The sequence below is a fragment of the Castanea sativa genome, chromosome 2 (genome assembly GCF_040712315.1).
Source record: "Castanea sativa cultivar Marrone di Chiusa Pesio chromosome 2, ASM4071231v1".
NCBI lineage: Eukaryota > Viridiplantae > Streptophyta > Magnoliopsida > Fagales > Fagaceae > Castanea > Castanea sativa.
In genome coordinates this window covers 53,860,916-53,932,526 of record NC_134014.1, presented here as the reverse complement: position 1 = coordinate 53,932,526, position 71,611 = coordinate 53,860,916, and the positions used below count along the sequence as shown (strand labels likewise).

At 35.1% G+C, this 71,611-nt stretch overlaps 6 protein-coding genes, 1 non-coding gene and 1 pseudogene across 9 annotated transcripts; 5 read left to right on the top strand and 3 right to left on the bottom strand.

The window, feature by feature from the left end:
• Window positions 1-9,690: 9,690 nt before the first annotated feature.
• On the top strand, window positions 9,691-11,160 carry LOC142623894 (putative F-box protein At1g65770). The gene has a single exon (XM_075797374.1). It carries the CDS (start codon window positions 9,800-9,802, stop codon window positions 10,931-10,933), a length of 1,134 nt encoding a protein of 377 aa, XP_075653489.1. The 5' UTR covers window positions 9,691-9,799; the 3' UTR covers window positions 10,934-11,160.
• A 12,059-nt stretch (window positions 11,161-23,219) lies between these two features.
• On the bottom strand, window positions 23,220-33,940 carry LOC142626286 (UPF0548 protein At2g17695). Of its 3 annotated transcripts, none has more exons than XM_075800098.1 (6): window positions 33,811-33,919; window positions 32,399-32,459; window positions 32,123-32,299; window positions 31,839-32,037; window positions 30,902-30,951; window positions 23,220-23,310 (listed from the first exon to the last, which is right to left on the bottom strand). In XM_075800098.1, exons 2-6 carry the CDS (start codon window positions 32,455-32,457, stop codon window positions 23,265-23,267), a joined length of 531 nt encoding a protein of 176 aa, XP_075656213.1. In that variant the 5' UTR covers window positions 32,458-32,459; window positions 33,811-33,919; the 3' UTR covers window positions 23,220-23,264. The 3 variants fall into 3 exon arrangements, with proteins under 3 accessions (XP_075656213.1, XP_075656212.1, XP_075656211.1); XM_075800097.1 differs by lacking the exon at window positions 23,220-23,310 and adding an exon at window positions 29,644-30,444; XM_075800096.1 differs by lacking the exon at window positions 23,220-23,310 and having other exon boundaries at window positions 30,665-30,951; window positions 33,811-33,940.
• Window positions 23,830-25,373, top strand: LOC142624096 (putative F-box protein At1g65770). The gene has a single exon (XM_075797600.1). The coding sequence runs from the start codon at window positions 23,946-23,948 to the stop codon at window positions 25,077-25,079; it is 1,134 nt and encodes a 377-aa protein (XP_075653715.1). The 5' UTR covers window positions 23,830-23,945; the 3' UTR covers window positions 25,080-25,373.
• Window positions 27,253-28,641, top strand: LOC142626285 (putative F-box protein At1g65770). Its single transcript, XM_075800095.1, has one exon. It carries the CDS (start codon window positions 27,392-27,394, stop codon window positions 28,523-28,525), a length of 1,134 nt encoding a protein of 377 aa, XP_075656210.1. The 5' UTR covers window positions 27,253-27,391; the 3' UTR covers window positions 28,526-28,641.
• A 4,155-nt stretch (window positions 33,941-38,095) lies between the features above and the next one.
• On the bottom strand, window positions 38,096-39,634 carry LOC142625591 (uncharacterized). Its single transcript, XM_075799235.1, has 3 exons — window positions 39,227-39,634; window positions 38,850-39,114; window positions 38,096-38,392 (listed from the first exon to the last, which is right to left on the bottom strand). The coding sequence occupies exons 1-3, from the start codon at window positions 39,366-39,368 to the stop codon at window positions 38,164-38,166; spliced, it is 636 nt and encodes a 211-aa protein (XP_075655350.1). The 5' UTR covers window positions 39,369-39,634; the 3' UTR covers window positions 38,096-38,163.
• Window positions 39,635-43,896: 4,262 nt separating this feature from the next.
• Window positions 43,897-44,047, top strand: LOC142626583 (U4 spliceosomal RNA). The gene has a single exon (XR_012842572.1). It is a non-coding gene; the product is annotated as a U4 spliceosomal RNA (small nuclear RNA).
• Window positions 44,048-44,367: 320 nt separating this feature from the next.
• On the bottom strand, window positions 44,368-49,034 carry LOC142625589 (thiol-disulfide oxidoreductase LTO1). The gene is made up of 6 exons (XM_075799234.1): window positions 48,584-49,034; window positions 47,605-47,861; window positions 47,391-47,503; window positions 46,197-46,344; window positions 44,977-45,114; window positions 44,368-44,724 (listed from the first exon to the last, which is right to left on the bottom strand). Exons 1-6 carry the CDS (start codon window positions 48,969-48,971, stop codon window positions 44,644-44,646), a joined length of 1,125 nt encoding a protein of 374 aa, XP_075655349.1. The 5' UTR covers window positions 48,972-49,034; the 3' UTR covers window positions 44,368-44,643.
• Window positions 49,035-60,738: 11,704 nt separating this feature from the next.
• LOC142625524 (receptor-like protein 6) lies at window positions 60,739-64,679 on the top strand (annotated as a pseudogene).
• The last annotated feature ends 6,932 nt before the right edge of the window (window positions 64,680-71,611 follow it).

The window sequence follows — 71,611 nt, the reverse complement described above, 5'->3', positions numbered from 1 at the left end:
TATAATGGGCTTTTGGATTTCCTACCACGGGTGGTGTTATGCTCGGCAGGCCTGTATACTAGGCCTCCTTCCTTTCCTCACTATCTCTTCCCTCTCTTCCTTAGGGAGAATTGATATCGCTCTCTCTCTCTTCTTTTCTCTCTCAAATTGCCAACCCTTATAACTGAGTCTTCCCTACCTATTTATAGCCAAACTTAGTGGAACGGTCATGATTGTTCCCCTGGTGGGTGGAAAGAGTGGTCCAATACAATTACCCATAAGTGGGGGTTTAGTTGGGAGTGGGAGGAAATGAGAGTGGCATTGAAACTGGCTCCAACGCTGGGTTTGTTTCTCGGCAAGAGCGTTCCCTAGGCAATGGAAGGGAGGTCCAATGCCGTTTCGTCTAAGTTGATATTTGGCGGCGAGATGGAGATAATGATAGTGGCATTGGGACCAGCCCCGCACGTATGTTATGTGCTCGGCAAGGGCACGTTACAAGTTGCTTTGAGCACTCCGAGCTCACAACTCTTGGACGGCACATGCGTTACAATGTGTGATCAGCGTGGGGCTCCTATAAGAGTTGGTCTTCATGGGCCCTAGGACAATTGGGCTTAACAGGGGGGTAGGGCCCGTACATTTTCAATTTTCAGCAAAATGACCACAATTAGTAGTATCAGTTAATGAGTTCATAGTTATACTTGTACGCTTAGAGCATTCTCATCAGCTATCTTATAAAAAATGTCATTTTAACACACCAAAAACCTACTTTATTATTTTAACACACCATTTTACAATTTACCATTTATCACATCTTCTATTCTTTCATTCTAAAGATTAAAATAATATATACAAATATTAAAATAACATTAAAAAAAAAAGAAACGAGTCATAAATGTATTCCCACCATCACAGCCACCCTCACCTCAGCCCACCTCTGATACAAACCCACCCACACATCCCACCATGGTTACGAACCCATCAACACCAGAAAAAATCAACCAACCAACAGCAACCAAAATCAATCAACCAACCACAATTATAAACATTGCCCAAGCACCAAGAGAAACAGAGAGAGAGAGAGAGAGAGAGAGAGAGAGAGAGAAAGGGAGATCGACGAGGTGGAGAGAGGACATGTCGGCGGCAAGACCAGCGAGAGAGCTCAGGCGATGAGATCGGCTTCAGGCAGCGAGATTCACTAATCTCTCTCTTTGAAACTCACCAATCACCACTACCAAATAATCAAAATCTGATCACCACCATCACCTCAAACCCACTACCCACTTCCACCAACAACCAACCACAAATCACAATATGTATAAAACTCTTCGATGACCACCATGGGAGGAAAAAAAAAAACTTAAAACACGTCTGAAGAAAGAGGCAAGGGTCGATCTCAATAAGAGAAGAAAGAGGCGATGGGTTTGGCCGGTGATGGGTTCGGCTTTGTGGGTTTGGCTGCTGATTTTGTTTAATGTGATCGGTGATGTTTTTTGGTGATTGGGTTTGCTGGGATCGATGGGTTTAGCTGGTGATTGGGTCTGTTGTGATCAGTGGGTTTCGCCTGTGATTGGGTTTGGTAGATTTTGTGGTTAAAGATGGTGCTTGGTGGATTTAGCCAGTGATTTTATTTGTTGTAATTGGTGGTGATTGGCGGAGGTGTTGTTGAAGGTGGGTCTTTGATTGTTGTTGCTATGAAGGTGCGTTGAGAGAGACAAAAAGAACACAGGCGAGAGAGATAAAGAAGACAGAGAAGAGAGAAAGAGAGTACGGAGGAGAGAGAGAGATGAAGTTAAATAATAATAAAAAATTTAGCATATATGTCCGTACTGTCTCAAACATAGAAGCCCACCATAGCATGTCTCAAAAATTTAGCACATTTAGCATATCTCATGATGCTCTGTTTTTGGTGTTTTGGTGTGTCAAATGCCAAATATTTGACATTTGACACATTTAAGATAGCTGATAAGAGTGCTCTTATTATAGTTTATAGCACATGAAAGTGTAATAAGACTTGAAATCTGGGATTGGTAGAATTGGAACTGTCAGAGAATAGTACAGATGGTGAAGAGAATCAGTGTGCAGACAAAGAAAGGGATACCATTAGATCTGATTAGATGGGTATCTCCTGGAAGATGATTACAAGGAAATTTGAGTGCATGGTTTTGGTTGGTGAGTTGGTGGTGGTCTGCCTTACTATTAACCATTCACCAAGACTAAGAGCATTCGCATATGATTTTTTCAAAAAATTCTATTTTACTATATAAAAAAATACTTTATTTATTATATTATACCATTTTATAACACACTTAACATTCTAACTTTTATATTTTTTATACAACACATTAAAATAATATATATTTACACAATAAAATATACAACACAAAATCACCTCTCTTCTTTTTATTAATAAAAAATTGAAAACACAATAAAATAATAATATTTAAGAATACAATGGTAGCACAATGGAATTTTTTTTTTTACGTTACCATTTAGGTAATGCTTACTTTTAGTGTTTCTTGATGGTAAAATACAATTTTGGGGCTTGTAATGCACTAAGAGCATTCGCAATGAAAATTGTAAATGCCATATATTAGCAATATTTAGCATCAAGCCTCAAAACATTACCATCAAGCGTTGCAAAATTATGCCATTTTAACACATCAAAAAATCTACTTTATCATTTTACCACATTATTTTACAATACACCATTCATCACATGTTCTATTCTTTAATTTTATACATTAAAATAATATATACAACACATTAAAATAATATATTAAACACAAAACTCAGCCAATATACAAAAGCACAAACAATGGCAGTGGCCACCACCCAACAACCAACCACCACCGCAACCAGTAGCCATCAGCCAAATATATATACCACAGCCAAATACCCAACAACTCAAAACACAACTCAAAACAAACCAAATAAATTCCAGCCAAATACCCACAACAAATCCACAGCCACAAAACCGCAACAAATCCACAGCCAAATACCCACAACTCAAACAGGTAAGAAAGGTAGACAGATCTGGCAGTGGTGGCTTTCTTTGTCGACGGTGGTGACTTTAGATTGGCAGTAGTGGCTAAGATCGTCTTCGCGTCATGGTTGAGATGTGCATCAGACAAGCGGTGACTATAGCCTCAAGTCGTGGCTGAGATGGGTTCAAACCAAGGCGGTATGGCAACTTCAGACTGAGGTAGCAATGGTGGCTTTAGACCGGCGGCAATGGAGTCTTCAAACCAGAGGCGATGGCGGCAACTTGATCGGTGAGGGATACAGAGAAGAGAGGAGGGAAGATCCACAACACCGTCGTACCGTTGATTTGAGGGTAAGGAAGGGTGAGGGCTAGGATTTTGATCTGAAGAAGAGAGAGAGAGAGAGAGAAAGAACACCTGAGAGACAAAGAACACGGGTTGGAAGAGAGATTTATGAGAAGAGAGAGAAAATGTCAAATATAAAATTGAGAGGAGAGAGAAAAGTCGAATAAAATGTTATTTTTTGGGTTTGGCATTTGTGTCTGTATTGTGGAAAAAATGAGAGTGTACTGTAGTATGTCTCAAAAAATTTTGGCATTTAACACACATCATGATAGTCTGTTTTTGGTGTTTGGTGTGCCAAATGCCAAATATTTGGCATTTGGCACACCTGATAAAATTGAGAGGGGAGAGAAAAGTCGAATAAAATGTTATTTTTTGGGTTTGGCATTTGTGTCTGTACTGTGGAAAAAATGAGAGTGTACTGTAGTATGTCTCAAAAATTTTCAGCATTTAACACACATCATGATAGTCTGTTTTTGGTGTTTGGTGTGCCAAATGCCAAATATTTGGCATTTGGCACACCTGATAAAATTGAGAGGGGAGAGAAAAGTCGAATAAAATGTTATTTTTTGGGTTTGGCATTTGTGTCTGTATTGTGGAAAAAATGAGAGTGTACTGTAGTATGTCTCAAAAAATTTTGGCATTTAACACACATCATGATGGTCTGTTTTTAGTGTTTAGTGTGCCAAATGTCAAATATTTGGCATTTGGCGCACCTGATGATAATGATCTCAAAAGTACTCAACAGCTGGCCTGCTAAACTTGTAAAATTGTAAATTTTCTTGGCATTGTGCTACAGTACCATCGTAAATGATTATATTAATATTTTATTCTTAAATATTCGGCTTTTCTCTCTCATCTCTCTCTCTCCATCGCTGAAGCCTCACCAAGATGTTGTCATTTCAGTCTCGCCGCTTGACACCCCAACAACCCGGTGGTCTAGCTTCTCGATCTCGATTTGGATCTCGGATGGCGGAGCTGGGTGGGCCACGATTTCCTAGATTTCTTTGGAGATTGGTGGAGTTGTTATGGCGATTAGGTCGATGGTGGAAATGGGTTTGGTGTGTTGGTGGTGGCGGTGAGAGGTGATGTAGAAAGAGAGCTTGACTTTCGAGATGAGCATCCACTGGATCTCCTTCAGTCCCTCTCTCACGGCAGTGATGGCGTTTATCTGGGTATTTTTTGTGGCAAGATCGGCGCGATTTAGGTGGATATCGATGTGGCAGTGATCGACGAGTTGTTATGGGTTATTGAGTTTCTAGATCGACGAATTGTCGTGGGTTTCTGGTGGTGGAGATCGGCGAGTTGTTATGTAGGTTTCTAGTAGAGCTTGATATTAGCAAGAATGCTTTGTCCGGGTCATACCTGTGGAGTTGAAAAGGTTGAGGAGGATGGATATTGGGGTCAATGTTTCACTGTGGATTCATGGTAGTGGAGGTGAGGGATTGTTCACGGTGGTGATGGTAGTGGTAGGTGGTTTTTGGTTTTTGGGTTTTGGGTTTTATTTGGGTATTGGTCACGGTGGGTTTGCTATGATGGTGGGTTTTGGTGCGGTGGTGCCTCTATCGTTGGTGGTGGTGTGGTTGTGAGAGAGAGGCAGTGACAGAAAGTGTTGTATTATTTTATTGTATAATTTATATTATTTTAATGTGTTGTATGATAAAATAAAAGCTAGGATGTTAGGTGTATTGTAAAAAAGTATGATATGATTGATAAAATAGCTTTTTGAGATAGTAAAATAGAATACAATAACATTTCCCATTGTGAATGCTCTAAGAGAAGCATAATCATGATGATGAGTGTTCTGGACATTTGCTAAGTCACTGGTAACCATATTTGCACAATTGGTAATGTCCCTTTTGATACTTTGTTATCTACCAAAATAAATAAACATGTCATCGAAAAAAAAATATTAAAGTGTGGTACTTGTTTTTCTCCTTGAAATGACAAGTACCAGTTAACGATGTTGTTGTTGTTGTTTTTTTTTTTTTAGAAAGAAACTAATTGATTTTGTTAATGTAAATAAACTACATCCAATTGTAAAATCCAAACAAAATGCGATGGGACATCTTTCATCCATACTTGAAAATCTGGTATACATAACGCATTTTTCGCCAAACTATGAGCTACCCTATTTCTGTTTTTCTTAATGTGAGAATACAACAATCTTACATAATTCTTAGCAAACATCTTCACGTCTTCTATCAGCAAACCCGTTGGTGATAAGCTATGCTCCTGTAACTTCAATGCTTGAATCAGTCCAAGAGAATCACCTTCAAGAATGGTGCTTCGAAAACCCAACTCAAACGTAAAAGACAAAGCCTTCATGGCTGCCACTACCAGTGCTTCAATCTCATCAGCCTTGTATGCTTGATGGATTTTTTCTGAGCAAGATGCCAAAACAGCTCCCTTATCATCCCGGATTACTACTCTAATACCGGACATATGAGATTCACTAAATACAACTCCATCAAAATTTATTTTTACCTAACCCGCTTGTGGGACACCTCCATCTCGATCCTCTATTGCCATTGTTCATTATTTGTACCTCAGGAACCTGCTGATTTGCATGGAATTGTGCCAGCATCTCTTTCGCCTGTTCTGCCACTTGATGAAGCGGGATAGCTTGTAAATTCAGTCGAGCTTTGTTTCTCTAATTCCATACCATCCAAGCTGTGTATGCAAACAGTTCTAATGGATTTCCTTCTGCAATCAGCCATGACAGCAGCTCCTTAACATCAAAAAACCCCACCTCAGAACTAATCCCAACTTTCCAATAAAGAACTAATCCCCTACTCTTCCCCACTCTTGGTACAACCCATCTATAATCAAAACCAATACTACTTTGGACGAACTCTAGCTTTGCATCATCTGTAAGTGTCTCGGCTAAAAACACCACAATAAGATCTTTTGCTCGTACGATTTCAACAAGCTTCCTCCCTGTACGCAGGTTCCCAATCCCACGACAATTCCAAGCTAAACAATTCATTGTTGTTGGCAGGGCTGTACGACAGCTCCCGCCACTACTGAAGGTGTGTTTTCGTCCCTGAGAGCAACTTGAAATCATTTTGCTAACAATTCAGGTTGAACCACCTCTGTTCTTACTGCTCTTTTTTTTCCTGAAAAGGTTGAGAGTTACCTGCCATGTTGCTTGTGATTTTTCTTTCTCTATGTGTCCAGGTAGGGGCTACACGGTTTGTTTCTGGATAGAGAGCCCTAGCTCCTTGAATGTCACATGACTTTTTAAGTTGTGAGGAATCACTTAAATCGCCACGTGAGCTAGGGTTTTTAGGAGTTCTCTTACCCGACCCCAGTAGTGTAGCTGCACCAAACTCCTTAGCTAAACAAACCTCCTCATTATTTGCTTCCAAAACTGATTCGGTTTGATTAGGAGTCTTTAATTCCACCGTAATTTCCTCATTAACTTTGTCTTTTAAACCCGTAGCCTCCTTTCTAATTTTATCCCCCTTAATGCGTATTGATGAGGCATTAATATCACCTTCAATTCTGTCATCTCTGCCTACCGTTACACCTTGTGACTGCTCTGGCATCTTTCCTCTACCCGAACCTGAATTCTAGTCAGAATCACGATCAGCTGATGAACCTGAACTCATCTTCTTCTTCGCTGCATAGTATCTCGGGACTAAGATTGCGTTTTTCCTAGCAACTACGAAGGGGGGGGGCGTGCTCTCAATTGTGGTCTAAACTCACGTTGTTCCACTTTAAGCGTGCCTTCACTATCAATCCACAGCTCACAATCTCTGTCGTCGTGAGTAAGTCGCCCTTACTAGTGACATAAATTTGGTAACCTCTCATACTTGAACGAAATCCACACCTGTTTTACACCTTCACCAACCGATATCAATCTGCCACAACACAAAGGTAAAGACAAATCAATGGAAACCTGAACATGTATGAAGTGACCACCATCATATAGTTTTGGATCATTTGGCGCTGAGACCTCTCCCAACACGCTACAAATTTTCTTTGCCGCCTCAATTGTCATGTATTTTATCAGAATTCCATGTACCTGAACCCATAGCTTAGTCTTCTCAAATTGTATATCTTCCAGCAGCGACTCATTTTCATATCGACTCATCACCACCAAGTGTTTGTCAAAACTCCATGGTTCACCTTCTAAAATTCTATCCACATCCTCCTTATTGTCGAAAGTGAAAAGAATTTTATAGTCTCCAAAACTCTGAATCTTGAAACCATTCCTAGCTCTCTATATTGAGGTGAAAATCTTAGCTATAATCTCCATATTGATGGCTCGTCTGGTTAAAAACTTTGCAGCAATGGAAAAGCTCTCAACTTTTTCATCATCAAGTAAACAACAACCTAGCCCCTCTCTATCAGAGAGAGTAAGCCGATTCCATGATTGAGCCAAATCATCCATCCTCACTCACACTCGAAGATGTTTCCCAAACCCCCAAAAAATAACCCAACAAGCCTAAGAATAACAGTGTTACTCCCAGGATACAAAAGCACCTTCTAAGAAGGGACACTCTAATTCTACTGTGTAAAGGAAATAGAGAGAAAAGACTTCTCTTATAAACACAGAGAAACTAGGTCAATAGTAGAGAAACTTAATGCAGAGTTGGCCCGTATTGGCAGAATGTAACCAGTTAGCGTTGTTGGTACAACTTTTAAAGATATGTTTTCTAATAATACTTTTGTTAACTTTTAATAAATAATAAATCTGTCTAATTTTGTTTTTAATGGCTTGCCAAACCTTGCTATTAATAAAATCAAGCTTTGGTACCTCCTTTCTTTCATTATTGCCTAACCATTTGCATATCATCATACCAAAAGAAGGAAATAAATCATGGAGAACATATTTTGTAGCTGCCATCTGTCTAATTTTGTTTTTAATGGCTTGCCAAACCTTGCTATTAATCAGGCTTTGGTACCTCCTCTCTTTCATTATTTCCCAACTAAATGCATATCATCAAACCAAAAGAAGGAAATAGATCGTGGAGAACATAGTTCAATCACAATCTGATTGTGAAAACGGGTGAGATCTTGACCTAATGGTGAAAGTGTAATCAGTCCTACCCATAAATTTTGGTAAGGACATTAGGATGGACAGGGTGGGTTCATTTCATATTTTCAACAAGTTATAATCACATTCCCTAAACAATTTTTAATGCCCATTGTTTACTCATTCTTCTCTCTATAAGCAAAGCTCATAAGAGAATGACATTTGGTTGAATGGGGACTAGTAAATATTTGGTGCTACACTCTCGCATGATGAACCTACAAAGAGGGGTTCACTTTGACATAAAATATGGAAATGGTAGGATATTGGAAGTTATCTTCCTCACTGGTTTAGGCTTTGTTTGATTTGATGAAAGAGGAAGGGGAAAAAAAAATAAAAAAAAGGAATGACTTTCCTTTGTTTGGTTAGAAATGAAAACAGGAAGAAGGAAGAATGGGAGGGAAAAGGTTGTTGTGGAATCAATTATTTTTTCTCCTAAAATTACTCTTATACCCTTAAAAGGTCTTGATTATTTTTGTGCAATAACATTTATATCCTTATTAATTTATAATTTAAAAGGATAAAAGTGTAAAATACTTTACATCTTTCCTTTCTCTTCATCTTTCTATCCAAACACACTTGAGGAAGTACTTTTTTTCCCCACTCTTTTTCCTTTCCCTTCCCTTTTCAATTCTCTTCTCTTCCCTCTCCTTCCACTGAACCAAACATTACCTTAGTTTCAATGACGGTACTTTAGAAGCCACTAAGCCTGTGAAGGAATCAATACATCACATCTATTTCTAAAATTTTGTTTGTTTATTTATTAAACGAGATAAGCTAAAAAATAATAACATATTCATAAAATAAGCTTACTAGTACGGGACTTGATTTATTCATCAAAAAATATGAAACTTGATTTTAGTATATATATATAAGATGAGTTTTACAAACGTATGCCCTAAGGGCAGATGTTCGTGAACCATTTTAAGAAAATTTTAATGAGAAATTGAAAAAGTTATCACAAAAGTATACTTAAATTGAGTCCGGCATACATTAACCGGACTCATATAAGATTATAAGTTTATATGTATACACATACAAAAGTATACTTAAATTTTGAGATTCTATTTTAATAGCAATGCTAACTATATGTGGGAAAATAATAAATTAATTAAATAACTTGTGAACAAGCTTGAATTTATTCAACAACAAAAAATGAACCAAACTTAGACACATAATCTAACTTAGTGATTAATTTGAATTCCGATCATGTTTGAAATAAAACTAAATGAACCAATTCTAAACTTTGAAGATTCTCAAAAAAAAAGGAAAAAAAATTCTAAACTTTGAATATTCAGCATAACTCATTTCATTTATTCAACTCTACATCTCAGAAGACCGAGTTGACAAGAAAACATACACGCCAAGATGAAAAAAATAAAAATCTCGCCTATCAAAATTGATCTTCTCTCTCTTTTTGCCTGCAAAGTCATTCTCTAAGTCAAGCAACGAAAATATGGATGAGAGAGAGGTCGAGTGGTCTGATCTTCCAATGGAACTCTTGCGTTTAATCGGAAAAACCGTCCAAGCTCGCATCGATGTTGTAAGATTTCGCAGCGTCTGTGCTTCATGTAGATCCTCTATCCCTCCACTACGTGGGTTATCTCCTCCTTTGCTTCTCCCTTTTCCTTTCCCCATCAACTCAGCTGGAGGCCAATCCTTTCTCTCTCAAAGTACCATCTACCGTCTCGAGCCACTCGATGATAATCCAAACCTTTCAACATGTTCATCAAAGAGCTGGTTGGTCAAGGTGGAAGAGTTTGAACCTGGTCGAGTACGTCTTTTGAATCCACTTTCAAGCCTCCATATCAGGTTTCTGCCAGACTCTTTTCCAAAAGTGTTTAACTTATTGGATTTTCGAGTTGTCGAGGTAGGCAAAGCATATAAACTTCAACATAGTAGTGGCATGAATATTGCTGGTGTGAATAAACTTGTTTTGTTTCCTAACTCTGCGTGGACTAGTTGTGTTGAAGATAAATTGATTTTCGGGTTATTTCATGAAGGAAAGTTGGGGCATGTGAAATATGGAGACAAGAATTGGACCTTTGTGGATGATCACAAATTTTACTATGATGACATTACGGTATACAAGGGACAACCCTATGTTGTTGATAGATTGGGAACAGTTTCATGGATTGATTCATCAATGAAGCTGATACAATTTTCGCCTCCACTTTGTGGTTTGGGAAACCAGAAGCATTTGGTGGAGTCATGTGGAGAACTCTACGTTGTTGATAGGTTCTTTGATAGAGAGAGGAGGTTTGACCACGAACTCCGTAGATACCGTGTTTGTCCTAAGACAGTTAATTTTGAAGTTTATAAGCTGGACCAAGAGGGGGGTCGTTGGGTTATGGTCAAGAATTTGGGATATCAAGTTTTTATTTTGGGTAAAGATAGTTCCTTCTCTGTTTCAGCAACAGACTTCTCCGGATGTAAAGGGAATTGCATTTACTTCACTGATGAAAATGACATTGGTGTCTTCTACTTTGAGAATCAAAAGACTGGCAAGATTGTAGATTTCCAAGACCAGTATCATCTATTTTGGCCTCCCCCATCTTGGCTCAGCTCAAAATCTTCATCTAAATGTTGAGTTTAAGTAAATTTTTACTTGGTGGTTGTCTTTTTAAATTAATTTAGCATGAGATAGCAGTGCCCTTGAACTGCTCTATGTTGGTGTGTCTTTTATGAATTTAGCTTTATTTGTGATGTCTCCTGTGTCACTTTGTTTATTGACTGTGTGATATTAATAGGTATCAGCCTGACATAGTGTGATTCTTGTGATTTGATAATCCATGTTGATTGAAAATTTGATTTCAATGGAGATGTTGAGCAGGCTGTAAAATATTAAAACTTGTGCAGAAATTGAACTTTCTCACAAATCCACTCATGGCCTAGCCTTTTTATTTATTTGTTCATGTTTTTGGTATTCCAACTGATCCAGCCAATTAGTGGTGGAAATGTTCAAGATATATATGACGGACTGGAGAAATTGTTCATTACAATAGGAGTATGGTTATACTTATGTGGTTCTCCCAACAAAAATGAAAAAATTATTATCAATTTATGAATTGCATTGTCACTGAAACTCACAATGGCTTAATTGTATTGGTTAGGAGGATCATGTGTATATTACAATGGGAAAATTAAAATATTTTGTATAAATACTAAATTGAAGAGCAGATAAGCATATCTTTTTCTTGAGTGGTGATAATTGGAGAGGTTATAATTGGGGGATCCTTTTACAATTTGACCATCTTCTTGGCAAACTGTCATTCCAGGTGAAGTTCAAATTGATGAAATATGGAACTGCAAGGCTAAAGCTCTTGTATATCGTCTAGAATTAAAAATGCAGAATCTAATAACAAACAGAATGTTTTGAAGGAACCCAATTTTATCAGGTCTAGGGTATTGAGTGAGAAATAAATGGCTAAATTTGTTGGCAACAAAAAAAAAAAAATAGCTGTTCTGTAAATTGATAACTGGCATTGTTAATGGCATATGTTGCTCACCCAAATGCCCAGGCTTAGATGCTGAACCATGCTCCAAACATGGTAAGCCAGTAGGCCTAAGCCTAACGTTCTCATCCATGAACAGGTCAAAACAAAAAATTTTGAATTCTTATCCATGAACAGGCCAAACGTTCTTTTTAAAAAAAGCAAATTTGAATTAAAAAAGAAGTTAACGTGTGTGACAGTGTCAGTGAGACGACCTTTCTCAGTCAAAAACATGTGTAAGGAGGAATATTCGAATAGTCTCATCATTGAGTTTGAATGGTCTAGTAACTCTGGTCTACTCTTCCCACTTGCATTTTCTGAAAAAAAATATTTAAAAAATAAAATGCCGTATGGCCCTATGGTTTACAGTCTTGCCATACGATGCCGTATTTTCACTGAGTCACTGATGGAATCATTCACTGTGTAAGTTTTATCTTTTTTTTTTCTCTTTTGATCTCAGCCACACACGCTTTTCTCTTGAGTTGTCTCCTACTCAGACTCACCTACTCTCATAATCTCATTTCTCCACTTTAGTCTTTAGACTTCTGCTCCTCTCACGGTCTCACCTCTCAGACTCAGAACTCAGTCACTCATCAGTCATCAGCCACCTTCGTTTAGAGATGTACTAGTATCAGTTAATGAGTTCATGGTTATACTTGTACGCTTATTATAGTTTATAGCACATGAAAGTGTAATAAGACTTGAAATCTGGGATTGGCAGAGTTGGAACTGTGAGAGAATAGTCCATATGGTGAACAGAATCAGCGTGCGGACAAAGAAAGGGATACATTGGATCTGATTAGATGGGTGGTTATGTCTTGGAAGATGATTACAAGGAAATTTGAGTGCATGGTACTGGTTGGTGACGAGGCGGTGGTCCTGCGTTATTATTAGCCATTTACCATGACAGAGCCTTTGCATCCGGTTTCTTCCAAAAATTTTATTTTACAACTTCAAAAGTTATTTTATTTATTATATTATATTATTTTATAACAAACTTAACATCTAAACTTTTATTTTTCTATATAACACATTAAAATAATATATATTTACATAATAAAATATATAACACAAAACTATCTCTTCTTTTTATTAATAAAAAAATTGGAAATACAATAAAATAATAATAATATTTAAAAATACAATTTTGCTACAGTAACCTCTTAGAGCATCTACAGCAGTGAAGCTAAAATTTTAGCAATTTAGCTTCACAAAAAGTTACTTTATCTATTTTACCTACTCATTTTACAAAACATGTTGCAGCAGTGGATCTATTTTAGCTTTCAACACAATAAAATAATATAAACATCACAATAAAATAATATATCTACTACAATAAAATAATATATCTCACTACCCAAAAAATATTCAACCACAATTTAATTGGAAAAGTGAATAAAATTTTTTTTTTTTTTTATAGCTCTCAGCTATAGTGCTCATGTATTGATACATGAGCATTGTAACACTTTAGCTAAATTTTTTTGCTTTACCTCCACTGCTGCAGGATGATTTTTTGTGTTTGAGTAAAGCTAAAATAGCTATATAGCTATTTAGCTCCACTGCTGCAATTGCTCTTAGAGCATCCATAGCCCAAAATGTCATCCTATTTTATTTTACTATCTCAAAAAACTACTTTATCAATTTATACAATACCATTTTACACTACTTCAACATCTCAACTTTTATTTTACAATACAACATATTAAAATAATATAAAATTATCTCCCTCTTTCCTTTATCCCTAATTTCGGTCACTTTTCCTCATTGCTCTCTCTCTCTCTCTCTCTCTCTCTCTCTCTCTCTCTCTCTCTCTCTCTCTCTCTCTCTCGGCCACACCGCCACTAACAATAGGCACCACCACACCAAAACCCATTATATAACCACCAACAACCCAGCCAAGGTTTTTCTCAACAAAAAAAAAAAAAGTAGCAAATCCACCAAATTACCCAAAATTAATCACTGCCACTGCCATCAATCCAAACATAAACACTGCTTAGTGGGTCCTGCCATGGGTGGCTTTGGTGATGATGTTCATGTGCATGGGTTTTGGGTTCTTTGAAAATGGGTTTGAAGAAAATGGGTTCTGTGTTCTGTGTTGACGGTTTGACGAAAACCATCATTGTTGCCAAAGTCCATTTGCTTGCCACGATGGCCATCCATTTTTTGTTGTGGGTTTGACTGATTTTGATTTTGATCTTAACCCAAACCCAAAAACCCTTGAGAATCTCAGTTTTGAAGAGAGAGTGATAAAGAGAGGGGATGAGAGAGAAGAGAGAGGCTTGGTTTGAAAAAGCTTCAGCGATGGGTGAAGGTGAATCGGCAACGATGGCGAGAGAGAGGGGATGAGAGAGAAGCGAGAGGCTTGGTGTATGAAAGAGCTTCAGCGGTGGAGAGAGAAAGATGAGAGATCGTGGAGAGAAAAAGGCTTGATATTTATGCATAAAATATTAATATATCTTTTACAATTGAGCTACAATGCGATTCTACATTTAGAATCGAACTGTAGCACAATCCCAAATTTTTTTGCAATTATTACATTTTACAAGTTCTAATGGAGTGAGGATTTTGGGTCTAAATGCTAAAATATGCAAACATTTGGCATTTGGTCTTCGGGCTGTGGATGCTCTTGTAAGAGGCTACTGTAGCACAATGGTATATTTTTTTATAATTACCATTTGGGGTAATGCTTGCTTTTAGTGTTTCTAGATGGTAAAATACAATTTTGGGACTTGCAATACTAATGCTCTAAGAGCATTCACAATGAAAATTGTAAATGCCGTATATTAGCAATATTTAGCATCAAGCCTCAAAGCATTACCATCAAGCGTTGGAAAATTATGTCATTTCAACACATCAAAAAATCTATTTTATCATTTTATCACATCATTTTACAATACAACATTCATCACATGTTCTATTATTCAATTTCATACATTAAAATAATATATACAACACATTAAAATAATATATTAAACACAAAACTTAACCAATTTACAAAAACACAAATAGTGGTAGTGGCCACCACCCAATAACCAACCACTGCCGCAACCAATAGCCACCAACCAAATATACCACAGCCAAATACCCAACAACTCAAAACACAACTCAAAACAAACCAAATAAATTCCAGCCAAATACCCACAACAAATCCACAGCCAAAAAATCGCAACAAATCCACAGCCAAATATCCACAACTCAAACAGGTAAGAAAGGTAGAGAGATCTGGTAGTGGTGGCTTTCTTTGTCGGCGGTGGTGGCTTTAGATCAGCGATATTGGCTAAGATCGGCTTCACATCGTGGCTGAGATGTGCATCAGACAAGCGGTAACTACAGCCTTAAGCCGTGGCTGAGATGGGTTTAGACCAAGGTGGCATGGCAACTTCAAACCAAGGTGGCAATGGTGGCTTCAGATCGGCGGCGATGGCAGCGGCTTGATCGGTGAGGGAGGCAGAGAAGAGAGGAGGGAACATCCACAACTCCACCTTACCATTGATTCAAGGGTGAGGGAGGCTGAGGGCTGGGATTCTAATCTGAAGAAGAAAGAGAGAGAGAACACCTGATGGTAGAGAGAGAGAGAACACCTAAGAGACAGAGAACACGAGTTGGGAGAGACATTTATAAGAAGAGAGAGAAAATGTCGAATATAAAATTAAGAGGAGAGAGAAAAGTCGAATAAAATATTATTTTTTAGGTTTGGCATTTGTGTTTGTACCTTGCCAAAGATGAGAGTGTACTGTAGCATGACTCAAAATTTTTTGGCATTTAACACATCTTGTGATAGTCTATTTTTGGTGTTTGGTATGTCAAATGTCAAATATTTTGCACATTATTTATAGCTTTTCAATAAATAATTTTATTAAATAATGTGATTTACGAAGTAATCGAAGATTTTTTCGTTTTAATATCTCCCAAATATTTTTTGGTGATTCTAATCCTTTCTCGTCATAACTTATTTTGTTAGGGTTAATATTTCTCTCTGGAGTTATAAATCTTCTTCTCTTGTCTTTTTTAATTGTTTTTATTTTATTTATGATTGTGTTTGTTCTATTCATCAGATCTTTCATTTTTTTTTCTGTCAATGAATAAGTTTCCCAATCCATATATCGAATTTTAATGGACGATTCGTGACTCATTTAAATGAACCAATTCTAAACTTTGAGGGGGTGTTTGATAGAGTAGTTTGAGATGAGATTTTTTTAGTTTTTTTAAATTTATGTGGGTGAAAATGTGTGTAAATTTGTTTAAAATGTAAAAATGTGAGTTTGAGTTAACTCACCAAACAGGGCCTAAATATTCCGCTTAACTCATTTCCTTTATTCAACTCTACATCTCAAAAAACCATGTTGACAACGATGACAAGAAAACATATACGCCAAGATGAAAAAAAAAAAAAGAATCTTTCCCATCAAAATTGATCTTCCCTTTCTTTTTGCCTACAAAGTCATTCTCTAAGTCAATTCTATGTGATTGATACATTGGGAAACGTTTCGTGGATCGATAATTCGTCTTTGAAGTTGGTTCCATTTTTGCCTCCGCTATGTGGGTTGGGTAGCCAGAAGCACTTGGTGGAGTCCTGTGGAACTCTCTATGTTGTTGATAGATACTCCTTGGACTAATGTAAACGCCTCTGCCGCTTTTGTTATTTTTAATGACGGTAAGTTAGGCTTTACAAAATATGGGGACGAGGAATTGATCCTTGTAGATCGTAGTAGTTTTGATTATGATGATATCATTGTGTATAAGGGCCAATTCTACATGATTAATAGTTTGGGAATCGTTTCATGGATCGATCATTCGTCATTGAAGTTGGTTCAATTTTTGCCTCCGCTTTGTGGGTTGGGTAGCCAGAAGCACTGGGTGAAGTCTTGTGGAGCTCTCTATGTTGTTGATAGGTACCTTGACAAGGAAAGGAGGAGGGTAGAGAATGATGCGTTTTATATGGGTGGTGAAATCCACGTTTACCACTTCTGGGCCTGATTGCACGGGCAACCTAATTTGTCCCTTTAGTATGACAGTTTTCCCCTCAAAGCTTATCAATGGTGAATCATATGACGTAAGATCCTCAAGATTTAAGTTTAGCCCTTTGAACAAGTTAGGGTACATGATATCTGCACCACTACCCTGATCAACCATCACCCTCTTCACATCGTAGCCCCCTATCCTTAACGTAACCACCAAAGCATCAGCATGCGGTTGGATAGTCCCAATCTTGTCCTCTTCTGAGAAACCTAAAATTGGTAGGATATTCCCTTTAATCCTCTTCGGCTCATACCTAGAATCCTCGGCTAGGGTTCATGCTACAGACATCACCCTGGAAGGATGAGAACCAGTCCTCCCAGGAGCAAAAAAAATAACATTGATCATACCTAGAGGAGGCCTTGATGAAGTGCTGCCCTGGTTCACCACCCCTGAATGGTTTCCCTGCCTATTAGGCCGATACAAAAATTGCTTTAACCTTCCTTCCTTAACAAACTACTCCAAATGATTCCACAAAGTCCGATAATCCTCAATGGTATGACCCCTTTCCTGATGATACTGGCAAAGAAGGTTTTGGTTGCGCCTCATGGGGTCCTTTGCCATTTTGTTGGGCCATTTGAAAAATGGTTCATTTTGGATTTTTTCCAACAACTGGTGCATCGGTTCCCGAAATATAGTATTAACCACCTGAGGAGTGGTAAGACCAATTTGCCCAACAAAATCTCTTCTGGGCCTGTTGTTGTTGTATCTATCCGACCTGAAATCCCTCATCTCTTGAAGGATAACCTTCGCCTTTCCCTTACCTTGTTGTTGATCTTCCTTAACCCTTTTATATTCATCAATGTGATCCATGAGCCGATGTACACTCCTTATAGGCTTTTTGGTCAAAGATTTCCTTAAGTCGTGCTCGGCAAGCAGACCGACCTTGAAGATCCTTATCGCTACATCATCAAAGTCCTCATCGATCTCACTGAACATCTCCTAGTATCTGTCTAAATATGTTTTCAGGGTTTTCCCTTCTCTCATGGCCATGGATAATAATGAATCCAAGGGCCGAAGAACTCTGCTGCATGTAATGAACCGAGACCCAAATGCGATAGTAAGGTCCATGAAAGAATCAATAAATCCTGCCTTCAAGTCATCAAACCACATCATCGCTACAGGTCCTAGGCTAGAGGGGAAGACTTTGCACACTAAAGTCTCATTCTTAGAATGCACAACCATCCTCTGATTGAAATGAATCACATGCTCCATAGGATCTATTCGGCCATTATAAATGGTGAATGCTGGTTGTGTGAAGCGCCGAGGGAGCTTTCCCCTTCTTCCACTCTGCGTGTGAAGGGTGACTTGAAGATTTGATGTAATGCCCTACTCATAACATCATTTCCCAAGCCCCTAGAAAAAGAACTTTTACCCTCACGCTCATGCAGATTGTCTTCCTTATAGGAGAAAGACTCATCAGGGGGAGTTCTTAACTTGGGCCTGTAACTGTCATCCCTAGAGCCTTCAGAAGAAGGATCAGAAAAGGAAGGAGTTTGCCTTCACCTTTCTCGGCGTAACTTCTTCTTTAGGTGGTCAATTTCCTTCTGCATGGCTTTAGCATTTTCCTCATAAGGAATTCTACTTCCACCTCGTGAATGACTCCTACTAGTGTGCGTTGTATGCACACTACCTTCTTGGTCCCAATCCTGCTTAAGATGCAAGGAGTGATCCTCACGCTGGGACCCTACTGACTCCGCACGGCATGGACCTGAGCCTACCATAATGCTAAACCTCCTAAAACACAAGATTCCTCACATACGGCGTCAATTGTAAGGTCACGATTTGCACCCAAACCCACAGTGAGAAGGGAATAGGCCAAAAAAACCCAATACAATGAAATTTATAGAGAGTGGGCTTGAAATCTAGGTTTTAGTGATGTAAATAACTAAGATGATGGGCTCGATCACAACATTACACACAAGAAACTGTTTATATGAAAGAATTTTATCCTTGGATGCAAACCGAGGATGATTTGTATTAACTCTTTCAAAAATAAATTACAACTAAGGATGGTGATGTATACAGTGTTTTCTCTCTCTTTTACCTTTTTCTCTTCTAAGCGTCTTCCTCTTCCTTTTATATCACTTCCTACCCATGGATTAGATTCTTCATTTAGATACTTGTCTCATCCACCTGAAGTCTTTGAGGGCAGCTGTAAGGCTGAACTTTGATACTCAAGCATCACTTCCCCATTAATGCGGCCAGAAAAGCAGTTGCAAAGCATTCAATGCAGTGGTGGTGATAACAACTTTATCTTAAATACTCCACTGCCCTTCTTCTCATCTTCTACATATACCATGCTTACCCTTACCTATAGGATCTTCTAGAATATTGTCTGTGGAGGTTAACCAACCTTTCTCCTACCTCGGCTTTACATAGCCGAGGACATACTCTTCCTCAGAGCACCATCTTAGATACGCTTGACCAGATATCACTTATTTACCTTTTAGTATTGCTTCGTGGGCTGACATTTACACGTCCTCGGACCATTCAGTATCCTTGGATTGGGCCTTTAGCCCAACCAATACTTTTGGACCAACCCAACATATATTCCAAGGCCCATTGACCCTCCAATAATAATAATAATAATAATAATTGTGAGGACAAAAGGTTCAAAGCATGTTCTTGGGACTTGAGCTTGATCCGAGGGTATTTACTTGTCCGAGGAGGGTTTGGTAGTAATAACAATATTAAACTTAAAGGCTCACGAGCAAACTGTTGCTAGAAAGGCAGGTGGAAATAGTCCGAGGAGGAGTGTCTCCTCGGCTAAGTGAAGTGAAGGTCGTATGGTACGCCATGGTGATTAAAAGGATATTCTAAAAGGTCTTATGGATGAAGATGTATTTCGCAAGGCTACAGAGAGGAAAAATTGATGAAAAATATCTTAGAGAAAGCTGCTACCATTAAAGCTCTGCACCTACCTCGTTACAATTTTATTCTACAAGTTTTCAAATTTTGAATGTTACATGATAGTTCGTTACGAGTATCTATTACCAATATAGGTAGCTATGAGCCTATGACCATTTGATTTTGTTTATTATCTATTTGACTTTGTTTTTATAAAATTATTTTAGATTAAATGACTAATCTCAACTCATTGGCTCCATATTAATTATTGACGCATACAATCACACTCATTCATACATAAAATTATACACTACGTGTCTACTTAACCAATCAAATGCTTGAAAAATCACTAACTTTACAATTTTTTTCTTGAATTTTGTTAACTTTATAACAAAAATTTATTATAATATGATAACAATACACACACATGTAAAAAAAACCCTCTCTATTTCTTAATTATTATATTATAAAGTTATATTATATTTATATTGTACACACAAGCTTTCACACACATCATAATTTACACAAATAACATTATAACAAAAAGTAATGTACATAATCAATATTAGACACACTCACACACACATATAATATAAATTTATAAAAAAAGAATTACACTTACAATTCACAAAAACTTACTCTTTACTCTTAGAGTCAAAAATAGTTGTAATAAAGGTATGCAAGATTTAAGTTAGGGTGCACAAAAAAATATTTTTAAAAGTAAACTAAAGTATTAAACTAACAAAAAAAATATTATATATATATATATATATATATATTTTTTTTTTTTTTAAGTCAAGGGGTTCATTTGAACCCCTGAATTGGCTATAGCACCACCCCTGCTATGCAGGAATCAATACAACACATCTATTTCTATAAAAAAAAAAATGTTTATTTATTAAATGAGCTAAGCTAAAAAATAATAATATATTCATAAAAGGAAAAAGTTTCTCTCCAAACTAGTTTGGAGAGAAACCCTTCAAACTTATCAAATATTTTTATATTGAGTGTGAAATTTGAAAATCTAACCGTTGGATTGCATATTCTTATTATATTATTCATGCTTGCAAAATTTCAAGAAAATCAAAAATCAATTGCTATGTCATTAAACAAATGTTAAAATTTCAAGTTTTTGTAATCTAAAATTGTATATAAAAAATAAGTTCATTGATCAAATAGTAAATAAAATCCGATTTGAACGAAATTTGATATGCATGTTAAGAACATAAGGAACATGAAATTCAACGGTTAGATTTATAAAATTCACACCTAAAAAAAAAATATGATAAGTTTGAAGGGTTTCTCTCCAAACTAGTTTGGAGAGAAACTTTATTCTTCGTAAAATAAGCTTACTAGTACGAGACTTGATTTATTTATAAAAAAGTATGAGACTTGATTTTAGTATATATAAAATGGGTTTACTAACGTTTGCCCTTAGGGCATATGTTAGTAAACCATTTTAGGAAACTTTTTATAAAGAATTAAAAAAGTTATCAAACTTTTGTGATAGTTTTTTCAATTCCCCATAAAAAAATTTCTAAAATAGATTATTAATGTATGCCCTAAGGGCATATATTAACCGCACCTATATAATATTATAGGCAAAACTTAGATACAGTACCTTAGGTACTGTTCGTTAGATACCCTGTCTATCTACTTGACGGAGCAAACGTGCGTTAAGTTAACATCCTTTTTCCATATTTTTTTTCCTTCTTTTTCTTTTTGGCCGTGTCCTTCAGATCTGAAAGCCAAAGTTAACATTTTTCCTTTTTTTTTTTTTTGGCCTTCTCCTTCAGATGTTAGTTAACATCCTTTTTCCATATTTGTTTTCTTCTTGTTCTTTTTGGCCGTGTCCTTCAGATCTGAAAGCCAAAGTTAACATCTTTCCTTTTTTTTTTTGGCCTTCTCCTTCAGATGTCAGTTAACATCCTTTCTCCATATTTTTTTTCTTCTTGTTCTTTTTGGCCGTGTCCTTCAGATCCGAAAGCCAAAGTTAACATCTTTCCTTCTTTTTTTCTTTTTTTTTTTGGCCTTCTCCTTCAGATGTCAGTTAACATCCTTTCTCCATATTTTTTTTTCTTCTTGTTCTTTTTGGCCGTGTCCTTCAGATCTGAAAGCCAAAGTTAACATCTTTTTTTTTTCTTTTTGGCCTTCTCCTTCAAATGTGTGAAAACCGGAGTTCATGACCCAGATTTTGAAGATCAACGTCCCTCTTATCACACTCTCAGACCTCTAGATTTTGAAGAAATCAAGATTTCAAAAGGAGGAAAGGGCTGGCTCGTGTGTTTCGTGTTGTCAATTGAAAGATTTGTTGGATGCCAGTCTCTATTTCTTTCTTTGTTCCTCTCTTTTTTGATCTCTCTTGATAATTTTTTTTCCCAATCTAACCCTTAAACAGTCAGAAAATCGATGGGGTTGCTGGCTTTTGATCTCAAAGATTTGAACTTTGGTTTGCAATTTGAACGGTTGGTTGGGCTCTGTAGGTGCCTGGCTTTGGTGGCTAACAAAGATACTGATCTTAATTCCATATTGGACTGTGGATTCTAAATAATTAGAACATGGGTTAATGATAATTTTTCCAAGAAAAACAAGGAGAGAAAAAAGGAAAATTTTGGGTCATGAACTTTGGCTTTCAGATCTGAAGGACACGGCCAAAAAGAAAAAGAAGAAAAAAATATATGGAAAAAGGATGTTAACTATTAACGCACGTTTGCTCCGTTAAGTGAATAGACAGGTGGCTAAATTTTAAAAGGGGTACCTAACGAACAGTACCTAAGGTACTGTATCTAAGTTTTGCCCTAAGATTATATGTTTAAATTTTGAGATTCTATTTTTGTAAGGGCGAGATTTGAATCTTAAGCCCAAGAGCTAATAGGATTAAGGCCCAAAGAGCCCAACACAATGAATTTGTAGAGAGTGAGCCAAAAACTAGGCTTCAATGAATTGAACAACGCTGACAATGGAATAAAGATGGTAAGAAAGTAAAGAAAAACAAGCTTTATGCAAAGAAATCATTCCTCGGCAAAGTCCGAGAAGAGTAGTTCTTGAATATATTTTTTTTAGACTTGATTACAATTTCAGTTCTTGCAGTGTTTTTTTCTATAGATTCTCCTCTCTCCTCTGTAATGGGGTCTTTCTTCCTTATATTCCCCTGCTTTGTTTCATCTCCACCATTTATGTGCAGGTCAAGTTACTTGCTTTGATCCTCATCCCATTAACCCCTTCTTGAAATTTTTAGGGATAGCTGTAAGACTGAATATCACTGTTTAGGTATCACCTCCACATTAATGCGGCTAAAGAGTTAGCTGCAGAGCATTCAATGTAGTGGTAGCAGCTTTCTCTTAGATATTTCTTAGCTTCCCTTTGTCCTATTCTCTTCTGATGTTTATCCTTATCAGCAGAATGCTCCAGCATGTTGCTCTTAATGGCAGATCAAATCTTCTGACCTCTTCTTTGCTTAGCCGAGGAGGTATTCCTCCTCGGACTACCTTCACAAACCTTCCTAACCAGATCTTTCCATAATTCGCTAATTTGTACTCCTTCGCTAATGCCAACATGTCCTCAGACAAGGCCCATGACCCAATATACATCCCTAGGCCTTCTATCCCTACAATTTCAATAGTGGTGTTTACTATATATAGGAAAATAATAAGTTAATTAAATAACTTGTAAACAAGGTTGAATTTATTCAACAAAAAAATGAACCAAACTTAGACATATAATCTAGCATAGTGATTAATTTAAATTCGGTTCATGTTTGAAATAAAACTAAATAAACTAATTCTAAACTTTTAATATTCAGCTTAACTAATTTCATTTATACAACTCTATGGGTGTATTTGAATACCGCTTATTTGCTGAAAACTGAAAATACTGTAGCAAAATAATTTTTAAATGTGTGAATAGTGATGTGGGACCCAAATTTACCTAAAAATCTGTGAAAAAATTGAGTTGGGTGATACGTGAACAGTACCACTGGGACCCACTAAAAAAACACTGAATGCGCAAATTGGGCAAAACGCTCAATCCAAACGCACGCTACATCTCAAAAAATTGTGTCGACAAGAAAACATATATACACCAAGATGAAAAAAATAAAAATCTTGCCTTTCAAAATTAAGGGTATAGTATGAATATTGCATCCCGGACCAATTCATAGATTAAGATATAAGTACCATGTAGCTTTTGATTTTCTCTCTCTTTTTGCCTGCAAAGTCATTCTCTAAGTCAAGCAACTAAAATATGGGTGAGAGAGAGGTCGACTGGTCTGCTCTTCCAAAGGAACTCTTGCCTTTAATCGGGAAAACCGTCCAAGCTCGCATCGATGTTGTAAGATTTCGCAGCGTCTGTGCTTCATTGAGAACCTCTATCCCTCAACTACGTGGGATATCTCCTCCTTTGCTTCTCCCTTTTCCTTTCCCCATCAACTCAGCTGGAGGCCAATCCTTTCTCTCTCAACGTACCATCTACCGTCTTGAGCCACTCGATGATAATCCAAATCTTTCAACATGTTCATCAAAGGGCTGGTTGGTCAAGGTGGAAGAGTATGAACCTGGTCGAGTACGTCTTTTGAATCCACTTTCAAACCTCCGTATCAGGTTTCTCCCAGACTCTTTTCCAAAAGTGATTAACTTATTGGATTTTCGAGTTGTCGAGATAGGCAAAGCATATAAACTTCAACATAGTAGTGGCATGAATATTGCTGATGTGGATAAACTTCTGTTGTTTCCTAACTCTGCGTGGACTAGTTGTGTTGTATATAAATTGATTTTCGGGTTATTTCATGAAGGAAAGTTGGGGTATGTGAAATATGGAGACAAGAATTGGACCTTTGTAGATGATAACAACTTTTACTGTGATGACATTACTGTATACAAGGGACAACCCTATGTTGTTGATAGATTGGGAATAGTTTCATGGATTGATTCATCAATGAAGCTGATACAATTTTCGCCTCCACTTTGTGGTTTGGGAAACCAGAAGCATTTGGTGGAGTCTTGTGGAGAACTCTACGTTGTTGATAGGTTCTTTGATGAAGAGAGGAGGCTTGACCACGATCTCCGTAGATACCGTGTTTGTCCTAAGACAGTTAATTTTGAAGTTTATAAGCTGGACCAAGAGTGGGGTCGTTGGATTATGGTCAAGAATTTGGGTGATCAAGTTTTCATTTTGGGTAATGACTGTTCCTTCTCTGTTTCAGCTACAGAATTCTCTGGATGTAAAGAGAATTGCATTTACTTCACTGATGAAAAAAACATTGGTGCCTTCTACTTAGAGAATCAGAAAATTGACAAGATTCTAGATTATAAAGCCCAGTGTCATCCATTTTGGCCTCCCCCATCTTGGCTCAGCTCAAAATCTTCATCTAAATGTTGAGTTTAAGTTAGTTTTTACACGGTCGTTGTCTTTATAAATTAATCTAGCATGGGATAGTAGTGCCCTTGAACTGCTCTATGTTAGTGTGTCTTCTATGAATTTAGCTTTATCTGTGGTGTCTCCTGTGTCACTTTGCTTATCGATTGTGATTTTAATCAGGTATCAGCCTGACATAGTGGTTGATTCTTGTCATTTGATAGTCCATGTGAATTGAAATTTTGATTTCAATGGAGATGCTGAGCAGACTGCAAAATATTAAAGCTTGTGAAGAAACTGAACTTTCTCACAAATCTACTCATGGTCTAGCCTTTTTTATTTATTTGTTCATGTTTTAATTTGTAGTCCAACTGATCTAGCAAATTAGTGGTGGAAATGTTCATGATATATATGATGGACGGAGAAATTGTTCATTACAATAGGAGTATGGTTATACTTATGTGGTTCTCCTAACCAATAAAAAGAAGTTATTACTTATCAATTACCAATTTTAAGAAGTCCATTTTGAAACTCACAATGGTTTAATTGTATTGGTTATGAGGATCATTTGTATGGTACAATAGGAGGATTAAAGTATTTTGTTTGAAAAAAGGGTATAAAATACTAATTGAAGAGCAGATCGGTAGATCTTTTCTTGAGTGGATAATTGGAATGCTATGGTACATGGAATGGGCATAGCATGGTTTTGTAGACCTTATAGCTGCCATCTGTCTAATTTTCTTTTTAATGGCTTGCCAAACCTTGCTATTAATAAAATCAGGCTTTGGTACCTCCTCTCTTTCATTATCGCCTAACCATTTGCATTGCATATCATCAAACCAAAAGAAGGAAATAGATCATACAGAACATATTTCAATCACAATCTGATTGTGAAAATGGTTGAAATCTTGACCTAATAGTGAAAGTGTAATCAGTCCTACCCATAAATTTTGGTAAGGACATTAGGATGGACAGGGCGGATTCATTTCATATTTTCAGCAAGTTATAATCACATTCCCCAAGCAATTTTTAACGCCCATTGTTTGCTCATTTTTCTCTCTATAGGCAAAGCTCATAAGAGAAGGACTTTTGGTTGAAAGGGGACTAGTAAATATTTGGTGCTACGCTCTCGCATGATGAACCCACAAAGAGAGGTTCAATTTGACATAAAAAATGGAAATGGTAGGATATTGGAAGTTATCTTCCTCACTGGTTTAGGCTTTGTTTGATTTGATGAAAGAGGAAGGAAAAGAAAAAAAGAAAAAAGGAATGACTTTCCTTAATTTGGTTAAAAATGAAAACATGAAGAAGGAAGAATGGGAGGGAAAAGGTTGATGTGGAATCCATTATTTTTTCTCTTAAAATTACTCTTATACTCTTAAAGGTCTTGATTATTTTTGTGAAATAACATTTATATCCTTATTAATTTATAATTTGAAAGGATAAAAGTGTAAAATACCTCACATCTTTCCCTTCTCTTCCTCTTTCTATCCAAACATACTTGAGGAAGTACTTTCTTTTCCCACTCTTTTTCTTTTCCCTTCCCTTTTCATTTCTCTTCTCTTCCCTCTCCTTCCACTGAACCAAAAATTACCTTGGTTTCAACAACGGTACTTTAGAAGCCACTAAGCCTGTGCAGGAATCAATACAACACATCTATTTCTAAAATTTTGTTTGTTTATTTATTAAACGAGCTAAGCTAAAAAATAATAACATATTCATAAAATAAGCTTACTAGTACGAGACTTGATTTATTCATCAAAAAATATGAAACTTGATTTTAATATATATAAGATGGGTTTTACTAACGTGTGCCTTTATAACATATGTTAGTAAACTATTTTAAGAAACTTTATCAATTTCCCAAAAAAAAATTCCCTAAAATAGATTAATAATGTATGCCCTAAGGATATACATTAACTAGACTCATATAAGATTTTATGTTTATACGTATACATATACAAAAGTATACTTAAATTTTGAGATTCTATTTTAATAGCAGTGCTTACTATATGTGGGAAAATAATAAATTAATTAAATTACTTGTGAACAAGCTTGAATTTATTCAACAAAAAAAATGAACCAAACTTAGACACAATCTAACTCAGTGATTAATTTAAATTCCGTTCATGTTTGAAATAAAACTAAATGAACCAATTCTAAACTTTAAATATTCAGCATAACTCATTTCATTTATTCAACTCTACATCTCAGAAGACCGTGTTGACAAGAAAACATATACGCCAAGATGAACAAAATAAAAATCTCGCCCATCAAAATTGATCTTCTCTCTCTTTTTGCCTGCAAAGTCACTCTCTAAGTCAAGCAACGAAAATATGGATGAGAGAGAGGTCGAGTGGTCTGATCTTCCAATGGAACTCCTGCCTTTAATCGGAAAAACCGTCCAAGCTCGCATCGATGTAGTAAGATTTCGCAGCGTCTGTGCTTCATGTAGATCCTCTATCCCTCCACTACGTGGGATATCTCCTCCTTTGCTTCTCCCTTTTCCTTTCCCCATCAACTCAGCTGGAGGCCAATCCTTTCTCTCTCAAAGTACCATCTACCGTCTCGAGCCACTCGATGATAATCCAAACCTTTCAACATGTTCATCAAAGAGCTGGTTGGTCAAGGTGGAAGAGTTTGAACCTGGTCGAGTACGTCTTTTGAATCCACTTTCAAGCCTCCATATCAGGTTTCTGCCAGACTCTTTTCCAAAAGTGATTAACTTATTGGATTTTCGAGTTGTCGAGGTAGGCAAAGCATATAAACTTCAACTTAGTAGTGGCATGAATATTGCTGGTGTGAATAAACTTCTGTTGTTTCCTAACTCTGCGTGGACTAGTTGTGTTGAAGATAAATTGATTTTCGGGTTGTTTCATGAAGGAAAGTTGGGGTATGTGAAATATGGAGACAAGAATTGGACCTTTGTAGATGATCACAACTTTTACTATGATGACATTACTGTATACAAGGGACAACCCTATGTTGTTGATAGATTGGGAACAGTTTCATGGATTGATTCATCAATGAAGCTGATACAGTTTTCACCTCCACTTTGTGGTTTGGGAAACCAGAAGCATTTGGTGGAGTCATGTGGAGAACTCTACGTTGTTGATAGGTTCTTTGATAGAGAGAGGAGGTTTGACCAAGAACTCCGTAGATACCGTGTTTGTCCTAAGACAGTTAATTTTGTAGTTTATAAGCTGGACCAAGAGTGGGGTCGTTGGGTTATGGTCAAGAATTTGGGTGATCAAGTTTTTATTTTGGGTAAAGATAGTTCCTTCTCTGTTTCAGCTACAGAATTCTCCGGATGTAAAGGGAATTGCATTTACTTCACTGATGAAAATGATATTGGTGTCTTCTACTTTGAGAACCAGAAGACTGGCAAGATTGTAGATTTCCAAGACCAGTGTCATCTATTTTGGCCTCCCCCATCTTGGCTCAGCTCAAAATCTTCATCTAAATGTTGACTTTAAGTAAATTTTTACTTGGTGGTTGTCTTTTTAAATTAATTTAGCATGAGATAGCAGTGCCCTTGAACTGCTCTATGTTGGGGTGTCTTTTATGAATTTAGCTTTATTTGTGATGTCTCCTGCGTCACTTTGTTTATTGATTGTGATATTAATCAGGTATCAGCCTGACATAGTGGTTGATTCTTGTCATTTGATAATCCACGTTGATTGAAATTTTGATTTCAATTGAGATGTTGAGCAGGCTGTAAAATATTAAAACTTGTGCAGAAATTGAACTTTCTCACAAATCCACTCATGGCCTAGCTTTTTATTTATTTGTTCATGTTTTTGGTATTCCAACTGATCCAGCCAATTAGTGGTGGAAATATTCAAGATATATATGACGGACTGGAGAAATTGTTCATTACAATAGGAGTATGGTTATACTTACGTGGTTCTCCCAACCACAACCAAAAAAAAAAAATGTTATTACTTATCAATTTATGAAATCCATTGTCACTGAAACTCACAATGGCTTAATTGTATTGGTTAGGAGGATCATGTGTATGGTACAATGGGAGAATTAAAATATTTTGTATAAATACTAAATTGAAGAGCAGATAAGTATATCTTTTTTCTTGAGTGGAGATAATTGGAGAGGTTATAATTGGGGGATCCTTTTACAATTTGACCATCTTCTTGGCAAACTGTCCTTCCAGGAGAAGTTCAAATTGATGAAATATGGAACTGCAAGGCTGAAGCTCTTGTATATCTTCTAAAATTAAGAATGTAGAATCTAATAACAAACAAAATGTTTTGAAGGAACCCAATTTTATCAGGTCTAGGGTATTGAGTGAGAAATAAATGGCTGAATTTGTTGGCAACAAAAAAAAATATATATATAGCTGTTCTGTAAATTGATAACTGGCATTGTTAATGGCATATGTTGCTCACCCAAATGATCAGGCTTAGATGCTGAACCATGCTCCAAACATGGTAAGCCAGTAGGGCTCCTCTAGCAGGCCTAATGCAAAAGGCTTGATATTGTTTGAAATACATAAGATGCAAGAGTCTGGTAAAAGATTAAGCTTTAAGAACATTTTAATCCTTCTGTGCTTCTGAGAACCTCTTAAGTCTTTTTTTCATTTTGATGAATGAGAAAATTTTATTCAGACAAAAGGCGAACAGTACAGATCAACCCAAACAACCAAGCAGCTATACTTCAGACCCAAATCGATGAAGAAAAATAAAGTAGCAACAAAAGAAACCCACAGCTTTAACTCCCACCCCAACAAACAGCAAATATATCCTAAAACAGGGGAAATGCAATCTCCAAAGGCAACACAAAACTTTATTTTGGATGGAACTCTTAGTTTTTTATCTTGTGCAGCAACATCCTGCATCTAATGCTTTAAAGATTTCCTTTTCTCTCCAACAACCCCATGGCCTATTTCATCTTTTGCTCTCCAAATATGATAGTAACAGCCCAAGCCAGTTTTGTGATACAACTCTCAAACCATTCCCCCTCAGCCCATATGACTGCCCAATTAACTTCCACATCTCATCTTCCTATCATCCAGTTATGCAAACATCTCCAAAGAACCTCCCAACAAGTCTAAGAGCTTTGTGTAGAAGCACTAAGAGTTGTCTGAATGATTAATCCTTACTCCTTACCATAATTCCACAATAATCATGATGTAGAAACACTTTTGAAGATGGGGTGGGCATGTCTACTTGCGTAATCAGTTTGATTGGACAAAATATAGTGTAAAGAATATCCCTGATTTGTTAGCTAGAGTACCAAATTTCTTCTTCTATTTGTCAATTTTCAAGTTGATAAGCTTTAGGTCCTGTTTGCTGTTGTTTACAGCATGTAGCATAAGCTATACCTTCCTTTTCTTTTCCCTTCATTTTTCTGCTTTCCTTTTAGTTCCCACCTGCCAAAACAGTTTTAAGCTTCACCTAAATTATAGTCCTGTTTTGAGGAAAACATTATTTTTCTCAAGGTTCTTAAGCCTTGTAGCCTATATTTGACCTCGAAAAAATACAGTTTGCTAGTGTTTTCATAATGAAGTCGTCGTGTTAAAATGATTCTCTTCAAATAATTTTTATGAAAATTAAGGGATGTAAAGTGGGTTATCAACAATCATCAAGATGCATCAACACAGCAAAATAGCATAGTTTTCTAGAATAATATAAGTGAAGAACATATGAAGTCTTTGTAAGACAAGTTTTCATTTACATTTGCTTTCACATTAGGATTGTGAAGCAGTCATATGTTTCAGAACTGCATGGGTAGATTGATGAGCAAAATACTTTTGCCTTAGCATTACATATGGATACCCAATAAATGACAAAATGTGGGCAGGTTTTGAGAAGGAAAGTATTTCATACCACACTTGGTTGTTCTCGTCTAACTCAATGGAAAAACGTTCTTCCCCAGCCTGCAATCCACCAAATTTCCATGACACATATTAGTGTCAGCAAGGGTTCATCAAATTCAAGCAGGTTTAACACAACAAAAATTAATAGAAGTGTTAAACAAGGTGAAAAATCACATGCAAGAATGTAAAACAGAGACTTTATTGAAGAAAAGAAAAAAAATCTAATCTCAGGACTTTAAAAAATGAAAATAAAAATAAAAATTGACCAGCTCTTAGGATATGCTATGTAGTATGAATAGAAAAACTCCCACATTTAATAGATTAACTGCAGCAAGTTTCTTCATTAGCATGTCCAGATGATGCAGAGACAACGGAAGTTATGGATTTTTGGACAAAACTATCACATACACCAAAGCAAGTGAAGGAGCTTTCGACCAAACTATCACATATATTCCATGCCAACTTGGTTATGTTATGGTCTAACATATAATAACAAATAATTCTATTTTAAAGAAGTTGCAAGGAAGTGTTCGGCAGTCAAACACACAATTAGAAAATGGTTGATGTTTTGGAGCATTAGAGCCAAAAATGGATAAATAAATGATTAGAGATCTCCACAGTCACGATGATAAGTCATGTCTAAGATAGAGAACAAATCTTCCAAAGAGCCAAACATTAAAACAAATAGTGAGCAAACAAGAGAGAGAGAGAGAGAGAGAAACTACTTAGAAAAAGGGGCCACCTGATCCAAGGACCACTGGCAACTCAATTGAAAATATTATTAGGAAAATAAAGCTCAAGCCATCCAGTCACAGCCATTGTTAAAACCATTCCTTCCAACCTAAATTCTGATCTCTATTTCCAAAAATATGGAAACAGAAATGTATGGAAACAACCTTAAAGGTTCATAGCTATAAAATATGAGTAACACAGGAAAAGGCACAAACCAGTAGGTGACCTTGAAGGGTACCGCTTCCAAAACCAAATGACATCATGGCCTTGTTAGCCTTTCTCTTGTCATTTACATACACAACCTCAAGTGGCATCATCATCCATGGGAGAAACTCCTTGAGACAAACACAGAACTTGACTCCATTCTGAATTGGAGTTTTAGAATCAACAAATGCCCAATCCAATCCAAAATGCCTGCAATAATCATATTAATCTTAGAATTTGGATTTCCCTAATAAAAATTTTCTAACTCAAAAAATATTTAAAAAAATCCACGCACCTCCAAGTTTGTAGAGCGCTTTTACCCTTTTCAAAAGTCTCAAGACCGGAGCCAACTAATACACGCGCATGGTTTAGTAAGAAACCATCTTTTGAGAGCTCTTTATCTTCTTGGAGGCAAGACAGGGGCTTAGCAGTAGCTCCTCTGAATTTAGCATCATAGTTGAATGCACCTGACCTAATGATAAACATCGGACATCAGTTTAGATTAGAAAATCTAACAATAAAGATTTCATTTCATTGACACAAGACTTTAGTCAAATTGAAGTTCTCATACTTGTTGATGCAGGCCTTCTGTTCTTGAGGAGATGGACGAGCCCAGCACAAGAAAACCATCTCTGTCAAATATATCGATAATCATCAGATGATAATTATGAAGTGCCACATGTTGAACAAATAATAATTATATGGCCCATATACCATGTAATAATTATATGAAAAAGTACAATTTTTTTGTATTAATGAAATTCATTGACTAAATGCAGGTTTGAAAGGGCATGGTGTTATTTCAAATTCATACCATGAGTGATTTGAAAGTTTAAACTACAACTCAAAACAATCTAGAACATTATAGTTTCAGTTGCAGTGGGGCTTCGGTGCTGATGCTCACTGTCCCATATGCAGGTTCAGATTAGCAAGCAGAGCTCTTCTTTGAATGCCCTTTTTCCCAAAGGGATCTGGAACAATAACATGTGTTGATACCTTGTCAAGTATCCTACGTCCTGTTGAGATGACATTATAGCTTGGGGACAGGCTCAATGAACGGAAAAAGTCTCGTGTCTATAACATGTTGAATAGCTTTACAGTCTGCTGTTTATCATATTTGGCAGCAAAGGAATGCAGTAATTCACCAAGGGAGAATTAGTTCTGAGGAAGGCATTGAGAGAATGATAAGATGGGAAGTTAAGAGCAGAGTTATTGTAATTCTATTTTTATGTTGAATAGAACAGTTTGCTGTATTCAGGGAATTTCTTTTCTCTGTACTTAAAAAGCTCTTCCCCTCAGTAGCTCGGTAAAGGTTTTGCTCGTTCGTCCAAAACAAAAATCTCAAAACAATCATATATTAGTGAATTTCATATCAAACTATTTGGACTGAAAGTTGCTACTCAATTCTCTTGATTTTTTTTCATCCTCACATCCAAATGCAACCATAAGAATTGCAATAGGGTGGAGTAGTTAAAAAAACAGCGCTCTACATCATCAACAACAACAACAAAGCCTTCGTCCCAAAACTATAGGGTCCGCTATGAATTGCAACAGACTAATGGCATAGTTCATACGTATTCATTCTTCTCCGCCTTTCTAAAACTACAACCAAGCTTTAGTTCCAAATTTTGGGGTCGGCTATGAATTCTCAACAAATTAGTCAGGGTCAGATATGTGTATTCTTTTCTGTTATTCAATTTTGTCAAAAATCATATCACTGGACATAATCCTATTCATTGCAAAAACTAACAGATAAATAAAATCCCAGTTGGTTTTCAGGGCTTAATTTAACAAATTACATGAAAATCATTCTCTTTCGCTAAATGAACCAACAAAATGGCAGACTTGCAACGATGAAATAATTCAAATATTAAGATAATTGTGCATTAGAATTACAACCAATAGGGATTGAATGAGTTTGATTAAGACATTATTAACTACAAAAATGAAACAACAACAACAAAATTGCCTACAGTTTTTTACCTTCTCTGTTCGAAGAAGCTCAAGGTTGGGTTTCAGTTTTGTTGCGACGAGACGACACTGGCGTATGTATTTCCGTTTTTACTTTCGGTGAAGCTGTGACTGTGAGAGTGAGACTGAACTCTTAAATTATAACTTTATAAATATAGCCCAGAAATTTATTAAATTAAAAAAAAAATTGGGAAAAAGGTAAAACTGACCGTTTAAGGTTTTTTAGATTTCATTTCAGCCCTCTAGTTTTATTTTTATTTATTTCAGTCTTTTAATTTTTAAGTTTATTCAATTAAAATTTTTTCATCAACTTTTGTTATATGTTGTGGTTAATTTTTTAATTTTATAAATTTTTCTTCAAATATTTTAATTTAAAAAAATTCATTTATTGATTGAAAAATATTTTCTAGATTTTTTTTAACAAAAAATTTTAGCAAAAGTTAATGAAAATGCCTTAATTGAATAAATATGAAACTTAGATGGCTGAAATAAATGAAAATAAAATTAGAGGACTGAAATGAAATCTGAAGAAAGTTAGAGGGTCAGTTTTGCATTTTAGCCAAAAAAAATTTAAAAAAAATTGAATTACAATTTAGTATGATTGGGAGGGGCCAAATTAAAAGTATATAAAAAAGAGTAATGCTACAGTCACAAACTATTTTACAACATTTTTACAAACAGTTGATATAGCCAATCTTTTATTGGTTTTCATCTAGGCCCACCATTAATATCATTTTTTTCATTTACCAATAATCACTCACCACATTAGCAGTTTCTAAATTTTTTTGTAAAATAGTTTGTATCTCTAGCATTATTTTATAAAGTATTTGCATATAATATCCCCTTTACATAATGAACTTGGTATGTTTAGAATCCATCCCATGTGAGAGTGATATTGTATCTAGGGGTGTGCGCGGGTCGGATTAGGTGGATAAACGTCAATATTTCTATCCAATCTACCACTAGCAAGTTGGGAAAATTCCAATCCGCTACCAACCCACCAAAGTTTAAATCTGGCGGATTGGTTACAAATTTTGGTAGTTTCAACTCGGTAGGTTAGGCGGATTGGCATTAACAACATTTTAAAAAATATATATCACAAACTACAATTTTTAATTGAATAATCTCAAAATATACCTAATGCACAAAAAAAAAACTAAAAGTAGATTTCATTGAATAATCTCAATTCTAACATAAATATAGGGTCAATGAAAAAAGATATATCATCTTTAGCAAAAGTAGGCTCTGCATTACAATTTAGGAAAATTAAATCAACAAACTCAAAGTTTTAACATTTCGAAAGTCACATCAAGGTTTTAAAAAAAAAATAGACAAAGACAAAGAATTAGATGAATTGTATTCTTATTTAATATATAACATATTTTACTTGGATATACAATGAACTACTTGAATATACAATGAACCTGCTTGCCAAAATGGCTTTACTTGTAATATTATAACACATTCTATAATATACAAACGGTTCAAATGACATAAACTAAAATAGAAAAGACAAAAAATATTTAAACAATAGAAGACAATAACGCAATTACATACCTTTGTGATTGTCGGTGAAGAATTGAAATGATAAGAAATAAGCTAAAAAAAGTTAAAGAAGAAAGAGGAAGGGAAAGACAATGGCTGAAGGTGAAAGACAAAAGTGAAAGGTGAGAAGAAAAAGTGAGATCTAGAGCCACAAAGTGTATATTGTATATACGGCTGAAGTAAATGGGATGGGTGGTAGGTAAGGGTAAGGATGTATAGGGTTTCAATGTTGACTTTTTAGATTTTATTTAAGGAATTTTTTGAAGGCTAGTTCTGTTTAGGGAATTAATTATTGATTAGTTGTAAAAATTTATTAGGTGAATTGATTAACTTTAAATACTTAACAATTTGAACTAATTTTTTTTTATGTATATATAATTAAGCGGACGGGTCGGGTTGTAGCGGGTTGGCAATTTTTCAATCCATAACCCAATTCAATCCGCAATTTTGGGAGTCTAACCCGCCCAACCCAAACCGCCTAACTTAATGACCCACACGGAGCGCGAGTCGAGTGCGAATCGGGCAAGTTGGCGGGTTAAGCAGATATTTTGCACACCCCTAATTGTATCCAACCATTATCCGTGTATTATATTCTTAGTTAAATTATTATTAGGTATTTTAGGAATACAACACGAGATAATTTATCTTCTCACATATATTGTGAATATTATTATAAATTTAATTAGTGGGAGTGTGGGACATACTATAACGTAACATGAGTGAGTAAAGTTTATCAAAAAAAAAAAAAAAAAGATGAGTAAGTAAGACGTCAATACAGGTGTGATGTTAGGAACTTTAGCAACTTCATCAATCAACTCGATTAATAAAGGCTCCTCTTACAAAAATAATGTTATTTTATATAAAATAATGATAACAATCAGGGAAATCTAAACGAATACACTAAAGGTATTGGTTTAAAAACTATTTTTATAAACATTTTTATGGAAAAATGGTAAACACAATTAATTTTGTTGACAACTTTTTATATTTCTTACGAAAATGGTATTAAAACTTTCTTATTATGGTTTATTAACAATTATCTAAGGGCACTTGTTAACACGATAATAGGAGTAATGACAACAAAAATGCAAGGAGCTTAGGACACGACCAAATTTTTTAACAACTTGTTTAGGTTTTATAATTTGTGCAACATCACTTTTATATGAAAACCACAATTGACATCACTTTTATTATATGCCAATCACAATGACATTTCAACATTTGTGAAAGAAATTATGAATTCTATTATGCCAATAGAAATTTTAGAATGACAACCAATCATTCCCTCTAGATGTATATGAATTTTTTTTACAACAATTGAGTTGATAAGCTTTTAACTATTCTCATCTGAATCCACCATTGATATCATTTTTTTACTTACTACTGACAATCTACCACGTCAAAAAGTATGAAAAGTTTTGTCAAATTTTTTGTGTCTATAAACTTTCTCTTTTTATCATAGGTCACTAGGGCTATCCACGTGTTGGGTCGGGTTTGGACTTAACTCGCACCCGACCAGACCTAATCGGGTGGAGCATTTCTCAACCCACTGCTGACCGGAGAGGTTGATCGGACTGGGCCTTCAACAGGTGGCGATTGGTTTGACCAGCGTCATAGATCTGAAAAACAATGAAAATTTGGTGAGATTTCACTAAATCCAACGAAAATCTCACCAAATCTAGCGAAAAATATTGCAAGATCTAGATGAGATCTCACTAGAAAGAAGGTCTACTAGTTATACAGTTTGGGTTTTTCGTATTTTTGGGGAGGAGACCCACAACAAACCCAAAGACATCAGTTTATGGAGGAAGAGCCCTGCCACTGACGCCGAAGAAGTTGGGTTGAGCAGCAGTCAACTCGGGTCCGGTCGGATTTCTCGAATGGATTGGGTCTATTGGCGGGTTGATAGCCCTACAAGTCACAACCACTAGTCTACAGTACTGCCACCAGAAAGTATTTAGCCTGGCGTATTTGAAATAACTATTTCCTACAACCCATATACGTATTGAATGTCTCGCAAGTCGCAACATACACAGAACCCAAAACTAGTACAAAAGTATTAGCAATGGGTGACTTGGAAGAATTTTCTCCCGTATGGGCCGTATCCAACGACAACATGTGGTCCTTAGAGGTGTGGAGTTCAATCAATTGCATGCATGAGACTCTCTTTAACGATTAGGGGAGAAACAACTCCAACTTCGGTCGGCCCAAAAGAGTCCTGGCCCAAAGACCAACAAGCAAGGCTTATGGGCTGCTAAGTTACCATTCTCCCTAACGTTTTTTACTGACCAAGATCAGAAGACAGGTAATGTGGCCCTTTTATTCGTGATAATGGGCCTCATTTCCCAATCTACCTAGAAAAAGGGACCAAGAATGCACCGAGAAGGCTTTTTTTCTTTTTTTTTAATTAATTAATCAAATGAATTCGATAGTTCCCAAGGATAAGATTGATTCAAAATCGAAATTAGTTGCCAAGCTCATCTTATCCCGTTAGCAAAATTTTTGACCCAACTTGGATCAAGCTAATTAGCAGGCATAAGATAAGATAAGATTGCTTCTATATCGAAATTAGTTGCCAAACTTGTCTTATCGAGCCATTGAAAAATTTGAGACACAAAATCAATTAAGATCTCGACTTTCTTGTTTAGTGCCAAGATTAATTGACCACCCTAGTCACCATATTTACAAAACCAGGCCCATAATAAGCCAAAACCAAACAGAGAAAGAAAAGTCTACCTATCTTTTTCATTCACATTCACATTCACATTCACATTAACATTAAAGAAAGAGGCACCCATATTGTAGTAAATTTATTTTATCCTATGAGATACACCTCATAGAGTACATTGACACAGACGAGTCCACCGCGGGTGCACCACCAATACCATACACCCTCGGATGATCGCTCTCCAACCCATAATCCATCATCGGACGGTACTCCAAATCTTCATCATGATCGTACACATACTCCGGGATCTCTATCTCGTTCCTCCTCACATGCTCCCACAACAAATCAAGCCTCGCCACGTACTTTAGCTTCCCGTACAACCTAACTCACGCACAAAACAAAACAAAACAAAACAAATACACATCAATTACATGCACCACCCACCACTTATTATTAATCTAACACAGTAATCTATTGCGATTAGATTAGTGCACAATAAAATATAATATAAGATGGTATTTTGCTCTTAGCAACGTGTCCATGTGAAAAATGAAAATTATGTTATCCCAAAGTTGTGATTTTTTTTAATAAGTTTGCTTGCTGAATAAGAAATCACCTCATTCATATCAAAAATTAAAAATATTTTATCGAGAATCGAAAAGTTTTGAATCTACTTATTTATATCAAAAATTAAAAAATTTTTATCGAAAATTAAAAATGCTGTAAAATCTTATTCAATTTTCGATAAATTTTTTTTCAAAAATGATATTAATTGTTACAGAGCGGATGCGACAAGTTAAAATAATATTGTTGTTTGGGATGAACATGTGGTTATTACCCTCCGGTGAAGAGAAAGCGACCAAAGGTGGCGAAGAAGAGCCTAGCTTGAAGGTCTGGATGTAAAAAATACACAGTCTGTAGATTGTCCTTCACCTCCATCGGAATCCCATCGTAGATTGATCGTAGGGTTGAGATTCCCGGAAAATTCTCGCTCCTTTGAACTCCGGTGTGCACGTACACCACCGAAAATGGCTTCTTCTCCAATTTCGGATACACCTTCTCCTCCAAATACTTCTTCACTGTTTCCACACTCGCACACCGACCTATAAATAAACAAAAACCAAAACAAACATTTAATAAAAAAATAAAAAAAACAAAACAAAACACAGACACAAACAGCTAGACAATATTAAAAAAATAAAGATGTTATTTTACCAGGGAAGGATTTTCCGATGATACGAAGGATCTTGTGGCCACGTTTGTCTCTGCCTTTGATCTTGAAAACCTCGAGCTTGTCGATAACTTGTTCTTGCTCCTCGTATTGGGAACCGTCAGCTACCTGAGCCTGAGCACACATTTTTTTTTTCCTTAATTAAAACAAAAAGTATATTATTTTATTTGTACGGGTATTTGATGAATTTGGAACTCTATAAAAACAGGGTTGGTAGTTTGGTTCACGAGAGTCCCACCATTTTTTGGTTTATATATGAGGAAACTGTTACGAAAGAGGGAGTGAGGGAGAGAGAGAGAGCATGTATGTGTGATAATACATGCGAGGACAAGCGTAATTATGGGATTTGGGTAGAGATGGATGGATTGGAGAGGACAAGGTTTGAGAAAATCGGAGAGAAAAAAGTAAAATGGTCTTTGGTCATAAAGAAAGAGAAGGAATATTCTTTAAGCATGAAAGCATATTTCTTTTCCAGACTCAAAAGAGACTCGAAGATTGATTTGATCTGATTGAATGAATAGTCCCGATTCGAACGCCGTGCTTTGCTTTGCCTTTGCTACAGCTACTAGTGACGTGTTTTTTTGGGTCCCACTTGGAGTTATCTCTGTTTGGATCAGAACTTATCGAGGCCGTTGAATTTTCAATATTTACAGTTAGTTTTTTTTTATAACGTTTATTTTACTAAAATTGAGAATTTATTATCGAAAATATTGTAAATGAAGATAAAAATTATTAGTTAAAATAGTACAATAAAACTCATAAATAGTATTAAAAAGTTTAGTAAGGCCTATAAATAGTAATAAAAATAAACTGAATAATAAAGTAATTTTAATTTTTTAAATCTGTTTGGGATCTGTTTATTTTATTGAAACTAATTTTTTTTTGCTGAAAATAGTAAAAGTTACTGAAATAATACAGTAAAACCCGTTAATAGTATCAATAGGTGCAATAAGGTCCATAAATAGTAGCAAAAATAAGTAAAATAATTTTAATTTTTTTCAAAAATGATATTAATTGTTATAGAACAGATGCGACAAGTTAAAATAATATTGTTGTTTGGGATGAACATGTGGTTATTACCCTCTGGTGAAGAGAAAGCGACCAAAGGTGGCGGAGAAGAGCCTAGCTTGAAGGTTTGGATGTAAAAAATATACAGTATATAACAAAAATAAGTTAAATAGTAAAATAAATTAATTTTTTAAATTAGGGACAAACACACACTTTTAGTTCATTTAGTACATATATTTAAACAATAATTTTTAAATTTAAAAAATTAAAAAAAATATATATGCGAGTAAAAAAAATATAAAATATATTTAATATTCTCTAAAAACCGAAAATTATTGTTTGAAACGACAAACCCCCCTTCATGTCAGCCCACTTCATCTCAATCCAAATGCATGCTAAGATTTTTACTGTACTTTGTCTGTGAGTCACTTAGGAAGTCAGGTCGTGTCAGGATAATCACGAGGGACCCTTTTGGGTTAAAATTGGAACATCCTTCTCGGTTTGTCTACTGCGATAATTTTAATTTGAGGTTGCTTCGTATGGGCCCAAGTTTACAAAAGGCCACTTCCCTTCTCATCACTTTCTAATCTAATCCAACTTAAATGAATAATAATTTTACTATTTAAACTCATTATTAAACAAATATAAATATACAATTTGATTTAATATTTCAGTTTTTAACTTTTAAGGTAGTTATCCCAAAAAAAGATTAAGAATAAATACTTTATTGACCAAGCAAAAATAGAGAATTGGGTTTGAGTCTATCTCTATCCAAAGATAGCATAATTTGAAATCATCGGATGGATATTAGTTCAGTTCAAAACAAAAAAGCAGTTCATTGAACTAAAAGATGAACAGTTATATTGCCTTTTTTATATGCAAAAAAAAAAAAAAGTTACATTTACAAAATATTTGGCTAAATTAAGAATATTCTCAATTATATTCTATCTCACCTAGATTCTAAATTTCTATAACTATCCTATTTTTTTCAATATAAACATTTTGCTCGAAAGATAAGTCTTGCTATAGCCTCAAGGTGATCTCGAGGAAGCTATTTGACATTGTTTAAATGGTGTGAGTACAAAAAATGCCTAAACTAACAAGGCTTTATTGAGGTGTAAAACATAAATTCGATGATTGTGATCAAAAAATGATATGTGAAAAACCATGTTAACCATGGCTAAATGCAAAATATAAATTTAAAAAAAAAAAAGTTAAAAGATTGAACAAATAAGACCTGTGCTAGCAATGACCCTTAAGTTAGTTGGCATCTCTTAGTCTCTCTTATAGAAAGATACAATGTTTAATCCCCATTTCCCCAATTGAATGTAGCAATAAAAAAGAAAAAAAAAACTTGCGGTACTTTAGATATTATATAACTACAAAGTGATAAATTGATTAAATTCAACACATTAAAAGAAAGATGAAAAATTGCTCTTGTTTGTTGAGTAGACGATAAGTTAAGCAATTAACCCAGCACCAAGTAAATTAGAGAAGAAAAAAAAAACTCAATTTTTTGAGCTAAAAATTGCAATTGGTGTATAACATCAATTTTACAATGTTCCACTTTTGACATAACTTTTATTTACTGAAAATTAATTACAATAAGTCAACAGAAGATTGTGAATTTATTTTGTCTCTCACTCTCACCAACTAAAGAGAAACTCAAGGCCTGTGATCCTCCTTGTCCATTTCCGTGTAATTGCTAGGAAATGGGCAATTCCGCACTCAGCTTGTGTCTTCGCTTTCACTCCAACACAGGAAGCTTCATTGCTTATTTATCTTCATGCAATCAGGCCCCAGTTTGTTGCTTGTTGGTAGGTAATTGTGTACTTTATTTGGCTACTGCGTTCTTGATATCCTATGCACACAGCGGGTCAAATACCATCCATATATTGCTAGGTCATGTTCTTATCTTCATAAAGATAGATCAACATTACAATACGCTCTATGGTTTGCAATTTATATTGGTTGGCAAACTATCATGACTAGAGTATAGTCTATACTCTATATATGTCTAATGCTTTAACTTGCAAATTATTGCCTAGAAGGCCGTAATATATTTTGCCTAGTTTTAGTTTAATCTTGAAGTAGTTTTTTGGCCGTTAGATATGAGAAGAAAATATATCATGTACTGGACATATGTATTTTTTTTCCTTAAAGATTGGATGTTTTACGTGATTATAAAAACCACATATTTTAATGAGGAAGATACGTGAAATAATAACTTTGATCCAGATGCAGATATTGATAAAGAATGGTTTCAAGGAAGAGATGATTAAAGATAGATATGTATAAAAGATATATGCCAAAAAAAAAATTGTGGGACCCACTTTTGTTTTGGTGTTTTCTTTTTTGCTGTCACACTTTCTTCAGGATACCAACTATTGAATTGCATGATGGCTTCGTCTTTTGCTCAGTTCCATTATGGCTATTGTCAGCAATGAATCAGAACGCGAAGACAACTGGCACTGAACCTTCACACATTTTGGACAACTGTAAAAAAGAAAGCCAACATTCACATATTTTGACTATAAAATATTTTGTCTACTTGTAAATTATTTGCCTATAAATAGGCCTTTTGTTTCCTTAGTTCAGCAGGAGTGAAAAGAGTTGAAAGACTTGAGAGACTTAGACTATGCAAACTATGAAAAATATGAAAATAACTACAAGACGAACACACTGACTGGACAATGGGGGTGTTAGAAGATCATGGAAGCTTATTAAGGGCATATATTACTAAAATACTATAGAAAATAACAGCAAAATATGGAATAAAACATAGAACAAGATACAACAAACTGAGAGATATTATTATATTGAACAAGTTTTTTACAGGATTGGAAGACATAAACTGGAAAATATTACACAAACTGGCTAATTCTCTAATTTTACAACTCTGGAATTTTTTCTAAGTCTCTCAAGTCTTTCAACTCTTTTCACCCATGCTGGACTAAGGAAACAAAAGGCCTATTTATGGGCAAATAATTTACAAGTAGACAAAATATTTTACAGTCAAGAGATGTGAATGCTGACTTTCTTTTTTACAGTTTTCCAAAATGTGCGAAGGTTCAGTGCCAGTTGTCTTTGTGTTCTGATTCATTGCTGACAATAGCCATAATAAAACTAAGCAAAGGACGAAGCCATCATGCAATTCAATAGTTGATATTTTGAAGAAAGTGTGATGACAAAAAAGAAAACACCAAAACAAAAGTGAGTCCCACATTTTTTTTAATAAGCTTCCATGATCTTCTTACACCCTATTATCCAGTCAGTGCATGTAAAAATCAATTAAATCGGTTGGGTTTCGTAATTTCAATGCCCATGAAAAGTCCAACACTGATGTAGTGATGGGAGCGACGAAGCCTAGAAAAAGCTCATGCTCAAGTCAAGTGTGCGAAGACACAATTCAATTTTGAGCACCGATCTGGTTCATTGATTGGCTGGGATATGAGGAATACACGATCAGTAACATTGAAACCCGGTACTATTTGCTTGACGATGAATAACCAAAAGATGAGAGAATTAGTAGGGACTTGTTAACAGCAACCGCCTTGATGTTGAGTCAAAGTCCCACACCGAAAGCAAAGAAAATAATGGGAGGTCGAGTGGGATATAAAAGCAAAGCTTAGGAAATATAAGAGGCATCTTTGCGCTTGGGGCAATGACGCAGCTAGTGAGGTTCTAACCGAGGCGCGTCTATTGCTGGTTGAAAACTATTTCCAAACCCCCTCTTAGGCCTGGGTTCAGCTCAGGCCTTCGAGAATTTCTGGAAGGGCTCCCTCCGGGGTAAAGCCCTAAAATTCCTAGTTTAATTTTTAGCATCCGAGAGTTCCTAATTGTGTGGGCTAGGTGTCTCGAGAAAACTGAGATTATTTTGATATAATTGAGATTTGACACTCCAATTTTGGACAGCGAACTCGTATTTGGTTGTAATAAAGCCTTTAAATGAACGTAAAACCAAAAAACATAGCCTTTACTTATGATATTCATTTTTTAAGAAGAGTGTGGCGCTAACATCGAAGGCCTTCATTTATGTTCCCATTTCTTAAATAAAAAATGAAAAGCGTTTGACCTATTAACGATTGAAATTTGAAGATGTCCTAGGATTTCAAAAGCAGTAGAGAAACCCAAAAGGAAATATACACATAAATTAATCACCTTTTTTAGGCCATTTTCGTTAACAAAAGTCCCCAAAATGTCGTGAATTAAGGATGTGTTCTCAGACACCTATACCTCTCATTGCTTCTTTTTGTACAGACTTTGTAAGAAACAACAGTTACAAGAGAAAACTTAATATACCAAATCAGGACCCAAAGGTTGTAATCAATGAGTGACAAGGATGTCTTCTATAAGCTGTACATGTGCTACAATACTACAAAAATACGTTGATCTAAGTGAGCTGACTAAATTCATTATATTCGAACCCGGAAACCCGTGCCAGCTCTGACAATTCTTGTTCGCCGCTCAAAATCTACAAAGAAATATCCATTTTGCTCAGAACAAAATGAAATTTAAGAGAGATCTAATTTTATGGCACACGAATCCTTGTATTCCAGTGTCTATTCAATAGAAAGAGCTTGGAATGCTGGGAACCTATAGCATCATTTGTTATTGAAAAATGACAACTAAAGGGAATTACTGCTGCTTTCTTCATTTTTGATAACAATTCTCGTGTTAAGGCCATATGAATTAATTACCAGAGGGCAAAAAAAGCCTTCCTTACCTGACCATTAATCACCCACATTGGGAAACCTTCAATTTTTGCATCTGTACATGCCTTTGCCATTTTTGTTCCTTTCCTATATCCATCAGGGAAGCACTCCACATAGTCCAACAGCTTCGCTGCCTCAAGCCCAAACATCTGTACAAAAGACACAGTAATATAAGTGGCATATCATAATTAAAATAGGAGGTCAGGATGATAAACTATTTCTATGAAATGAAAAGGCATGTTGAACTGACTGGGGGAAGACAATTTGGATACCTTTTCTGTAAACATTTTATTCCTAGTTTTTCCTTAAAATAATCATAAAACCCTAAATCTGCTAATCTGTCATTAATCTAAAATGAACTCCAATCAGCTACCCTTACTCAAATGGTGGTACCTGAGCTCAATGTAGTTCGCTCAAGCATGGAAAGCCATCTTGATGGAACAGTATCCAGCACCAAGGATGGTTGGTAGGAGAGGAAAAATGAATGTCATGATGGAATAAACATGCATCAATCACGCTGATGCTGTGCAAATCTAGGTACTCAACCAATGCAAATTTACAGACTCCAGAAAATTAGCTGCTTGGTTCTTAATTTTACAACATTACAACACCGCCAACCACCAAGCAAGCATTAATTCCTAAATTTGGGGTTGGCTATGATCCAGGGTCTACCACATGTACTATTTTCCGTTATTTTACGCCATCCAAAGTCATACTTGCTGTTACTTCCTTAATTACCATGTCATTTTTTTTTACTTATATTAATGGTATTTTTTGACTTCCTCTACTTTTTTTGTTCTCTCTACTTGAATAAACAATTTTACAACGTTACAATATGAAATTTGAAGAGATCATAATCAAGCAAGGATTTCAAAGATGCCCAGTGGATTGCATATATCCAAATGAAAGTTTCAACAAATTTTTAAGTAATATTTTTCTCAATAGCAGTTAATCTTGCATGTGCGGACTGCAAAGGTTCATGTAGCCACTATGAGGACTTGTCGAAACTATCAGCAATCCTTTTTGGACTCTTAAAACCAACACTAATCATCTACATTGCATGTCTTGAGAAATCCTTTCAAAATTTTGGAATACTTAATAGAGAGGCTGAAGGGGAAACCTTCCTATTTATAAACATTATCCTGCACCAAATTCTATGTTTCAACTTGAACAAAACCCCTTCCCGCCTCCAAAAAAAAATAAAAAACCTGTAAAGGTAAATCAAATGTACCTGTTTTTGTTCTAAACAATGTGAACACCAGAAAGCCCCATACATTTTAGCTCCCATGGTGTTCAGATGCTTTGCAAGAGAAACAGCAAAAGGACTTGAAGTTGTCGTGATCTCTGTTGTAAAGTATGGCAGGTCAATTTCAGCCAAGCTGTTGATATACACATGAAACAGAAAAAGAGAAAAAAGATTAAGATAAGTAATTCCTTGTGGAAAAAAAAAGGAGAAAAGAAAAAAAAGAAAAAAAAGAAAAAAAGAGGGACAAAGCATATTAATTCATTGAAATTAATAATAGTCAATTATCTGACCAAGTGAGTTAGATTTCTTGTAAGATCAATGTGGAGATTGAGGCCATAGGTTCAAGATCCACCAGTTGCCCATGTATCTTATCAAATATTAATTACCAAAAAAAAGTATTCACTCTAGATTTCTAACAACAAGACCTTTTAAAAAAATAAAATCATTGCTTTAACTAGAATTACACGTGTGCCTCATAAAATAAAGGTTAAAATATTCTTTAAGATTTTTGCCAGCATGTCAGATAAAAGGGCAAAAATAGAACCTTGAAGAAATTTTAGGAAACTTTTTTTTTCCCCTTGCAATATAATCTAGGCTGAGGTTCTATTTTCGTCCCTAAAATATGAATTTCATTAGAGACACTGACAAAAAAACTCAATGGAGATGGTTGGAAGGATGAAATGAGGAAAATTTTAAATTTTCAAATAGAACTTCTACATCTGTACCGAAGAAAAGCTTGATTATAATTAGTATAGTAATAGAACATGATTTTTGCAGCACAATCTCTGTTGAAATTAAAGGAAGAAGGGGGGGGGGGGGGGGGGGGGGAAGGGGGATCTTTCCATTTTGGAAATAGAAGTCTATCTAAAATTGCTACTAAATGAATGGACTTGCCCTGTGTCTAAATCAAAACTAGGCTTCTTGACATCTCATGCAGCGACAAGGTAAAGAAGAGGAGACAAACAAATAGAATTTGCCATTTCGCTAAATCTTTGCATAGCATTTCCTAATAACTACAACAAAAGCTCCATTACAGCTCCAATAGCGCTTAGTTGCAATGGTGTTTTATTAAGAGAGAAAGGAAAAATAAAATATGGAAACAGAAAAAAACAAAGCCAATAGAACATGCTCATGTAAGAAACAAAGAAGTGGTTATAATCTGTTAAAAAAAACCATCACCTTGAAGAAATAGGTTGAGAAGTACTGTAAGATGTGTTTAGCGTAACAAATACCAAGCTAGCTATACATAGCTGTAAACCAACCACTTTTTGTATCTCTTCCAACCCAAAATCCTACAAAACAAACCCCAGAAACATCTTATTATACATAAGAACCAATTACAGAAATTTCAGCAACCGAGAGATAGAAAAGAAAACAAAACAAGAGAGCTCACCCTTAAACTGATGAAAAATAAGCTGAACGACAACAAAGCTGACATTAGACAGTATGAGCATGATGCTCCTGAAAATCTTGTTCCTAGAATGTACAAAAAATATGCACTGGCAGCTGCCATGGAGGTAGTACTTCCAAGTATAATTAAACGACCCGTAGATTCATCCATTCCAAAGGGCAAGCTCTTTCTACTTAACTGTAGACCCAGTGATGCAACTAACCCGTATGCAACCATCCCTATAAGTGGAAGAGGAACACCTGGCAAATGCAAAAGCATTGAAATTGAAACCCTCTGTCAAACACATAACCTGCAATGTATTTCATATACCAATTTTCCAGTCAAATAAAACATTTCTTCCTTGTTCAAAATGAAATTGCTATGACTGGAAACTCACACACACACACACACACACACACACAAAAAAACTTGTTTATGTTAATTTATCTAGCAGACAAGCCAAGCTTTCATGAACAAGCTCGTAAATATAAGGCATGATTTCTATGCATGTATAGAAGATGCTTCAATAGACCTGAGATTAGACCGTGCAAGTTTGTAAATACGTCATAAGCTATCCAATTATTATTTATAAATTTACAAATAATATAAATAGTGAATTTTGTAGTACAAGGATGACGGATCTAATATTTATAAGTTCATAAAAGAAAGCAATTCTATCTTATTAACTCATATATTATGATTTTAACTATAATTTAGTTATTAAATGTCAGCATAAATTGCAAAAGATCAATTTTTTAAGTCCCACTAGAGCTTGTACGACAATTAAATGAACCAAGCTTGAATATATAATCTAGTTTAGTGATGAAGTCGAGCATTAAAACTTGCTTTTTTTTTTTTTTTTTTTCAAAAACTAATTTTTATCAAATTTCTATTACAAAGTACTTCTTAATTAAGAAAAAAAAAAAAATCAAAGTGTTTTATTGCACAATAATAATTAACTGAAACGGTTTAGAATGAATACCAAAAACGACGGCGTAATCACTGTTGAGAATGTCGCCGCAACTGCCACCTCCGATAGGGCAAAAGGCATCGGAATTGGTGAGCTTGAGGTACGTCAAGTACGTCGTCTCTACAAACCCTAACCCTCCGAGCCCCGCACACAATTTGTCAGTCCAATTGGTAGCAATCGCCGACGACGTCGTTTCAGGTTCGGATTCAGAATCTTGACCCGGTCCCGGAGATAAGCAATTCACGGAAAGCACTACTGGTCTCCGACTCGGACTCGGACCCGGACCGAGACACCAACCATTCTTGACAAAATCAATTCGGCCTTGGCTTTGCGAGAAATAATCGCAACGAGAGCGAGACACGAACGAAGAAGGAGACGAGAAGCTCACCAAGCTCGCCATTGTCAAGTTCCACACTTCTTCCAGTTCACGAAATCGCTAGCTTAGCTCGATCACTACTCACTATAGCTCAATCTCTCTCGCCGAAAAATGATGGGCCCAAGTTTAAAATTACAATGTAATTATAAGCCCATTGTTGGCCCAAGATTACTTGGGCTCAACCGTTTCAGGGAGACTGATCCAAATTTATAAATTGCGCTCTCTTTTGGATCAAAACGGCCCAAGTATTTCCTACCAATTATCAAGGTAGTGAATTTCGTACTGCATCCATCAATACGTATTGTATTTTCTTACTGATACTTGGATAACAAAGTTTATTTGGGGCATATTTATACTGCAATGAACTTCACTAGGCTGTGGACTCCAAGCTTTATAATCCCAAATGTCTTGTTGTACACGCTATGATTTTGAATACTAGAACAAACTTTTACACACTAATTAAATATTATATCAAATTTGCTACTCTAAAAACGATCACTGCTTAGAGTAGCAAATTTGAAGATTTTTTGATTTTTTCCCCATATAAAAATCTTCAAATAATCCTGAAAAAAATTTAATGAACACCTTTTCTATTCTCACTCATGTACCCCTAGGCCCTAGTGCTCCCAAAACCAGTTGTTTCTTCCTAAAATAGGTCAGAGCAAGGAGCTGTAAAGACAAGGAGAAAAAGAGAAAATCAAAACCTCTCTTCAATTTATTTTTACAGCTCCCTCTCCAAGCAGAGGCTGCAGCCATAAATTTGGTGACTCATTTAGCAGTTGAACGTAGTTTTGAGAATGCAGTGGTTAAGAGTGATGTCAAAGCTTGCATTGCAACTCTTAAAGGCCCTACTGATGCCGTGCCTTAGAGAATTTCAACCATATATGCTGATGCCTTTTTTTGGGCATCCCGACCAAATTAGATTTGCCAAGTTATACATGTATTACTCAAACAAAACTGACAAGTAATATTCTTCTATTAAATTTAACAAGTAAAAATTTGCCTCTTGTACACAATACATTTATACTCAAACAAAACCTGTGTTAACATACACAACTGGTAACATTTGTATAATTATACACAAATAACATATTTACATAATAAAACTGATCTTGCCAGACAAAAAGTTTCAACATTTCAGCACAATACAAAAAAAAAAAAAAAAAAAAAGTTGCAAAACCTCACACACTTCCTCAAAACAGTTGATTATCATACCCTATTTAGTAGTATTTAAAAAACCAAAAACCATGGAATTCTAACTAGTACTATGCATGAATACAACATTTAAACAATAAACAATATGTGGTCCTTCTCATTGTGTGATATTATTTGACTTACAAACACAAATGAGTCCACCATTACTGAGATGTGGTACTGATATGTATAGATTTATTCAAAAATAAACTTTTTTGACTTACGTAACACATATAATCACATAAAATAATCTGACACTTTATAATTTCAAAATAAAGAGGAAAAATATAAAATTGTATGCACTTGGGTTTTAAAAACAACATTAATGTTGGTTTTTTTTTGGATTCTCAAACACATGAACTAATCAATCAGAACCTTCCAAACCAATACAATTTGCACACACACACACACACACACACACACATATATTTTGAAAAAAAACACACTTAAATATTCCAAAATTGAACTGATTCAAACTCGGGTTTTCATATATTCACCATCTAAACCTAAAAAAACAATAAATTTGCAGCTTTTTTTTCCTTGTTAAAAAACCCAACACATTACAATTACAACGTTGGATGTTTCTCATACCATATAATTTCATAGTTTGAATCTAACATAGTTACAAACACAGGGGGGAAAAAAAAATCTTACATGGATCTAAATTGAGGTAAAATACCATAGGAAAAAGTGTAATACCTGAGATGGGAGGATGAAGGCGGGTCAGTGGTTGTGTGAGAGGAGGAGGGAGGCGGGTCAATGGTTGTCGCCGGCAGTTGCTGGGCTTGTGCTGTCACCGGCGGTTAGGGTTGTCCACGGGTCAGGCAGGGCGGAGGGCAGAGAAACCCGAAATCGACCACTGGAAAAATGGGTCGAGTTGGTTTCGGGTGAGGGTGAGGGTGAGCGTTGGTCGGGTCGGGTGGCTCGTCGGAATATAGAAAGCATCGAAATCTGAAAGAAAAAAAAAGTCTCACTGGAATCTGGAATTCCTGCCGGAATCTAGAAATACTTGCCGGAATTTGCATTTTCTCACCGGATTCTGCATTTTTTTAGCAAAAAATAGCTGAGATTTGGTTGGAACTCCTCGAATCTAAGCTTGGTCTCGTCGGATCTCCTCGAATCTAAGCTTGATATTGCTAGATCTCCTCAAATCGAAGCTCGATCTTACCAAATACAGTCGAGTTCTCGCCAGATCTCCTCGAATCTCCTCGAATCGAAGCTCGATCTTACCAAATCAGTGGAGTTCTTGCTAGATCTCCTCGAATTGAAGCTTGACCTTGCCAGAGTTGCGGGATTTGTACATAACATCGGTCGTGTTGGGTGGCTCGGGTTTTGGAGAGGAAAACCAGCCACTTGACCCGTCGACGTCGGGTCTTGGGTGCAGAAACCCGTCACCAACCCACAGGAGCATCAGTTTGGGCTGAAATCAGGTGGAGGTCGGGCGGTTTGGTTGGTCCGGCGGGTGTGGGTCGGGTCTAGACAGCCTTACTGGCGGTAGCTACGACTTGGGCTATTGCCCGCAGTGGCTAGGGCGTGAGATTTCAGGCGACGGCTAGGGCTTGGTTTCTTCCCTCTCTCCCCTTCTCTCTTGTTGTGGGTTTTTAGAATTGGTAGAAAATATTTTTTCTCATGTGTAAATTTAGTTTGTAATTTTTTAATTAAAAACATGCCACATCATTAAAAAAAATGCCAAGTTATTGTTTCGTTAATTACGTAAGTAACACCGTTAACAGAAGTTAATAAAATGACCAATAGAGTTCAGTTTTGAAACTTAATAAACTAATTGTGCTCGTTACAAACTTGAAGGACTAATTGTGTATATAAGGTAAACTTGATAGACCAATATTGTAATTTCGACTTTCTCTAAGGTAGGTGTCTTAAAACATTCACATGAGTATAATTATTTTAATATTTCAGTGAAACATTTGAAATAAACTTTGGAATAACCCAGGTACATTTGTATGTGGGCAAACTATAAAAAATTTCTACTCATTTATTTATGTACAACCATATAAAATTTTATTTTTCTTCTAAATATTTTTTAGCTAAAAGCTTTGCACCTTTAGATATTTGCCATGGAACAATCATAATTCAAATCCCCCGCTCAGCATCCAAACTAACACTAATAATTTTTTTGCCCAGTAAAAATCACTCATTCCCTCCCTCCCTCCATTATTTCAACATTTTTAAATCTCTCTCTAATACTCAATTCTTTTGCTGGTCACTCTCTCCAGCTGCTAAGCACAACCAAGTGAACCCCCACCACTTTGGGTATCTCCAAAAAGAATTAACAGAACCCCCTCTTAATTAACTTAATTGGATTTTCCTTGATTTTCAGCTCTTCGATTCTTCTTCGTCTCAATTGAATTTAAACTAAATGACGTTCGACTATTTGCAGTTTACGCTTTAAGTTTTGGGCGGAACTGTGGACATTCAATTGCCTGCAAGGTGTTTGACAAAATGCTTGACCATAACATTACTGTGACATAATATCTGGGATCCTCTGTCTATACGGTTTGTTATACCTGAGTTGTGAGCTTTGGATTGATGCTTTAGGAGACAGAGAACACCTTTAAAACTTCAATTTTTTTAGAACTACGTTTAATTTAAATTGTCAACTGCCTCTTTAGTCAAGTTATCATGTTGTTTTATAAAATAGATAAAAAAAGTTGGTGTTATTAAGCATTTTTATGAGCAATTGGTCTATTGAGAATTACTTGAAACATATTTTCGACTCTTTAACACAAAACTTATGTGGGCACAAAATCCATTGTATTTTGTGGATGAAGGACTTGATTCAGAAATTTTCATATGATTAATTTTATTATAGCATGTCATTTAATAAGTTGTTTTTGGCTTTCTTGCATTAGTTTTAACATAGCCATAATATTGACTGGGAAAATTGCAGAATCACTCTAAATCATCCCTTGTCAAACAATAAAATCCTCATGGAAGAAAGCAACAACAGATCCGTATTAGGATTAACACCATAGTTCATGTTGGTTGAACCCAAAATATGCATTAACATTGGACATGTCCAGGTCATGCAAGTACAACAGACTGCTAGTTTGAACTGACATTGTAAATGGGGTAAGCACATAACAGAGGCCATGCCAAAAAGAGTTCCAAATTTCACAAACACAACAACTATGACCCAATTACTACTTTATGTAATTGTAAATGCCTTCTTGCTTTTGTGAGTAGTTGACAACTACGAAAGCTCCACAATCAAGTTACAACTAATACTAATTTGTTATTTCTGTTGTATTTTGTTGGCAGGTTGATTGAAACGTGGAGGATGCAAATTTTGATTTTACATTTAAGTGTTTTAAGAGTTAAATGAACTTTGTATATATTAATATTAGAACTTGGTAGGCAAGTAGTATGCAGATATTTGGAACTTGGTCCTTCTGTGCTTGATGTTGACTCTTTGGTAGGAACATCATCATTGTTTTGAGGATGCAAAAATTTCAATGACAATTGATAGAATTGTTTAATTGGTCTTAGGTGTGGGGTTTTACTAATAGTAACTTCATGGCTGAACTTTTAGAATTATTTTCATTTTTTACATAATCTTTGTAATTCTTGGACGTATACTACAATGATAGATGGACTTTGTAATGAAGGGTTATTGGAAGATGCAAGTTAGTTACTTAAAAGTTAAAAGAATTTATGAGACTCGCTGCTTTCCGAATGATTACAATATACAATTATTAGAGGATTTTTAAGAAAGAGTGATACATCCAGGGCGATAGAACTTCTTCATTTGATGACTGAGGGGGGCATTTCAGTAGATTCTTACACTAAAAGCTTGTTAGTAGATTTGCTGTCTTTTGATGGGCGATACCCTTCTGCTCGTGAAAAGCTTCAGAATTATGTTTGAAGGTTATTTCAGGTATTCAACATAAGAAGTGAAGATTCCACAGTGAAAACTTTCAAAGTTAGCAATCTTTATGGAGTAAGACTAATTAATGATTAAGTTGTATGCTACATTAATATTATCACTTATGTTTCTTCAGTGAATTAAATGGTACAGCGAAAACGGGTTTCTTATGTGAAACAGTAGGGGTTTGCTTTTTACTCCCTAGAATTATAGATTGTAGGCAAAAATCCAAAATTGACTATTTAACTTTCAGTTTTTTTCATTTTAATTCTTTAACTTTCAGTTTTGTCATTTCAGTCCTCTAACTTTCAATTTTTGTCAATGCAGGATTCTGTTAGAACTCTGTTAGTGGCTGTCATTAGATCTTCTGAAATGATGCCGTTTTGCATTTTTTTTTTAAATTCGGAATTAAAAGAAAATAAGAAAAATCTGTAAAAAATAAAAATAAAAAGAAAACATTCAGGGAGTCAATAAGCCAAATCCCTAAGCCTAACCGTGTAAAACTATTTGATGGTAGTAATGAATGAAGCTGTGAACAAAGTAAGGATCGAAAATAAGAGAAAACCAGTGCTTTGAGACGGATTTGAATTGGAAAGCAAATTGACAAGAAAGTCAATAAAAAACCTCCGACAATAGAGCATCAAGTAGTTTGTTGATCAATTCATATAATGGTTCTGATTATTGGGTTGGATTTTCTTTTCTTCTTTTGCAAAGTGGAAGCAAAGAAAGGTCTATGCTTGACTTCAACAGAGACATGGCTGCGGCAAAAGTAGAGAGATTTTTTAGGGAAGAAGAGAAACAGACGTACGTGTATCTACACGGTTCGGCTTAGGGATTTGGGTGTTCTTCACTTTTTTTATTTACAGATTTTTCTTATTTTCTTTTAATTCCGAATTAAAAAAAAAAAAGCAAAACGGCATCGTTTTAGGAGATTTAACGGCTGACACTAACTGAGTTCTAACGGAATCCTGCATTGACAAAAATTGAAAGTTAGAGGACTGAAATGATAAAAGTGAAAATTAGAAGACTAAAATGAAAAAAACTGAAAGTTAGGGGGTCAGTTTTGGATTTTTGCCTAGATTGTAATATATGTATATGATTGTCTTTTGTTTAAGATGTCATAAGTTAATAACAATTAATTGATCAAAGTTGTTGCTATGCTATTACATAGTGTACATGTAATAATGCCTCCCTTCTGATCATTATGAATTTAGGTTGAATATAGTTTTTTCACTGTTATCAAGTGAAGCATATTATTCTTTGTAAAAATTGGTTAATCCCATTTTAGCCTTATTTTTTTTTCCCACTCTCTTTATTTTTATTAAACCTTCCCAAAAAGTCAAAAAATCTCACTTTACTGCTTTGTTATGCCAGTTTTCTCAATTAGCTTCTATGTTAATAATGGCAATTCTAAATGTAGATGAAAGAACTTGATGGACGTCATCCAAGCTGTAGTGGCAGAAAATTTAATATTTCATTGAAGGCAACCAATTTAAAGAAAAGAGCCTCCAACTTACTATATGACAACTCAAAAGTATTTGCATGTACTTTTAGTTATATGACCTACTTAATAGTCATGTAATTTATTTAAATAATTCAATGAATCATGTGATTTAAAATAATTGGATGGTCTTCTAAACCACCACGTTTGGAGGAAAGTTTTGTCGTTTAAATAGTTGCTTTGAAATTCAGCTTTCTTAGTTGAATGTTGATCTATTTCATGATGATTTACTGATCTTGTGGAGTTTTATGTGTTCATATCAAATTTCTCTTTTATTTATGTTTTATTTGTACTTATCGGTTTTTAGTATCTATTGCTGTCAAAAATTAAAAATAAATTACTTTAAAACAAATTAAAATTAATGCCGTAAATTTACTTTCTTTGGGTTTACTTGTTCATGACAGCGTACATGTGTTTCCAAAGGATGATAAGAAAAGTATGATGTAACAACGTTTAATTGATAAAATTAGTCCATAAAGTATTATAAATATCGAATTCAATGTAAATTGAACAAGTGTACATAAGCTTTAATGATGAAAATACAAAAAGAGATGCTACGTCTACAACATTTTTACAACATTTTCACAACAAATCGTAGGTGGTTAGTTGTTATTGGTTCAAATTTGAACCTAACATGAAAATTACTTTTTTGCTCCAACAATAACAACCAATAACAATCTGCCACTTAAGATTTGTTATAAAAATGTTGTAAAAATGTTGTGGACATATCATTTCTCAAATAGAAATAATGATGTTCAATTAATATTCAAAACTTATAAAACAATTTGGGTTTAACAAAAAAAAAAAATTTTGAAAAATCATTATTCATCACGTTTTATTCCTTCATCATCGACATGATTCATGCTGAAATATGTATACATCTAATTAATAAAATAAAATATATTTTTTAAATAGTGGGGGAGGGTGTTAGTTGAATATAATGTGAACATGAGATAAAATTCTAAAATTTGGTTTTCTAAAAAGAAGGTATAAATCTAACTTTATCCAAGTCTTGGACTCCTTTTTCTTGACTAGAGTCTAGATCTTCTACGCGTAACATGTAACTTTACAAGGAATTTTTTTTTTATATATATTTTCTTTGACTAAACCTGTCAGTCTTTAATTATTTGTAAATATTTTTATCATTTCTCTCAAAAAAAATATTTGTAAATAAAATAAGGGGCCATCAGCTTCTTGCCGTGTTTTACTCTTAGCTTTAAAAACTAATTAATAGGGCCAATTTTTGTTTAATAATTCAATAAAGTTAAGAGTGTTTTACACTTAGCTTTAAAAACTAATTAATAGGGCCAATTTTCGTTTAATAATTCAATCAAGTTAAGAATACAATAAAAATTCTTAAAAAGTTCACAACATTTCTTAGTAGAGTAGGTAGTGTGTATTGTGTAGTACAATTTATCCTGCATTCTTTAGAAGTTATTATGATTTTTGGATGGAATTTGTGATTTGTCTTTCGTTAGAACTCCATTCCCCTTTCTTGTGCATATGTGTGCTTGTTTTTTTTTAAAAAGAATAAAAAGTAAGTCTACCACCTTTCTCATTAGCCTTTTACAATCTGCAATTAATTTTTTTTAATAAACAATGTAAATTATATTGTGAATATTGTGGGAGATAATAAGATAATTTAAGAATATTGTGAATTGATGTAAATTTTTGTTATGTCCTAGCTAGCATGACTAATCGATAATAAGCTAATTTAAGAATATTGTGAATTATATTGATGTATATTTGTGTTATGCCCTAACTAGCTTGACTCATTTCCATTTGGAGAGATCCAAAAACCAACTCCCAACTCCATCCCATACTTAACGTCGCGATTTTTTTTTTTAATAATACAAAACTTTTGAAAGAGAAAATTTCAAAATTTTCAAGAAATGGTTTCATTTTCCTTCTTGAAATATAATGTTGCATAGTTGGATACCTTTTTTTTTTTTTTTTGTGGATAAATTTGATAATTTCGACTGAGAGAGGCGGTTTGAATTTGGACATCTCTCTTAGAAATACCAAAATATACCATTTGAGTTATAAGAGTCTTAGTATTTAACGTTGGTTACTAAAGTTTAGGGACCGCCTGGTAACGTTGCTTGAACAACAGTCTTCGTTGTCTAAAGACTCTAAACAACACAACATGTATTTTCACAGCACCTTTTCACTCACTTATATTTCCACAAAACTTAAGCAATGTTTGTAGAACAACATTACCAACAATTTTTGTTTTTATTTTTTCATTAGTAATTTCTTTTTTACTTCTTAAATGTGTTTCTTTTAAAATATACTAGCCTTATCACACGCACTTCACACGTGCAATAAGACTGTTTATTTTTTTTTTTGGTTTAGTGTCAAATTTTTCATTCATCTCAATTTGAAATGTTTCTCTCTTCTATCCAATTAAACCACATGCATAGTAATTTTTGTTTTGAACATAGAAAGGACATTCATTAAAATGAAAAAAAAGTAGTACAAATTGATGTGAAGAGAAAATTCAAACACCAACATAAATAAATAAATCATTAAAAAGAAAAAAAGGAGTACATTAAAAAACACATTTTTTTAATAATTCAAAAATAAAGAAGAAGAGACTTGATAAAAAAAAAACCAAAAAAAAAAAAATGAGGGCTTAGAATTTAGAAGAAAGGAAACCGGAAAGAAAAAAAGAAAAAGAAATAAAAGAGAAAGAGAAACATTTAAGTCTTGATAGAGAGGAAAAAAAGGAGAAGAAAGAAAAAAGTGAAAACATTGGGCTTAATGGTCCTACAAAAACTTGAATCTAAAAAATTGATTGATGACAGGACGATTAATCTTATTAACTTGAAATATTGCAAGCATGAAGAATATACGAAAATAATGTAGTCTAACGGTAAATTTGTCAAAATTTGCATCCAATTAAAACATTTCGAGTGGTATAACATTACTTAGAGTTACACTAAGTGTAATTTGAAAATCCAACCCTATATAAATATAAACCTCTCGTGTCAAAGAATAATTAGGAAATTGTGATATAACAACATTTAATTGATAAAATCATTCCATAAAGTATTATAAATATCCAATTCAATGTAAACAGAACAAGTGTATGTAAGCTTTAAGGATGAAAATAGAAATGATGATGTTCAAGTAATATTCAAAACTTTAACAAAAAAAATATTCAAAACTAAAAAAAAAAAAAAGGGTTTTAACAAAAAAAATGAAAAATAATTATTCATTACTTTCATTCCTTCATCATCGGCATGATTCGTGCTGAAATATGTTTACAACGAATTAATAAAATATAATATATATATATTTTAGATAGTGGGGGAGGGAGTTAGTTGAATATAATGTGAATATGAGATATAATTATAAATTTTGGTTTTCAAAAAGAAGGTATAATTCTAACTTTATTCAAGACTTGGACTCCTTTTTCTTGACTAGAGTCTAGATCTCCTACGGATCTTTAACGTGTAACTTTACAAGAACAGTGATTTTATATAATAGTGATAATAATATATACTAAAAAAGAAAGACAATTTGTTTATCAAAAAAAAGAAAGACAATTTTTTTTTATAAATAATAATCCGGAAAGAAAGACCTGCTTTTTTTTTTGACTAAAACCTGTCAGTCTTTATTATTTGTAAATAAGTCAGTCAAAAACAATATTTGATTGAGGATGAAATAGGATGGATGGAAAATAATGAAGAGAAAGTAAGAGTGGATGTTGTTTGGTAAGGAGAGAAGGAGATGAACATTTTGGGTGGTGCACAGGCATTTTCCACCCACAAAAAAACTGTCTCTTCGATTTGGAGAGAAAATGTTGGAGAAAAGTGATTGAAAAAACTTAAAACACTACTTGTTAAGAGCAATTTTGAAAACCTAACCATTGACTTAACAACATGTTGTCAATATACGAACTTGGTCCATTTCTAAAAGCAATTTTGAAAACCTAACTATTGAATTGTATGTTCTTTATGTTCTTAAAATGCATGTCAAATTTCATGTCAATCGGATGTTATTTACTATTTGATCCATAAACTTATTTTTTGCGTATGGCTTTGGTCTACAAAAACTCAAAATTTAAACATTTGATTGATGACATAAGTTATTGATTTTTGATCTTCTTGAATTTTTGCAAGTATGGAGGATATAAGACAATTGAAAGGTTATTAACCAAATTAACACAATTGAAAAGTTATTGACCAAATTAAAATATAGTATTAAAAATAAGGACCAAATATGTAGTTTACCCTAATTTTAAAAACATTATTTTTATTAATTATGTTATCCAAAGCACTAAGAAATTTTGTAGTTTAATTATATTTTATATTATTTCAAAAATCTCATATAATTTTTTTTATATAAAAACTTGGTTCTACAAAAAAAAAAAAATGTTAGAATTATATTTAAATGATTAAATTTATTATCTTTTAATAATTTAAGTTTCTATTACAGTTAGTAATCGATCAAGGTATCAAAGCAGGTTGTCTTAAGTTTAAACACTGTCTGCTTCACCTCCAATTTAGAAAAAGTTAAAAATCCTACGTGTTAAGTTCCACTTGTTTGGATCCACACATGGAGAGAATGTTAGAATTATACTACTACGCTTGTTTCGATATTAATGTTTTCTAAAAAAAAATAAGTCATTTTTTCCAAAAAGTGTTTTTGATAAACGGTCTCATTTTCTTATATTTGGTAGTAATCATAAATGAGATAGAGTTACATTCAATAGTTTTCATATTGCATTTTAACTTTCTTTATTTAGCATGACATGAAATAAAGTTGTTCTCATTTTAATTTTAGTGGAAAACGATATCTTAAAAATAAGTCATATTTTTAAAAGGTTTTTTTATTGACAAAGGATAATTTTTCACTAATTTATTTTTTTTGATGCTATCAAACACAAGAAAACGTGAAAAAAAATATCTTCACAAGAGATTTTCTATCAAAACAAACACAACATAAATGGTTAAATTCATCATATATTAATAGTTTAGGCTAATTTATCATAAAATGTGCTTTTATTCCATAACGTAAGTATTTTATTATTACTTATTCTTAATTAATATTAAAATATTTTATTTAATTTACACAATGATATTTTTTAATCAATGTGTGGGTTACGCATGCATAATAGAACCACCGATGAATTTTTTCTATATAAGCAGTTTGTTCCTAGTTTCAAAATTATCAGAGTGCCAAGGAAGTTTTTTGAAGATACTAATATGGGGTCATCCATTTGTCTCTTGGTATCTATGCGCTTGCTCTTCTTCTTGTCGATTTTTCATTATCTAAATAGTTGTTCCTCTCTATCAACTCAGCCAGTGTGTAAAGATTTTGAGAGTTCCGCCTTGTTGCAATTCAAGCAAAGCTTTGAAATTAATGTGAGTGCTTCCAGTGATCCTTTTGCGTATCCAAAGATTTCATCGTGGAACTCTGGAGGAAGGAATGATTGTTGTTCATGGGATGGTGTCCTATGTGATAGGGTTACAGGTTACGTGATTGGCCTTGACCTCAGTAGCAGTCAACTGTATGGCTCCGTCAACTCTAGCAGCAGCCTTTTCCACCTTGTGTACCTTCAAAAGCTCAATCTCGCTGATAATGACTTCAATTATTCTCAAATTCCCCAAAGTATCAGGTACCTCTCAAACTTAACATATCTCAACCTCTCTATATCTGTCTTAAGTGGTCAAATTCCACCAGAAATCTTTGAGCTTTCCAACTTGGTTTCCCTTGATCTCTCATTCAATCCATTGAAATTCCAAAACCCCGGCCTAAAAAGTGTTGTTGAGAACTTGTCCAGCCTCAAACATCTTTATCTCAGTAGGGTGAACTTATCTTCCCCCGTACCTCACATCTTGGCCAACTTGTCTTCTTTGAAATCTCTTGACCTGAGCAGCTGCGGATTGTATGGTGATTTTCCTGTAGAGATTTTCAAGTTAAGAAATCTTCAGTTCCTCAGTTTGCAAAACAATGAATTTCTCGCAGGATATTTACCAGAATTTCAAAGTAGCAGTCCATTTCAAATATTGAGATTTGCACAAACGGGTTTCTCTGGTAAGCTACCAGATTCAATTGGAAACCTAAAATCCTTGCTTGAATTGGATATCGAAAGTTGCTATTTCTCTGGTTTGGTACCGACTTCACTTGGTAACCTTGCCAGTCTCATCTTTTTGTCTCTCTCAAAAAATTAATTTTCGGGGCAAATCCCTTACTCATTGGCCAACCTCACTCAACTCACTTATCTAGGACTTTCAGAGAATACTTTCAGTCCTCATAAATTATCTTGGCTTGATAAACAAACAAAGCTCATTGTTTTGGACTCCTCGGAAGTGAATTTATATGGTGAAATTCCCATGTCTCTTAAGAACCTGACCCAGCTTACCCATTTTTTGGTAGATAACAATCAACTAACTGGTCAAATTCCACCTTGGCTGGGAAACCTTACCCAACTAACTAAGATAGACCTCAGTGATAATAAATTCCATGGTTCAATTCCACAGTCAATTTGTAGGCTTCCGAATCTTGAGTCTGAGTCTAAAGGTCCGTTTGGATACAGCTTATTTTGCTGAAAACTAAAAACTAAAAACTGAAAACACTGTAACAAATAATTGAAAAACGCGGGTTGATTATTTTTGGTTTGAGCACTGTAGCTCAGCTGAAAACACGTTTTTACCTTCTTTTTTTTTTTTTTTTTTTTAACTCCTCCGTCCCCACCCACACTACCTAACGCCTGTGTCTTCGAGAATAGAGTTCCACGCTCGCCAGAGAAAGGAAGAGAGGAAGAACTACATCGGTCCGACGTTGGCGAAGAGCTCAGAATGTAAATCCACGAGGAAAACAACCCAATCTGACGCCGGCAAAGATCGGGTCCCTCGATGGTGGCGGATGGGTTTGATCGGCGGTGGGTTTGATGGGTTTTTTGGGTAGATCCGTTTGATCAGTTGTGTTTGCTGGGTTTGACCGGTTTGATGGGTTTGCTTTTTTTTTTTTTCACATGGGTTTGATTTTTTTTTTCACATGGGTTTGATTCATATGGTTTTGGTTTCACTATTTTGATCTTCTGCTTTGATGGATTTGTTGGGTTCGATGAAATTCTGGGTTTGATTGGTGACGAACACGAAGAATGGGTTTGCTGGGTTCATCATGTTCTGGGTTTGAGAATGGGTTTCCTGGGTTTGATCGGTGAAGAACACGAAGAATGGGTTTGCTGGGTTGATCGTGTTTTGGGTTTGAAAACGGGTTTGCTGGGTTCGATGAAGTTCTGGGTTTGATCGGTGAAGAACACTAAGAACGGGTTTGCTAGGTTCATCATGTTTTGGGTTTGAGAATGGGTTTACTGGGTTTTGATGAAGTTCTGGGTTTGATCGTTGAAGAACACGAAGAACGGTGCGTTGAAGGAAAAAAATGCTACGCGTTTTTAGCTCAGTCTTGCGTTTAATTGGAAGCTACTGTAGCAGTGGGTCCCACGGATATACAAACGCCAGACGCAAAACGCTCTTTTTAGATGCTATCCAAACGCCACCTAAGAGGCAAAAACCTTGGTGGAAAAGTAGGATTGGACTTATTTCTGAAGCTCAAAAATCTAACCGAACTCCAACTTTCAGGGTTCCATTTATCATTCCCCATTAATTCAACTTTCAACACCAGTACTCCAAAGCTTAAACTTTTAGCATTGAATGCATGTAACTTGACTGAATTTCCAATTTTCTTGCATTCCCAACACGAGTTGAAGATTGTGTCTCTCACCAACAATAAAATTCACGGTCAAATACCAAAATGGATATTTGACATGGGGAAACAAACTCTCTTATTATTGGATCTATCCTTCAACTTCCTTACAACTTTTTGGTCTTTCAACCACACTCCACTTGTTCTTCCATGGGGTAGTTTACTTGAATTGGACCTTGGTTCCAACAAGCTACAAGGATCACTTCCAATTCCTCCACCTTCCATTGCCCAATACAATGTCGGAAACAATCAATTGACTGGAGAAATCTCACCATTTTTTTGCAATCTTAGCTCAATTATAAGACTAGATCTCTCACACAACAACTTGGGGGGCATACTTCCACAATGCTTGAGCAAATTGAGCGACTTAGAAGTATTGAGTTTACAAAACAACAATTTCCATGGAATACTTCCTAACATGGAACAAAACAGACTGAGAGCGATTGATGTAAGTTATAATCACTTAGAAGGGCAAGTACCAAGATCATTGTCCAACTGCACAATGCTAGAGATTCTTCTTCTTGGTAACAATCGGTTTTATGACATTTTCCCCTCTTGTTTGGGGAAACTTCCAAGGTTGAGGGTTTTAAGTTTGCAATCTAATGGGTTCCATGGTGCAATTGGGAAACCTGAAAGCAGTCTTAATTTCCCCAAGTTGCAAATCATTGATGTCTCTTTCAATAACTTTATAGGTAGGTTACCATATGAGCACTTCCAAAGTTGGACCTCTATGAAAGTTGCTAACTTGACATTTGACAAGAATAATGCTTATATGGTTGCAGTCACAAGCAACCCGTCACCTTATTTCAATTATTTTGAAGATGGAATTAGTTACTCCTTGGAAATGACAAACAAAGGCATCAAGACACTATATGAAAAGATCCAAGATCATCTTATAGCTGTTGATCTCTCAAGCAATAAATTTGAAGGAGAAATTTCAGAAGTCATTAGAAATCTAAAGGGGCTTCATTTGCTCAACATATCCAACAATATTCTCACTGGTCCTATCCCATCTTCTTTAGGAAACTTAACAGAGCTTGAATCTTTGGACCTTTCTCAAAATGGGCTCTCAGGAGAGATTCCTCAGCAATTATTGCAACTCACATTCCTTGCGTTCTTCAATGCCTCAAATAACCATCTCACGGGACCTATTCCACAAGGTAAGCAATTCTCTACCTTTGAAAATGATTCATATTTGGGAAACATGGGTTTGTGTGGTATCCCTTTGACCATGAAATGCAAAATTTCTAAGACAATGACACAGCCACCACTGAATTCCAAACAAGGTGAAGGTTCAAGTTTCCCAAGTAAATCTGATTGGGTAGTTATAATGATGGGATATAGGAGTGGGTTAATAATTGGGTTTGTTATTGGGAATAGCCTGACCATAAGAAAGTTGGGGAGGTTTCTCAAGAATTTTGGAAGAAAGCAGTAAAGGTGAAAGAAGAAAGGGGGAAAGTGAAGCAATGCAACAGCTAGATTTGATTAACCAAGATTTTCTTTATAGATTTCCATCCATGAAGTTTTTCATTTCAACAAATATTTATGAAAATCTACTATGTCTATAATGTATTACAATCTTATATATTTTTTCATTGCACTGTCTTTAATTTTTCTTTTGAACTTTTTTTCCTATTATGATGGTATTGAAATATCGAATGTTTGATATTGTATATGTATGAAGGTTTGCAACTCTTATTAAAAATTATATATATTTAGAGAGAGAGAGAGAGAGATAAATTGTATTTGTAACTTCAAATTTCATTCCCAAAGCTTGGCAAAACACGAGCCTAGAATAGGATAATCTATTATTCATTGGTTTTAATAATGTCTGGCATAAATCAAGAGTGAGAAATTTTTCTTGAAGAGCCAAGTTAAATAAAGGTTATTTAAATCAAGATTTTATATAGGGGTTCAAGTGATAACTTAATGGTAATTACATCTTTTATGGCGCCTTATATATTTATTTATTTATTTCTAATTTTACCTCCACTCTCTATTATTTACTTATCTAAAAAATAAAAACCGAGATTGTACCTGAGATTAGTAGAGTTTCCTTTATAGATAAAGCACTAAAAATAAACACAAAACAATACTGGTACTGATTATGATAATTACCCCTATTGGCATTGTACTTTTTCTTTGTACTTTTGTTTTTAAAGTTTTTGATGTAGGACATGGTTTCTCTAATTTTTGTAAATATTTAATTTTAGTATTTTTATGTAATTTTTGTTATTTTAGGTTTAGATTATTTATTTTCTTCTTTTTAGGTGCTTTTAATGTTTTTTTTAGTCAAATTAGGGTTTGATATGCTTTCGTAGTCGCCTTAAGGTTTCTAGTTGCCCTAGTTTTTGTTTTTACTATTTAAACACATCGTAGCCTCCAAAGGAAATTTAGTTTTCAGATTAACAAAAAATACAGAGTTTTTGTCAAATTCTTTCTTTGATGGATTCCAGTTTATCACATTGTGGATTCAAGGAACCCCTCGTGGATTTAAGATTTACTACCCAAGAACTAACATTTTAGTTTTCGTTGATCAAAGAGAGCATCGTGTGTGCATTCTTTAGGCTTCTGCAACATCAGTTGGTATCAGAGCCTTGACTTACCCTGATCTGATGGCTAACCGGCTAGTCGGTGACCACCACAACAATGACGGCAGTGACGACATCAACAACCTTGTTCTCACTAGGGCTAAATTCCTTAATTTTCGTGATGAGAATCATCAATTTTGTGAAAAGAGTAAGAAAACTATTGGTGAAATCAAGCAAAAGATTGCTACTCTTCTTGCTAGGAAATCATCTCACAATGACAATGACCAATATATTTAAAGACGCACTCCTAACTACAAGAAAATTCCATTCTTTGATGGAGATATGTGTAAGTTGGATTTTATCGACTGGCTTCTAACTTTGGAAGAGTATTTTAATTTTTGGAATATTTGTGATGAAGAAAAAGTGTGGCTTGCATCTAATAAATTGGACGATGAAGCAGAGGAATGGTCGGGAAGAGATTCAAATTGATAGAAAGTGGCAAGGTAAGCATCCAATTTACTCTTGGCAAGGAATGAAAAAAGTATTAATTGATTTATGGTTTCCTAATGACTATTATGATATACTAGATTATCATGCTTTACACGTGTTATTTTGGCGAGTCACCTCTCGCGAGTCAGTCGTGAGTCACCTTCTTGTTGCACACTCTTAATCAAATCTTCACATTCTATCACACACAACCCTTACATTATTGCCACTTAAATACAAGGTTTCTAAATGCTGAATTACAAGAAAATTTGGCATGGAATAAAGCCAACACATAGTTGAATAAATTCAATTTTACAGTTTTAAACCACCTGCAAATGGCATAGTAGGCACTCTATACATAAATACATCATTTTCACCATACCCAAAATTTTTGGCCTTATTCCATATCTCAATAAGTGACATTTCATTAGAATTATTATCTTCATATATCTTTACCTCCCCTCCTTTGTATCTGTATGGATTATTCCTAATCTTTCCCCAATAGTAAAGGGTGATTGTGAAGTCAAAGTCATCCATCCCTACAACAAGCGCAAGGAATTTACCATTAAAAATAGACATAGCAAAGGGCTGAATTATTTTTAAAAAGTTACTCTTCAATTTGAGTACAAATTAAACAATAAAAAAAAAATCACCATTTGAGCTATAAAGTTATTTTTTTATGTATGCAGGTCATTCTATTGGATACTTTAAGGGGTAAAAATTGAACCAAATTAAAATTTGCCTCCTAAGCCCTAATATTCACAACTGGTAATACTTAAGACAACATCAAATTAGATTTGCCAAGTTATACAGGTATTACTCAAACAAAACTAACAAGTAATATTCTTCTATTAAATTTAACAAGTAAAAATTTGCCTCACGTGCACAAGACATTTATACTTAGACAAAACCTGTGTTAACATTCACAACTGGTAATATTTGGATAATTATACACAAATAACATATTTACATAATAAAACTGATTTTGCCAGACAGAAAGTTTCAACATTTCAGCACAATACAGAAAAAAAAAAAAAAAACAATAAAGCTGCAAAACCTCACACAATTCCTCAAAACAGTTGATTATCATACCCTATTTAGTAGTAAAAAACCAAAAACCATGGAATTCTAACTAATACTATGCATGAATACAACATTTAAACAATAAACAATATGTGGTCCTTCTCCTTGTGTGATATTATTTGACTTACAAACACAAATGGGTCCACCATTACTAAGATGTGGTACTGATATGTATAGATTTATTCAAAAATAAACTTTTCTGACCTACGTAACACATATAATCACATAAAATAATCTGACACTTTATAATTTCAAAATAAAGAGGAAAAATATAAAATTGTATGCACTTGGGTTTTAAAAACAACATTAATGTTGGTTTTTTTTTTTTTTTTTGGATTCTCAAACACATGAACTAATTAATCAGAACCTTTGAAACCAATACAATTTGCACATATATATATATGTATATATATATATATATATAATTTTTAAAATACACTTAAGTATTCCAAAATTGAATTGATTCTAACCCGGGTTTTCATTTATTCACCATCTAAACCTAAAAAAGAACACCAAATTTGCAGCTTTTTTTTCCTTGTTAAAAAACCCAACACATTACAATTACAATGTTGGATGTTTCTTATACCATATAATTTCATATTCTGAATCTAACATAGATACAAACACAGGGGGAAAAAAAAAATCTTACATGGATCTAAATTGAGGTGAGATACCACAGGAAAAAGTGTAATACCTGAGATGGGAGGATGAAGGCGGGTCAGTGGCTGTGTGAGAGGAGGAGGGAGGCAGGTCAATGGTTGTCACTGGTGGTTGCTAGGGCAGTGGCTGTCGCCAGTAGCTGCTGAGCTTATGATGTCATCGGCGGCAGCTACGACTTGGGCTATTACCGGCGGCGGCTAGGGCGTGGGATTTCAGTTTGCAGCTAGGGCATGGGATTTCAATCTATGGCTAGGGCTTGGTTTCTTCCCTCTCTCCCCTTCTCTCTCGTTGTGGGTTTTTAGAATTGGTAGAATTTTTTTTTTTGTTGAGAAAGTAGAAAATAATTTTTTAATTTGGTACCAGTTGTGAATATTTTTTCTCACGTGTAAATTTAATTTGTAATTTTTAATTAAAAACATGTCACATCATTAAAAAAAATGCCAAGTCATTGTTCCGTTAGCCACGTAAGTACACCGTTAATAGTAGTTAATAAAAGGACCAATACAGCTCAGTTTTAAAACTTAAGGGACTAATTGTGCTTGCTTCAAACTTGAGGGACTAATTGCGCACACAAGGAAAACTTGAAGGACTAATATTGTAGTTTTGCCTTTCTCTAAGGTAGAGGTCTTAAAACATTCACATTAGTATAGTTATGTTAATATTTCAGTGAAACATTTGAAATAACCTTTGGAAAAACCTAGGTACATTTACATATGGGCAAACTAAATAAAATTTTTACTCATTTATTTATGTACAACTATATAATTTTTTTTTCTTCTAAATATTTTTTTAGCTAAAAGCTTTGCACCTTTAGATATTTTCCATGGAATAATCATAATTCAAATCCCTCGCTAAGCATCCAAACTAACACTAATAATTTTTTTGCCCAGTAAAAATCACTCATTCCTTCCCTCCCTCCATTATTTCAACATTTTTCAATCTCTCTCTAATACTCAATTCTTTTCCTGGTCACTCTCTCTAGCTGCTAAGCACAACCAAGTGAACCCCCCCCCCCCCACCACTTTTAGTATCTCCAAAAAGAATTAACAGAACCCCCTCTTAATTAACTTAATTGGATTTTCCTTGACTTTTCTCTCTTCGATTCTTCTTCTTCTTAATTGAATTTAAACTAAATAATGTTTAACTATTTGCAGTTTTTGCTTTAAGTTTTGGGTGGAATTGTGGAAATTCAATTTCATGCAAGGTGTTTGACAAAATGTGTTAGTGTATAGCTTAGACTAGATTAGCCCATTGGGCATAGCCCAATATACTGTTCTTGTAATTTACTCATTTTATTTGTATTGTACACATACCTAGCCTATATAAGGCTCTCCATTGTACATTACTATCTACATAGAATATACAGAGTATTTAGTCTTTTTCTCTCACTTTATATTCTTAACATGGTATCAGAGCCATTGCTCTGACCTAGTGGGTTTTTTTTTTCTTTTTTCTTTTTCTTTTTCTGGCTCTCTTTCGCTACCCTCACTTTCACCATTGGCCACCATCAGAAGTGAGTCACCGCTGTCACACCCAACCACTACCTCTCGGATCTAGTCTATTCATCAATAAAATCTTCGAACCACAGTCACAACGTGATAGATCAGACTTCTCTGATCAAAACCCAGCCAGAAACAGTCCCAATGGAGCTCACACATGCCCTCACGTGCTGCCCCAAGTTTCTGCCTGTTGAAAATGCGCCTCACGAGCTTCCGTGATCCTTACGTGCCTTACGTGCTTAACAAGCCTTCTCCACGCCCTTTAATCGCTACACACGCTACTCGCGCTCAACCCCTCTTTTTGCCACGTTAGCCCTAGCACGTCATCCAGCCACGTCAGCAATACATGTCATCCAGACTGTACTGTTGACTTCTTATGGATGATCCAGTGATGTTAGTAAACAGTACTGTTGACTTCTGACCGTTGACTTTTTGACCAAAGTCAAAATTTTTGAACAAGGCCTATCTTGCTCAGTTTTTTGTGTAGATTCCGATTTTGGGTTCTGCTTCTTCATTTGAGGTCTCTAAATCGCACTTTTTGGTCATTTTCTTCATTATGGCTCAACAAAACGAATGAGATATCATACGTCCTATCACTATTATGTTGGATGGTCCTACTAGCTATCATGCATGGTCTCAGAATATGATTGTCTTTCTCAAGGATCGTAAACTACGTAGATATGTGACTAGTTCAATTCCTAAGCCAGTCCCAAAACCTCAGTCCAAAGCCACAACTGCTGAAGATGCCTCCAAGACTGTTGTTACAGCGGATGATTATGAAGAATGCCTAGAGGAATGGGAGAGTATTTAGAGTAAGATCTTGTCTTGGTTTATCAATAACTCTATTCCCTCCATTCATAATCTTCTTCCTCGTCTTGAGACTACTTGGAAATTTTTGACCGATCACTATAATTACACTAATGATTCAAGTCTAGAGTTCCACATTGAATCAAAGCTTTATCAAATGCGCCAAGAGACAGGTCAGCCTATTTTTTATTTTTATTCTCAAACTTCTACTATGTAGGAACAACTTTCTGCTGCACATTCTCCACTAGTGTGTTCTAAGGACATTGAGCTCTTTGTTAAATATCGGGATCGCCGTAAATTTATGCACTTCATGATGGGTTTACGTGAGGATTTTGAGCCTATCAGGGGCTCTCTGCTTAGCTGGTCTCCTACTCCTTCTCTTGATGCTGCAGTCAAGGAGCTCATTTCAAAGGAGAACTGTCGGCCTACTCATCACATGTCATCATTGATCATGTATTGGCTACACTATCTCCACAGCCTCCCATTGATACATTCACTGCTTCTCCATGAATAAACTTTGGGCGTCCCACCTCTCAATCTTCCAAAGGTACTCGCTGCGAGTTTTTCCATGCTAAAGGCCATGACTAGTCAGTTTGTTGCAAACTGCAGAAATTTATGCAAGAGCAGAATAAAGCTTCTCTTCCTCAGGCAGTTGTTGTATGTTCTTCAGATCCATCGGTTCCTACAGGTCCATCTTTGGCTTCCTCACTTACTACGGTTGATATTGAGGCAGTAATTTAACAGGTTTTATCCCGAATTTCCAATGCCCTTTCTGTCACCTTAGGTAAACAACCTTGGTTTTTTTTATACTGCATGTTGTAACCATATGACTCCTGATGAATCCCAATTTTTTGATAAGGCACCCTTAGAATAACCCATCACCATTTACACTGCTGATGGAAAACCTATGCCTGTTAGTCACAAAGGAACAATCTCTTCTCCTTGTTTATCCCTTAGTGACACTTTTCATATCCCAAAGTTATCCCTCAATTTGCATCTTGTTGGTCAACTTTGTGAATTAGGCATAGATCTTCTATTTACTAATCATGGTGTGGATGTGCAGGATCCCCGAACGAGTCAAGTGCTTGGGATAGGCCATAAGGTTGGTCGCATGTTTGAGGTTCATGACTTAAAGATTCTTTCACAAGTTGTTTCTGCAACTGCTGCCACTGCCACCCCCTCACCTGGTCTATGGCATGCTCATCCTAGTTATCCATCCTTATCTCGTCTTTAGTTCTTAGCTTCTCAAGGTCATTTAGGTTTAGTTCAATTTCAAAATTTTGATTGTACTTCCTGTCATT

Coding starts and splice junctions, on each gene's coding strand:
- LOC142623894 (XM_075797374.1), top strand. CDS start 9,800: ATGGATGAGAGAGAGGTCGAGTGGTCTGATCTTCCAATGGAACTCTTG.
- LOC142624096 (XM_075797600.1), top strand. CDS start 23,946: ATGGGTGAGAGAGAGGTCGACTGGTCTGCTCTTCCAAAGGAACTCTTG.
- LOC142626285 (XM_075800095.1), top strand. CDS start 27,392: ATGGATGAGAGAGAGGTCGAGTGGTCTGATCTTCCAATGGAACTCCTG.
- LOC142626286 (XM_075800096.1), bottom strand. CDS start 32,457: ATGGTTTTCTTGTGCTGGGCTCGTCCATCTCCTCAAGAACAGAAGGCC. Junction 32,038..32,122: donor AGCGCTCTACAAACTTGGAG/GTGCGTGGATTT, acceptor TGATTATTGCAG/GCATTTTGGATTGGATTGGG. Junction 30,952..31,838: donor CCCTTCAAGGTCACCTACTG/GTTTGTGCCTTT, acceptor GGTGGATTGCAG/GCTGGGGAAGAACGTTTTTC.
- LOC142625591 (XM_075799235.1), bottom strand. CDS start 39,368: ATGTGTGCTCAGGCTCAGGTAGCTGACGGTTCCCAATACGAGGAGCAA. Junction 39,115..39,226: donor CATCGGAAAATCCTTCCCTG/GTAAAATAACAT, acceptor GTTTATTTATAG/GTCGGTGTGCGAGTGTGGAA. Junction 38,393..38,849: donor CGCTTTCTCTTCACCGGAGG/GTAATAACCACA, acceptor TGCGTGAGTTAG/GTTGTACGGGAAGCTAAAGT.
- LOC142625589 (XM_075799234.1), bottom strand. CDS start 48,971: ATGGCGAGCTTGGTGAGCTTCTCGTCTCCTTCTTCGTTCGTGTCTCGC. Junction 45,115..46,196: donor ATTGTTTAGAACAAAAACAG/GTACATTTGATT, acceptor TCTTTTGTACAG/ATGTTTGGGCTTGAGGCAGC. Junction 44,725..44,976: donor TGTGGGTGATTAATGGTCAG/GTAAGGAAGGCT, acceptor ATTTCTTTGTAG/ATTTTGAGCGGCGAACAAGA.